The sequence below is a fragment of the Sinohyriopsis cumingii genome, chromosome 1, assembly GCF_028554795.1.
Source record: "Sinohyriopsis cumingii isolate HCF-2022 chromosome 1, ASM2855479v2, whole genome shotgun sequence".
In the NCBI taxonomy this organism is placed as follows: Eukaryota; Metazoa; Mollusca; class Bivalvia; order Unionida; family Unionidae; genus Sinohyriopsis; species Sinohyriopsis cumingii.
The window spans coordinates 169,228,729-169,300,817 of record NC_142961.1 but is presented as its reverse complement, the minus strand read 5'-3'; the positions used below and the strand labels follow the sequence as shown (position 1 = coordinate 169,300,817).

The 72,089-nt window shown below is 35.8% G+C and overlaps 1 protein-coding gene across 2 annotated transcripts; it reads right to left on the bottom strand.

The window, feature by feature from the left end:
• Positions 1 to 32,275: 32,275 nt before the first annotated feature.
• LOC149808357 (homeobox protein OTX2-like) lies at positions 32,276 to 54,017 on the bottom strand. 2 transcript variants are annotated; one of them, XM_089950525.1, is made up of 4 exons: positions 53,766 to 54,017; positions 43,477 to 43,695; positions 37,204 to 37,355; positions 32,276 to 33,781 (listed from the first exon to the last, which is right to left on the bottom strand). In XM_089950525.1, the coding sequence occupies exons 1-4, from the start codon at positions 53,776 to 53,778 to the stop codon at positions 33,254 to 33,256; spliced, it is 912 nt and encodes a 303-aa protein (XP_089806651.1). In that variant the 5' UTR covers positions 53,779 to 54,017; the 3' UTR covers positions 32,276 to 33,253. The 2 variants fall into 2 exon arrangements, with proteins under 2 accessions (XP_089806651.1, XP_089806642.1); XM_089950516.1 differs by lacking the exon at positions 53,766 to 54,017 and adding an exon at positions 53,077 to 53,474.
• Between the last annotated feature and the right edge of the window lie 18,072 nt (positions 54,018 to 72,089).

Sequence of the window (72,089 nt, the reverse complement as noted above, 5' to 3'; positions counted from 1 at the left end):
GGTTTGTTTGCTTATCCAGCATCACATCGTCGTACACAACCAGGTTGTTAATTTCCCCATCAAGGTCTCCTACACCGGGTGCATCATTGATATCAGTTATAAACTCAACTATGTCTTCGTCGCTCCCAATTGCTGCTTTTGCACTTTCGTTGAAATCTTTTATCACATCATAGCATCGCTGATCGTCCACAGATGGTGCTACCAAATATAACTTATCCCATTTCATCCACTTCATTATCAGATTCAACGACAGCTGTGTTTTACCTGATCCGGACGGTCCTATGATGATCATGCGGATAGAATTTGGTAGCACACTATTATGTTTCATCGGTTCTTTTGTCTTCGTCGCAGAAAAATCAGTGACTTCCATTTGTATACAAATGAATAGTATTATGGATTTATATTGTGTGAAGTGCCGGGAACGAACCCCAACAAACGACTTAACAACAATTACGACAAAAAATAATCGACAGGCGCTCACAGGAATATGTGTTAGATGTGGCACAAAAAAATTTAGATTTCAAAAAAAAAAAAGTTTAGCGGAGGCGACATCGCAGCCCAACTTGGAAAACTCCCTGGAGCTCCCTGGGCAAAGTATCCTGGAGAAAAACATCTTCCCGGATACAACTACTGCGGCCCCGGAACCAGACTTGACAGCGAAAATCAACCAAAAACTGGCGAGTATCCGATAAACGCTATCGATGCAGCTTGTCATGTTCATGATGTAGCTTATAAAAATCCTGATTTGCAGCAACGACATATCGCAGACGTAAAATTAATTCATTCACTAAACGCAATAAAAAATAAATCCCTCAGAGAGTCACTCGCTAACTGGTTAATAAGAACCGCAATGAAATCTAAACTAGTATTAGGCGCTAGTAATTAATAACAATGCAAGCATCTCCAATGGAGGCGATTTATTATTCCCCCATCGGATACTGGAGAGGTAACGCGGCAATTAATAAACTCGCTAGCGCAGCAGGGGTTACGGCGGTTACTGCCAAAAATTGGCTATCGAAACAGGCAATATGGCAAATTTATCTACCACCGCCTAGCCAAATCAACTTTGCACATTTTGATGTTAGTGTGCCCAACGAAGTTCATCAGGCCGACATACTATTTCTGCCTCACGATGTTGTTCGTCGGAAAACGTACAAATACGCGTTAACAGTAGTTGATGTTGCAAGCAGATACAAGGAAGCAACGCCGTTGACAAGAAAGACAGCATCTGAAGTTGCTTCTGCGTTTAAACGAATTTATCAGCGAGGACCTCTACGATGGCCACGTGGCATCTGCTACAAGTTGATCCTGGCAAAGAATTTCAAGGTGCAGTATCATCGCTGATGAAGCAACATAACGTTACCATACGACGAGGACACACTGAAATTCATCGTGATCAGGCAATCGTTGAGAGATTTAATCGAACACTCGCCGAAAGATTATTTGGGTATCAGTACGCGAAAGAATTTATTCAAGATGCGAGATCGCGCGAATGGGTTGCAAGATTACCAAGTGTGATAACTGCGCTAAATAATGAAATAACTCGAACAACCAACATGAAACCTTCCGTCGCGATCACGAAATAAAATATACCCGTACGACGTGATTCTTCAGCATTGGCAGCGCCAGCGCCAGTGTTGGGTAATGTTACTGTAAGATATTTATACGAACCAGGCGAACTTGAAGGTGGTAAACGAAGAGCGACTGATCCCATTTGGAGTGTTACCACACATAAGATATCCACCGTGACAAGATCCACTGGGAGAAACGCAAGCGTTTCTAGACCAGCAATCTATAGATTAGATTCAACTGCTCCACAACGCGGATTCACCCGTGAGCAACTTCAGGTGATTCCCGATGATACACAATTACCACCCAAATCACTGAGGTGATTCGATCACTAAAGTGATCCACTAGCTGCAGCGGCTCCCCTGCGTCTATTACACTCAAGACAGGTCAACATGATATTTTCACGTGTGTGGCCAAGTTTGCTATTTTTTCTGTCTAACGTAAACTGTCTTGGGTCATTTTTCGGATATCTCCATAACATTACACAATTGCAATTCACGCAACGATTACGTTGTTGTCGTCGCAACTCGACTACAAATTCAACATCCAAACTTTGTTTGGGATCAAACTCCCGATTATTTTTTTTGTCGCTGTGTTTGCAATTGGTTAATTTTTTTCTTATCGTGTCGATCAACACTGACTTATCGGCGGCCGATGCCGTTGACGTATCTAACACAATTCTCCCTAGCTGTGATATTCTTCGCACTCTTGACACGACCAAGTAAACTAAATTTGACCACTCGATGCGATCATCAACGACCCAAACTTTCGTGTCCTCGATGGTTAGTCCCTGTGCGGAGTGAATTGTCATAGCGTATCCTAACATCCACGGAGATTTATCAGCGGCAAGTGCAGCGTCGACAACATCGATATCAACCAACACAATATCATTTAACACCAGCTGCTGTTTTTCTGATTTCCCGGGGATAACAACATCGATATTTTGTAGTCGTGTATCTGTTGGCCTATAACATAACGGTACCGGCAGCGTTAGGAATTTTTCTTTGTGCAGCTGAAGTAATCGCCGCTGAAGTGTGTCTCTAACCGTTTTCCTACTTGCCACTATGAGATCACTTGGGGTCCACGTTTCCAGGAAGTCTTTCATTGATGTCCTCGGAATCACCTTGCGCATAACCACGCACTGAGTTTTATTATTCTGTAGCCGGATCAGCTTTTTAAACTTCTTTAGTCGATCATCAAGTGCTCTAATGTCGTCGTCGATTTCTTCGTAATAATCAACAAAATTCTTTAACCACTCATGCGGAGACTCGCTTGTAAACGGCGGTGGTTGACCGTGATCGCCACATAGAATAACCGCAGTATTTTTCGTCAACAACCACTCGAGGAACCTTTTTAGTGTATCCAGCGGCACAGTGGCTACTTCATCCCACAAAACCTTCTCAGGAATATATTTTGTTCCCATACGCTCAGGAGTCCACGTGCCTCCGCTGTATTTGAAAAAGCTGTGATAAGTACAGGTGCTAACTCCGCGCTGTTTCATTTCCCTGGCAAGTCTGTGTGTGGGTGTTAGCACTATCATGTCAGAATTTCGAAACAGATTAATCATTCGAGTCGTCTTACCACAACCGCCTGGTCCATTCAGATAAACGGTTCTGTGTCTGGCAACAGGATCGTGCACCGACGGTAACGTTGACGTCGTCGAAGGTATATCCGTGTTATCACGATAAATGTCCTCGATTTCAACATCAGCTGATTCACAGTATTCGTGTAACCTTTCATCCTTCACACGCCAGCATCCCCATGATGTCGATTCGCCGACGACGCTTTTCACCGAGGTCAGGTATTTTTTTGATATATAAAATGAGTCAGTGGCAACTCTCACTGCGGTGCTGGGAAATCTGTTTACCATCGACAGCAAATTTATAGAAACATAAGACAGCATCGACGACCTCAAGTGGGTAAACTGTCGTGATTCCCCATCGAGGTAATTAACAACTGTTCCCAGTTTTTTCCCGTTTGACATCATCGCTTCTTCGCGGTGACAAAGTATATTTCTTGCGGCGGCATCAGCTATCACAAAGTCCAGTTCGGCCTCATCAAGGATTAATCTGCTGTGATGTATTTTGTAATCAAATGCTGCGCCCTGAGTAAACTTCCCTATTAACCTTCGTCCGAGATCTTTCGCGGCGCTCTCTCTGCATTTGATGTAATCGTTGATTCCCTTAGGATCCCATTCCGCTATGAGCTTCTCATCGATGATCGGTGTCGGTAACCAAACGTCGGTCTGTCGATGATAGCATATGATTGCTTCGCCGACAGTCAGCGACGTCAGTATTCCTCTGTCTAGCATGTACCGTAACAACACAATAGGCGCCCACGCTTTCTCGGCGAAGTGTTTGCCAAACCACGCGTAGTTGATCGGGTGCAACCCCGCAGCGAACCCAAATGATGTTATCCGGGCGAACCCGGTAAGATCAAAATCGGGCAACGGACCGTTGATTGACACTCTGGTCATCAAACTGGTTGGGTGACCAAATCTAGCAAAGTATTCACTGCACTCTCCGTAACCAAGAAAACTTCCTGGGTAACACGCGGTCATATCTACGGATATCATGTCGCGGTACTCATAAGAAATATTCCACAGCCCGCCATGGCCGTATTCGACACAGCTCAGTTTGATATCCTCGAGGAATCTGTCGCTGGTTGGTTTCCACGAGTTTCGTTCTCTGGCTATGTGCGCGGCAACACTAGGAACGGTGAAACATCGCGTCAACAGTTGATCTAACGAGTCTGCGGGAACTGAGTAGTTTTCCGCGAGTTTTCTCATATCGCGTTGTAACGACTCAGTTCTGTATACCTCCCCGTTTGGTCTCACGAACTGATCATACTCGGAATCTTCATCGCTTTTAAATAGCCACACCGACACAGGATCTGTTTTGCTTGCCTCATAAATACAGTCGAATATGTTTCCGTCGTAAAACCTTACAACACGATCTCGCGGAAATATCCTAACTGATTCCGTCCACGCGTGACTGTTATGATCAATAATTGTTATCGGCGATCCGTAACAGTTGTATTTTGATTTGTATAATTCTTCTCCGGTCAGCGATTTCACAGTTATAGGAAATCTCAGCAAACGTTCCAACGCAGCAACATCAGCTATTGATGCTCCGTTGTCGCTGACTCTATTGGCCCACGTTGTTATCTTGGATTTTCTCGACGGCGTTAAACCGTTGCCCCGCACTGCGTTGCTGAAGTGTTCCATTACCCGCTCGGCTACACAGTTCAACGCAGAAATGCTCGCATTTCCAGTCATCCGCATCGGAGCAAGTTTATCAATTTTTGGTTTCTTCAGCGGATATATTCCGTAAATAACCGCAGTTACAGGATACGCTCTGACATAGTACGGACTATCAATTCCAACTAGCATTCCTGGTCTGCTAACACGACTTAATAAAACTGTTTTCCCGTTGGCAAGAACAGGATCACGTTTATCACGGGTAATCCACTTCTCGTCGCCGTTCTCATCGACGACTCCGGATATAAATTTTATTAACACGCTGTGATTGGTATCATCGAGATACTCAATGATGTTACTGGCGCGCGTATCGGTCATTGTGCCGTCAATGACATCATTGAAAAAATCCTTTTCCCCGAATAATTCTTCAAAGATATCATCAGAGCTCTCGCTGATAACTTTATAGGTCGAAAATACGTGACTCGCACCATCGGCACGAAATTCTTGTTTCGCCTGTCCGATGATGCTATTTAACGTTGTCAATTTTTTTCGTTTCGTGTCGCCGGTTAACCTATCGAGGTCAAACCGGCCGCCGGTTGGTCTTATCGATGACAATCTGTCAAATTCTTCCATGCTATAACAATAGGACAAATATTGTTTAATTAAAAAAAGCCAAATATATATGCCTGAAAACTATTGCAATTGGAAAATTGCCGGAACTAAAAAACGATGTCAACGAAAGTGTGTCGGAGAATATTGTGCTTCTCATAATCAGAATTTCAAGCGAGGATCCAACGGCGGAGTCAACTGTTTAGTATGTGACGTGGCAACCCGCGGAAAAACAAAATTGTGCTCGAGGTGTGGCGGCAAAAGATTTCGTGAGCTCGCCCGATATTATCGACGCAAACACAATCGCGAGTTTACGGAACAAGAGTATATCAACAGCCACCCGATATACTATTTAGACAAACAAATGCCATCTAGCATAAACAAATGGATTACAGAAGACACCCAGTCTACGATTGCTACGAAGCCTCAGCAGACGGAACAGTTAGACATTGCCAACTAAAAAAACTTCTGGGAAATATCAAAAAACATGGTTATAAACAAATTAGGGTCTATAAATCCAGCGAGGGAAAAAATTATCTTCTCCATAGGTTTGTATTTGAGTGTTTCCACGGCCCGATTCCTACGGGATTGGTTATTGATCATATCAACAGAGATAAACTAGATAACCGTATCGAAAACTTAAGAGCTGTTACTCAAAGCGAAAACTCCCGTAACACAACAAGAGCTGCTCAAAGGATTCCTCGGAGGCCAGTCGTTGCCGTTATTGACTCGGATGAAATAGATTTTGTGTCAATGACTTCTGCTGCAAAATATTTTGATATGCATGCGAAATCAATTTATCTAAATATTAATCTTGTAACAAGGACGGTGTACTCAAAAAGTACAATAAATTTATATCTTTTTATGAGCCTGTTTAAGTTTGACATTATATTAGAGAGACAAAACTGTTATATGTATAATGGATGAGACATCAGTTGCAACGTTGACCGGCGAACTTAACGCGGTAAAGAAATTCGCAGCTTCGAGTGAAATTTTTAACTCCACGTGGCTGCAGGATCAGTACGATTCTATCTCGGAGTCTCGCGAGCAAGGCTACAAAACTCACCGGCGAGAGTACAGAACCATAAAGATGCTTAATAACGAACTTAGATACAAAATCATTCCTCAGCATAAAGATCAAATTAAAGTCTTCATACCGGTGGCTCGGACTATAAAGAAGATCCTTGACGACATCGGACAGATCTTCGAGCAAGAAAAACTCTCGAGGGTTCTTTCTGATAAACTCGATAAATTACTCATCGACGAATAATTATTTCGATAATTTTCACAGTAAAATTTTTTTTACCGTCCGTCGAAACCCACGGTAAAAAAAAGATTGCCCGGAAACATCAGGGACTAACTTGATAGCACGATTATCATAATTCGTTCAAGAAATTTGAGCGCTTCAATGTCGCGACGGGGGCGGAATTTAGTTTCTTGATAATCCATTTGAAAACCCTTATCGCGTTGGAAAGTGTCATAAGTAATTCTTACAAACAAAGATTTACTGGCGTTATTGTACTCGCACAATAAACTGTTATAGTCGATAAATAGTTCGTCATGAACAACCTCATAGATTTCGTCGTCGCTGGACGATGAAAACTCACGAGTTTTCCCGCTGATGATGGCACCAAGCCGACGCAGATCGTCATCGGAGAGATCATCGGAAGCGCGCGCACACTGAGATAGTTTGTCAAAAACTGAGTTGTATTTGCGTCCCACAGAAACAATTCTCATATCTTCGGGATAGTGTATATTTTTGGCGCGTATATGTGAAAATCTCATTACTATATTTAGGCAAAATATATTTGTTTAAATATTTCACCCCGCGAGAATGTCATCTAACTGCGCCCTGGTCAAACACGAGTGCGCATAATTCAGAAGCTCGTCATCGCTGAAGAACACGTAAACGTAATCGTGGTCGCGCAGACGTTCGATATCGTCACTACTTAGTAACATCTTGTCGGTGCCATTATTTCCCACGCGTATCCGGGTATCTTTCAGCGGGTATGGCAAAGTGTTTTCATCATAAGCTCGTGTGAATGCGGCTCTGATCGCGTCGGCAAGTTCTTTTCGGTCAAGTATATGCACGCGAACATGCTGGTAAAATCCCTCAGTCATTATATTTATTGTGTTTATTTAACATAATTTATCACGACGTTGCTGTTGTTGATTGAAATGTTAGCGTTTCCCACCAGGCTATCATCGGAATCACTGGAATCGCTGGAATCACGGGAATCACGGAAATCACGGGAAACACTTTGTGTTTCAGATTCAGATTCGGATTCGGATTCGAATTCAGATTCGAATTCAGATGGTCCAACAGTCGCTGTTGCTGGTCAGTAACTTTAAAATTTATCCTTGTCAGCGTCGGATTATGACACCGCAGAAATACTGGGTTGATTGGCTCTTGCACAATCAGGAACCCAGGCGGTTGTGTAGGAGTAAACGGGTACAGTATGAAACCTTGCTGGGCCTGATTTGATTCGCCCGTGTTTATGCTGTAGCTGCCATCGATGACATCACATACAAGATTGACCGCGACCACGTCGGTGATATTTACTATGCCCGGAGAAATATGCCGGCCATCACCTGATGTGGAATTGTCGTGTCCCAACACAGCAGGTTCCGGGAATGATCGCTTGTGCGCGGCAAGAATATCCGGGAAGTATTCATCGACGATATCAGTAACTGATTTTTTTAACTCAGCCGTGGAAACGTATCCGGGGGGGTTTATAATTTGCAATTTCATTTTCATTAATGTTAAGTTTAACTAGTGCTTCTCGGATAGCACGTAAGCCCTTTTCTTCTTTTATTCTATCTATAAGATCTTGGATAGGAGGAGAGAAGGGCATACTGTCATCGTACCTGCTCCTTCTTATCTCTGCTAACCGCTCTTCATCTTTTCTCATACTTTCTCTTTCGTACTCGAGCGCTCCGGCTAAGGCTTTAACTACTCTGTTGTTCAGCGTGTCCATGTAATTTGCAATTCTGTTTAATTTTTTGATTTCGCTGATGATATCATCACGGGGGTTTGTTATATCGCTGATATGTGATTGAAGGCGCGAACGTAAAATCGCTAGTCGTTGATTGTGTAATACACGATAATGATTAAATAGACTAGTAATCCCCTCTTCCTTGTAAAAAGCTATAGGCTGAGTGATACTCTTGTAGAACAAATCCCAGCCGACTGTCCCGAACTTATATCTAAGATCAAAAAATGGATCATAACCATCTGGCTTAATCATTGCCGGGAGAGTAAGCACCCTTTCTCTTTGAAGATCCTCACGCTCGAAAAATTCCTCCCCCTCCGGTTCGTCGGTGATATAATCTGATTTTACATGCTCTGGTGGACGTGGTATCGCTGGTGGTTTTTCCGCTGGCCATCCTAACACGGTTCTGATTGAGCTGTTATAAATATCAACGGCGTAACCCGGTGTAGCAACCTCGATGACCGTTGACAGCGTTGGCTCGTGTGCTGATATGCTGATCTTTGCTTCTTTTCCGGTGACACGTTTTATTTGACGCTGTATTTCCTTGTTGATTTCTTCTATCTGATAACTTCCAGTGGGTAACGCAATGACGTTCCAATCTGGGGTTCCATCAGCGTTATTCTGATACGAAAATACAAATGAGTTATTCGGCGATTGTCTGTGAAATGATGTTGCCCTGATATTGGGCCAACTGTGATATACTCGTAGCTGTGCTAGCGCGATTTCGGTAACTGGAATTGCAGTTGGAAAATTAATGCTGAACTCTGGTTGCGTCGACGATATTGATATCATTGTGGTCCTTACCGGAGTTGTATTCGCGGCTATGTCGAGCAACGCTTGTCGTTCCATCGTTATTTAACTTTATCGTTTTTAAATGAAAACTATTTGCAGGTTCAGTGCTTGTTACGCGCTCATAGTCGCTGTAGCACGCAGACATCAGCGAGAACTCAAGATCTGATATGTTGTTGTCGTCTACGCTAGATGATATCAACGAGGACAGTTTCGAGTAGGCGCTGTTGGCCGCGTTGGCTAGTTGTTGATACTCGTGCAATTTTGCTGTCGCGCACGAGGATATTTTTTTCGCGATGATATTGGCGACTCCTGCGATCGTCGTTGATGCTGAAATTGTGATTGTGATCGCGATTGCGGTTGTCACCGGAGTTAGCGCTGATAATAGCACACCCGTGGATGCAACCACGGCGGATACCGAGTACACAGTTATATCTAACGCGGTGACGCGGCGTTTATATTTTTTTATTTTTATTGCGCATCTGTCAATGGTGTTTTTCAACGTTGATTGCCACTCGCGTACCTGATCATACCGGTATTGCTGAGCATCTGGAAACCCTTCGGTTGTCGTTGACATTATTTAAAATCGCTGCCGATTTTCAATTACGCGGTAACCAACTGAGGTGTTTCTGCGACGAATTCCAAACACCACCAGTAAGATGCTGCGGTTAATGTCTCGTCTTCGGCTTCAAGTATAAATATTTCTTCGGTTCCGCTGTTTAGTATTACGGTTACAACCCCGGAATACTTATCGGTGGAATGTCTCCAGGGATATGTTGTGAAGATTTCAAATTTAGCGGCTGAAAACACGGACAACCTGTACACGCCAGTGACTGTTGCTGTATGTTTGAGTGAATTATTTTGTCGGGACCATGTTGCGAATCCGGATGATACCGTGTATGCGATGTTGGTGATATGCCCGGGGGTAATTCCAGTGGGGACTTTAATCAGACTGGTTTTGTTAACGATATCAGGAATACCCGATACGATATCCTGCTGTGTTTGTTTGATCGTGTCAATGTCGGTCTTTACATCGGCGAGTTTCACATCGACGACTGGAGGATCTCCAAAGAACTTATCCACGGCCTCAGTTTTTTTTTGAAGGTTTCTTCGAAATCTTGTAAACGCGCCCACGTGAACATCATACTCTGCCCGCAACGTGGCTAGTCTACCACCAACGACGTCTACGTATTGTTTGTTTGTGGCATCTTCGGGAGATTCGGGATCTTTTAGCGCGGTTATTTTGTTGCCGCTCATGCGGAGTTCGCCCGTCATTGTGTCGCCGGATTTTATTACTCTGTCATTGACTAAGCCAACAACGAGTCTGTATTGCGCGTCAACATACTGTTTATTTGTGGCATCCTCGGGACCTATCGGATCCGCTAACACAGTTATTTTGTTGCCATTCATGCTGAGTTCACCTGTCATTATGTCGCCGGTCTTCGCTACACGCGTCGCTGCGACTTTTCGTGCATCATCTCGCAGCATCGCAATTGATATCAAAGAGTCTCTGATTTTGCCGCCGTCAGCGAATACAACGATGTTGCCTGCGGTAGCTCCAGAAACTTTGACAATTATGTCACCCAACGGAACGTTACTAGTTTTTAGTTTGCCGTGTTTGTCCTGGAAAACAGCAACCTCATCTGGGTCGACCAGGGACAGATTTAAAAGATTATCAACGTCATCTTTGGTTGCATACTTCGATAAGTCAATATCTTCTTTTTTTTCTTTGGTTCTACTTGATCTTCCGTAAATGTCAACCATTATTTGTTACCGCTGTTTTCAAATGTGGTGTATTTGTGCACGACTTTGTGAGGAGGAATCGCTGGATGTTTTGTTATCGCGAAAAGAACATTTAATACTTCACGACCGCATATCGGAGGATCAATTAGTGTTTGTGTTGGCAGCGTTGACTGCCAAACTGGAATTGGAAGCCTTTGAACGTACCTGAGAAACTCAACTGGCGGTGCTAACCCGTACGAATCGAAATATACAATTCCACGTGGATCGATCGCGTAAGCATCCCAGTGAGTTCCAGGACCATCGCGGTTGTCAAGGTTAATAATTCCTGTTTCTGGATTGTTCGGCGTCAGCGGTAGTTCATCTCGCATAAATACACCTCTGAAATGTTTTATACGTAATTTTTTGACGGCGTCAAGTAGATCAAAGTTAGAAGCCGGGAGCGTTTTTAAAATCGTTTTGGGTACCATGACGCCGGAGTTCCTGGGAGTCTGAGACCGCGGCCTGTTTTTTTATAACCTGATCCTGATGTCGCTCTTGCTATGGCTGGTGCAGCTATTCTCATTAGGTCTGATGTCGCCGCTTTTACTAGGTCCGAAGCGGCCCGTCTCGCAGGTGTTACCGTCAGCGAAGAATATCTCCTAACATTTGGTAATGATGATATTCTTGATATTTCTGATCGTATTGCTTGTGCTAAATTTCCTCCTTGTTTGTTGTAACCATTTCCGGTCATTTTCTTGACAGCTAATCCAGCTGCGGTTCCAACAGCTCCTAACGCGGCCGCCTTTGCCGCGGCGGCTGCTGATGGTGCTAACGCGGCGGCAATTATTGGAATAAATGGAAGTATTCCACCGGACTTAATCATATCTTTGATCGCGGCCGGAGAGAGATCAATTCGAACTCCAGTCTTACCCTGCTTCGCGCTGCTGAAATGTTTTAGCTGAGTTTTAGTCAGTGACAGTTTGTTTGGGCCGCCCGCTAGCTGATCGTGTTTTAACGTTATTGATGTCCCACATGTGCTCGCATTTTTCGACTGTAATTTTTTTACCTGACCGGGAGTCAGAGTCACATTAACATAACTGTATGACATTTTATTTAATACGAGATTGATCTAATTGCATTGTTAAAACAGCGCTGCAAGTGGAAACCTGAAGGGTTTCGGAAAACTACAGGTTTTCTACTGGCGCATCAATGACTCTCATTCGGCCGCCAACACCTTCAAGCAACATTGCTTTATCGGAGAGTATGACAGCAATTGCTCTAAAACCACCAGCGGGAAAATCGCCAACGTTAGCCTTGAAGTGTATATCAACGACCGATTGTTTGGTTAGATCAAGATGTTCCAGTGAAAAGTAATAAATCGGATACAACGTTGTGAAATCCAACTGTGATATCTGCAAGCCGGTATCAATATTTTGATCGCGTCCCATAAATGTCATCAGACGATGATACGCACGTGCAACTTGATTATTTACAAAATCTATCACTATATCCTCGGATGGTTCTTGATGCCCGTTTATTCGCAGCGAAACTTCAGAGACAGCAAGTTTGTCAAATATCATATGCGAATGTGTTTGACTATTTACTCTTGCGTTAGCCTGGAGTGCCACGAAAATATGTCGTGGTGCTGACACCCCCTGCTGTGATGCTATGTGCCACGTGAACCGCCCAGCACCGGCACCCTGAATGGAATCTGTAGATGTTGTCAACCATGATATCAATGATTTACCACCTGTGTCCATGAAAGAGAGTAACCGTTGCTCTTCAGCTAACGATGGGGACATTACTGGCATCCACAAAGCAAGCTGAATAATATTACCTTACCGGCAGCAATACCAGCAGCATCGTCTCGCCAGATAGCGTCGTTGTCGTCACCCTTTCTAACAAGTACAACTGTATGCTTGGCTCCAAAAATAACCTTTCTGACATTTCTGCAGAACCCAAAGATGTGAGACAGCGGAATTGCACATGAAAATCTTCTGCGATCACCTGATAGCATTAATTTACGTGTAGCAAAACCAAGATTGTAATTTGGACTAGGTCTTAATATTGGAAATGCAGCACCTGGTCTATCTGCAAATCCAGCTGGTTGTGGGTCCACAGCAGTGTCTCGTGCTGTTTATACCGGAATAACAGATCTGTGTTCAGGATGATCAGCATTATCCTTAGCGAACATCATAGTCGGACCAGCCGATCTAGTGTAATCATCTGAGTATCGTGCTAGCCCCACGATTGTTGTGGCAACGTCAACGTTATCCTGAATCGTTTCAATTTCCTTTCCGTCGATGCTATATGAAGCACTTCTGAATAGCGCCATGATGCCGTTGTTGACAAGACCAACTCGGACATTCTCTCCATATGCTGTATTAGCGACAACATCTGTTACAACTTCACCCGTGACTTCAAGGAATGCTTCAGCGGGTAAGAAATATCTGCTTGTATCATGTACTTGTAACTCAATTCGTCCGCGCTGATTGGGTGATCTTGCTTCGTAGGAATAATACTGATAATCACGCACAGACTCATCTTTGAGTATTGGTGCATCCATATCGAACGCTGGATCTGATACTCGTTTGAACATTTTATATAAATTATCGACGTCTAAAACGAAGACCACTTCCTGATATCAGGCTCGTATTTATTTGTTCGGGTTGTTGAGTCACAAGAGATACGAGTTTTTGATTTGCGGCCTCATTTATTACTTTACTGACATCCGCGGGCATAAGTTCAGTGCTCGGTAATTTTACTGGTGGTGGTTTAACCGCCTTTGGTTTACGTACTAACCGTGACAGTCTACCTTTGACTGACGAGAATGCTTTTCCGGCAAGATTACCAACAGCTCCAAGGGCTTTATCCTTAACAACATCAATCGCTTTCATCGCCAATTGTTTCGCAATCGGTAACGCCTTAGGGGCTATCCTTGAAAACAAACCCGTAACAACATCACCGAGACCATCTCCGTAGATTGCTCTGTAGACCGGTAATCGTGAATTTACTACTCTGACTGGAACGGGTTGGGCGTTGTGTATAATCATGTTATTCAATTGCTGTTTCTCTAACTAAAATTCCTAGTCGCTATAGTAACCGTCTACGAGTTCATCAATGAGCCCCCGATAGGTACGAACATCCATGATGCCACCACGAAATAATCGCTGACAGATATCAGCAGCTTCATTAATTATTTCCGGAGAGTTATTTCCGGCACGTTTTCCTCCGATGAGAACTTCTAGCCGTGATACGTCGTTGATAACGCTATCAGGGCAGGAAATAAAACCAGACCCGGTTTTAGGTTCAAGCATCCCCAATTCTTCAAGAACATCCCCCTCCGGAAGATCAGAGTAAGACGGCGCTGGTTTCTCTTTTTTAGGTCTTCCTTTTCGTTTAGGTGGTTCAGATGGCGGTGATTGATCTCTCTCTGCGGTAACTTTCTTTTGCACTTCCTTCGCTTGCATTTTCGCGATTTTTTTTTCTTCCTTTGTTTTTTTTTTGCTTGATCTCTCAGTTCTTTATTATACCCAATTATTCCTGTTTTTATAAAATTATAGGTATCATCACCTTTTAATATTCGGGGGAGGCCTCGATTTATTTTATACACATAATCACCCCACTCAGCTTGAGACATACCCTTGGCAGCTTCTGGTTTTAGAAATTCATGTCTGCGACGATAATTTTCGACGATCCAAACAGAAAATTGCCGAAGTTCCTCTACGTTACTCAGTGGGATATTTCTTATTTCGTTGATGCCATCTTCGGTAAATTTGTTTATAAATGTTTCCTTGACAGTTGCAAGTGGACCTACTGCACCTGGATCAGCTGCGGCTGCTACTTGTTGTTCACTAAGATGTTTTATTGCTTGAAGCAAACCCTGCTCTGGTTTTCCGCCCTCAATTGCAGCCTCTTCTTCAGTTCGTCCTTTGATAGCAGTTAAAACCTTTCCAGTGACTGCAGTGATAGGTTTAAATAATTCCCCTGTGGTCGTTGCGAAACCTTCCTGTGCTTGCTGTCGTTGTTGTAATTGTTCTCTGACACTATCTCGCACAGGAATAAATTTTTTGATTGCTTCTAGTCGCTCTCGAGCTAGTCTAGCAGAACGTGCTTCTCCGATGTTGGCCATTATTGCTTACGTGAATTTTTAATTCCGCGGTTATGTTTTTTTGTTGAGAGCAGCAGGGAGGGCGCTAAACCAAGTTGGTTTTATTATGTAATCGGTGCAGCAATAACGTTTCCAAGACTAGATTACACGTTTAAACCTGTTATTTTGGTAAATAGACACCTTTATTGTCATTGTTGCCAAGATAAGGGTTTGTTTTCCAAAATAAGTCTTAGTATTTATAATACTATTGATAGAGATGATTTCTGGCGAAAAAACCTTGTATGATTCGCCCTCCCTGCTGCTGTTGTATTTAATCTGCAGAGCTGAAACATGAGCGTACAAACCGCACCGAAATCGTCGTTGTCCGTTTCTTAATTCTGTATCAATTACTGTCTTGTGTCCCAAAATAGTCTTTGAAACAACAATTACTTTAGGCCAACATTTAGGGGCGTATTTCTGATATTTGCATTACGAAGAAGAAAATAATCCAGAACAAATCTGGTTTATTCCCGCGATTGTCTATTTTTGTTTTGTTCACATAGAAAATATTTTAATAGTGTCAAAGGTTAATGAAGTCAGGACATACAAGTCTGGGTTAAAGTTACAAATGCTGAGTTACCCACCTTTAATTTTCTTGGAAATAATGCATGTGGCAAAAATCCGCTGTTGTTTGATTATACAATGTTTGCGTTTGTCACCTTTACAGGCGAGTTACCAAGATGAATGGACACTCCCCGTGGTCCTGCGAAGTGTTTGTGTTGTTTACAGTGACTGGGTCATAGGGTTTATCTTTGGGCTAGATATTTACCGTGCGATACCGTCTGCGCAATACGTACTTATAACTGGTGAGGCCCTATGACGGGTGATTTTAGAAGCCCTCGCATAAGGTTTGCTCGAAGAATAGCATTTTCGGTTGCGGTCCTCGGGTTAATTCATATGATGGGCATGCAACTCGATTGCAAACTAAGTGTGACTCTGCTCTGGATACAACACTTACAACAATAGGGTGATGTGTTGAACTTTGCTAGAGTGGAATGGTTTCTGAATTTGTCTTATTTGTTTCGAGTCTATGCTCTTAAAATAAGTAACAGAAAAGAGTGAAAAGAAACAAGCTTTACAAAATTCAACAAATAATTTATTTCCCTAAACACAACGTGAAAATGAAAAGACGAATTTACGGTATTGCGAATTAAATCCCAAAATAATCTCAGAACAGAACAAGTGTTAATAATAAAAGTTGTGAATAAACTTTAGTGGAAATCCCAAACAAGGCCGACGCTGAAAGTGTCGATGTGTCTGTGGTGGCCCGTAAGGTGTTGATGTGCCAACAGTCTTTTGTTGGATCACAATAATACAATCCAAGAAGAAATCCTTATTTGAAATTTCAGTATAAATTTAAGTCTCTTCTTCCAAGAATGTTATCAGAGCACTTTTGTATTTACCAATAAGAATTTATTTGAATAATTTCAAATCAAATACTGTACACAACAATAACTTGACTGTACTCGGATGTTAAAGCACGAACGTATAATTTTTTCAGAAACAAGATTATATAGCCTGACCTCAGCTGACAGTTAACATTTTCTATACAAAATATAAAAAAAATACCTAACGGAAAATAACCTTCTGGAAGGTTTATAATGTTTGCAAAATAAAATCTTAATTATAATAAATATTTTTAAAAATGTAACAAAACACAACTGCTGTCTGTCCGGACTGATACGCTGATTTGCAAGGAAAACTGGTTCAGAGCTGGTACAGGTATCTTGATCTCGATGAACTGTCGTTGGTCTCATACATCAATACAAGGTCTGTAGCACTTCACGAGTTTACGCCCTTCTTTGTTGTGTGCGCGTTTGTTTGCCATTTGGATTCTTAACGTAGCTTTAACAAATTTTCGGTCATATCGCTACGATGTTTGCACTGTGGCAGTTTATAGTCATGTCTAGCACTGGGGCATCATGCCGCAGACATGTAGCATGTCTCAACCAGTCACTTTATCCTAATACCAGGCCAACCAGTCATAACACTAACTTTTTAATGCAGCTGTAAGTACCATTTTTATAAGTCTTTGGTATGGCTCGGCCGGGGTTCGAACCCACGACCTCTCGCATCCAAGGTCGATTCTCTAACCATTTAGGCCACCGAAACGGTCCTAATGAAAATTAATTGAATAGATTGAAACGAAAATATTTTGCAGCTATTGATAATGGAAAGGAAATTATGAATTGTTTCTTTCATAATATTTAGGAACTAATAGTCAGTTGTTCCCCTTTGTATTACATTTTGTAAATACTATTTACCGCCTTTTAAATGATTTTACAACGTTTACCTATATCCCTTACTGAGTTCAACTGTGTATATACTCACATACTAATCTACATTTACGCACTGATCATTTATACTACACCGGCAACGATAAGTATTTTGCAACGCACCGACGACGAGATTAATGGAGAAAACGGAAATCACGGCTAAGGTATATGATCTATTTTTCTATTTTATTCATGCAAGGATAAAAATCCTGCTATTGGCCACAGTCATACGGAACTTTTAAAAGATTAAGTTTTCCACGTTTACGTTCCGTAATAATGTGTACCGCTGGCTTTTATCGTAAAACTGACGAAAATGTGACCACGATGACGTTAATTTGGCTAGATCACCGAGATATTCGTTTTCGTGGATAATGTCGAAACCCATTTCCCATTTCAATACTCACCATGACCAAGTTCATAACTGTATCAGTTTGCGGCAAAATCAAAGACTTATATCTACTGTTTTGTGTTCTTGATTTCATACGAAAATGTTAAAAAAAAATTATTTGATCTAATGTAATTCATGCGAGCATTGATACTTTAAATATTGCTGCTGGGGTGGGAGTGGCGGGTGATGTAGAAACTACACAGACCAGTCATATCCGACAGACTTTAGAGCATAACATTCGTTAAACAAAAAATCTTGACTGATTCTATAAGGATTGTGTGTGAGTGTGTGTGTGTGTGTGGGGGGGGTATTTCTGCATTCAAATATGAATTATGTGACTTGGCAAGCTTACAATTTAGTCCGGTAACTGACGCTGCTAATTAAACAATTTTTGTATTATATTTAATCGAGGCTTATTTTCCCCTAAAATGTTATCCATTTTATAATGGAGAGTAACATATGCTGTATAGGTAACACTGAATATCACATGGAATCAGGTCAGTGATAATGTTCACGATTCATATGGAAAAATACTTTTAAATACGTTAATGCTTGAAACCAGCTTTTGCTTTATATAGTTCATTTTAGGGCATTTTTTGATAGCACATCTTCCTTGCTTATATAAATGTACAATCTTTACATATTTTATATATGTTCATCCTGATGGAGAGAAAGAGAAGGAGAGAGAGAGGATAAGAAAAAGAAAAACAATGAAATAGACTTTAATATGGAAACATAAGTTTGAATATTACACATAATGGCAGATATATATCCTAAGACAAACATGTTAATGCAAAAGTTTTGTCGCCACTGTGGCGATACAAGCGGTAAGATCACCGTGACGATGTCGATTTTCTATTAATTGCATTAACCACAGAACAGGATATTCAACCTCTGTATCATTCTTTTCTGAGGCTGAAAATTTACAGTATCAAATGAAAGCAAAAGGTCAATCTTGTTTCTTTATTATTAAGTGCAGTAGTAAGTATACTTAAACAGGAAATGGCCTGCCTTTATTAAAATCTGAGCTGTCTTTTTTATTTATAAACAGACGTCATGCCCATGTCTCAGTTTATTATCGGAAAACATGTCTAAATGATATTCCAGTAAAATTTTTTAGATTCTTCAACTTAATTATTGACGTATTTTTCAATTATTCGCTAAGTTCATGTAGTTTAATTTAGTTCATTGGTGTTTGAACTCAAGCAAAGATTCCAGGACCACTTACATGTACTTGGTGTTTGAACTCAAGCAAAGATACCAGGACCACTTACATGTACTTGGTGTTTGAACTCAAGCAAAGATACCAGGACCACTTACATGTACTTGGTGTGTTAACTCAATCAAAGATACCAGGACCACTTACATGTACTTGGTGTTTGAACTCAAGCAAAGATACCAGGACCACTTACATGTACTTGGTGTGTGAACTCAATCAAAAATTCCAGGACCACTTACATGTACTTTGTGTTTGAACTCAAGCAAAAATTCCAGGACCACTTACATGTACTTGTGTTTGAACTCAAGCAAAAATTCCAGGACCACTTACATGTACTTGGTGTTTGAACTCAAGCAAAGATTCCAGGACCACTTACATGTACTTGGTGTTTGAATTCAAGCAAATATTCCAGGACCACTTACATGTACTTGGTGTTTGAACTCAAACAAAGATTCCAGGACCACTTACATGTACTTTACATATAGTAAGCAAATTTTAAAAAGCTACAAAATGTCCTGGTTTAAATAATTTGTGATTATCGCCTTTTTTAATTCCAGCTAAACTATGAAGGCATGAATAGTTATCGGTAAGCTATAATATGTTTAGGAATCTATTGATCACGATAACATCTATTTTACCTGACAGCACAAACGAATGGAGCTAATTCGTTGATTGATTGATTTGTGCATATTAACATTTCCGATGGTTTAGTCACATTCATTTTCTTATGGTTCTTAATTTGTGTGTGTGTGTTGTATACAGGGTCAGTAATCCTTTAAAAAGAGCTTTGCATGGCGCATAGCACGTTATTTTGGGGATAACTTCAACAAGGTCACCTTGTTTCGTTCTGGTCTATTCAACCAGATAAACGTTCTTGTTTCTTTTTTCACCATCTCTAAAAAAGAAAGTTTTAAAACTTAGTATCAAAACAGATGTGTTGAATTTGAATAGATATTTCCTTCCCTTTATCATGCCAGCAGCGTTGGATCACCGTTGCAAGAAAATAGTTATACACTCCGATGTAACGAAATTACAAGCACAGAAACTGATACAAATTTAAGTAATTATGTACTTTGTCACGGTTAAGATGGAAATCGGTCATAGGTTTCGAATTTAGTCCCGAAAACTAAAATCTTGCTTAATCAGGCAAAATCATCGGCAATGACGTCAAATTGTAATCAGTGTTACAGCAAAACCATGAGGCATGCGTTGTTATAAAATCAAAATTCAGAACAGAATCTTGAAGACATTCCGTGTGGCTGTTACCAGTACAAGAATAGTTATCATTACAAGAGTAAACTAGAGAAATCGATTACATACCCTTACATATTACATGTTTGCGCCATTGCCTTTCGTCGTTGGAAATTCATTATCTGCGCCAAGGCATCATGTCCGATATGTCATGATTAAATAGGGAAGTATACATGTCTGTAAAGATCGAAAATTAGATGCAAGCATAAGATGACTGACTTTTCCGACTTCAGTTATTCCATGCTCGTGCTTCAGAGATAATACAAATGCAAGGTTATACACTCACCATTTATTTCATAATGATATGTTATTTGCATGCTAGGAAGGGTATATGAAAAGTTCAAAATATTTTCTTATAACCTGTTTGCTCTTTTAAGCCTGTCAGTATATTTAAATGCCGATTGATGGACACAGTAGCATTCTATAAATGATCTACAGCTGGACATGCAGGACGCTGGACACCTGCAGATATATATGTGTGACGTAACATAAGTAAATGACAATGACGTAATAATGTCTGAGAAGGAAAACAATTTTAATACTGAGCAAAGGATTATTGTAAAATCGGTGTGCTCTTGGGTATTATCTGATTGATATCAAGGTCAACTGACTTTGGTACTTTCTGACTAATATCAATGTCGACTGACTTAGGTACTCTCTGACTGATATCAAGGTTGACTGACTTTGGTACTCTCTGACTGATATCAAAGTCGACTGACTTTGGTACTTTCTGACTGACATCAAGGTCGTCTGACTTAGGTACTCTCTGACTGATATCAAGGTCGACTGACTTTGGTACTTTCTGACTGATATCAAGGTCGACCGACTTAGGTACTCTTTGACTGATATCAAGGTCGACTGACTTGGGTATTTACTAACTGTTGTCAACGCCGACTTAGCTAAAGTTTACGATTGTAATTCTTTGTTACAGCCTACAATTTTAAACGTGGTTTTATATTTTTTTGAAGATCGTTGTCTGCGACTGGTGAACCGGAAGTGACTGCTCTAAATAGACCAGTTGATAAAGATGCTCGATACACATTGAAATGTATTTCTGTTACCACGGGCATTAATTCTTCCGCTGTTTTAAGATTTTGAAGAATCATGTGAAGCTCACAAGGTTTGTGCAAGATGGGTCACCCATTTGTTGAAGGTTGATCAAAAATAAACTCGGATTGAAATCGATTGAAAGCTGCTCGCCAGATCTGAAAAGAGCGATCAGAGACGTTTGAATTAGATTGTTGTGCGTGATGAATTATGGATTTCGTTTTGTTTTTTATCTAGATCGAAGGAAAAATAATAAAGTCTGGATTGGAAAAAGGAGCAGAGACCACAAATTGCCCGGCATAGTTGGACTGTCAATAGCGTTTGACACGCATTATTTTCCGATCTATACGACTCGTCCGTTCAGGTACCTATGCCTGACTCTGCCAGAGTTACTGGACATTATTATGCCTTCAGAGTGTTCCCAAAAGTTGTGGAAGGCTTCTGAATCACTCGTCCACGCACCGTTACCCAAGGCATCCATCTACTCCTTGGCAACACGCATGCGTATAAATCCGCCGTCGCAACAGACTTCTTGACGAAGTACAACATTCAAACATTTCCGCATCCTCCATACAGTTCTAACTTCGCTGTATGTGATTTTTGGTTTAATTCCTCCATCAACGATTCTCTGAGGGGAAGTGCAATTTTCCAGAGTATGGACAAAATACCAAATCGTGAACATAAAATTACATTTATTAATTGCATAATCAGCTTGAAAATTTGTAGAGGTGCATGGAGAGAGAATTTTGATGGGATGTACTGACGTACTGTTCACTAGGAAAGAAACTGTTTGTTCAGCACACTGACATTCAGAATTTTTATAAGTAAAATACGCTCGTATATTTCAGTTGCCTTTCCACGTGTTCAAGCAGGCCACACAAATTATCATTCGTGGTCAATCCTGTGGATCCTACTTTGAATGTTTGTTCATTAGCCTACTGCCATCGCAATCACTTCTGCTATTTACGAAACAAGGATTAATGAAGAGAAGTTACGAATGATTGGCCTTTTTATTCGTATCCTCTCGGTCAATCATACTGTCAATCCAATCGCAAAAATAGCCGAGGTCCTATCAACTGTTTCATTTGTGCAGAGAAACGTCTGCTGAACAAAATGTATTACTTTTTGTATTAATCATTGCGCTGACATATATATATATATATATATATATATATATATATATATATATATATATATATATATATGGCATATTTGTGCCTTGCAAAAATAGCCAAGATAATTCTAAATGATAGACCATGCGACTTTTTAGTCTGTTTTACATCTTGAATAATCACTAAGCGTGGTGTCATTCTTTGTTAAAAACTACGTTAACAAGAGTCAACATCCACTGCCTCCTAAACAGATTTTTTTATTTATTCATGCATGTTTTTTATTCAGTTTTGGAATATGATCAATTCGAATCGCTTTCTTGGCCTCAGAAATTCGAATGGTACTTTCAGGTCAGGTACAGCTGTGTGTGAATGTATTTTGGTGCTTACATTCAGAATGCCATGAAAGGAACCGTATGTTGGAACATTTTGAAATACATTTTACCAAGGAAAATTGTATAATGTTATTTTTTGCAGCTTTTGTTTTGGTTCTGAATATACTGTAGTAATATACAAAATGTTCGTCTGAAGCCAGGTAACCCATACTATCCAGTTTAAGCCGGTTAACCAGTTTTCCTCCATTTTAAATCGGATATTATAATAAATCGTTACCATCAAGCACTTTTTAATATTTAAACCCGACCTTCAAATTAGTGTGTGTGGGGGGGGGGTTGGGGTTGGGGGGGAATATATAGGGCCGCCCACGCACGCCCAAACGAGATAGAGTGAAATGCCAGTGTCTAAACTCCCCAACCACCCCAGTTTTATATCCTAGACAATGAAATGCAAAACTAACTCTTAAACTATTTGCCAAATATACTCACCCTGCTGAATAAAGCCCCTTCCCAGTAGATAGACATAGGAAAGAAACAAATTACCAACTGGGAAGGGGTAGCATATTTTTTGCAGATATTTTTCTCTTGAATATTGTAATTTATCCTCGCTTCGGATTTCTGTCTTCCAACTTTCACGCGCAATTTTGGGTGACCATTTCTACACATGGTGATTTATTTGGTCTTAATTTGGTCCTAGGTCACGTGATTTCAAATATCTTTAATACCCATTATTTGTCTGTTTTTCAACTGAATGTACTTTGCACTACCATCGTCATACTGACTGACCTGAGTTGCATCATTTAGCGTGTACATAACAACTTTGTTTTTTTTATTTATTTTTAGCCTTATCGTGTTTAGATCTGCTTTTTATACAGATATATTTGGGCAGTAGGGTGGGTCTGTTACAATTTTTACACATTTTAGGCGTAATCCTGGTTTCCAACCATCAACTTTATTGCACATGCATGACTCTTAAATCGATTCGCCAATTGCAATCATTTAAAATTATTGCAGTTTCTAGACTATATGAGGATTGGAAATGCAGCATCTGCTTAGTTCCGTAACCTTTTTATCAATAATATCCACAGAGAGGATGCCCCATCCACATTACTGTTATTAAATACAGCCAAAAAAATATGTATATTTAAAACCAAGCCATTCTAGAATTCACCTTTTTCATAAATTGATACAGTTTAATGATCGATTAGAAAGAATTATTTACTACGTTCTTATAAATCAAGGCGGGACTGTGAACTAAGTGAATCAGTCCTATATGCCCACCATGTCGGGTAATTCTGCGCAATGATACGACATTCCTGTAAACATTGGATCACGTGTTGTTTTGGGTCGAATATCCAATTTGTATCAAGAAAGAACGATCGTTCTTTTATATTTATAAAGTTTACAAAAATATTCCACATTTCTACCCTAATTGCATATGAAAATGAGATTTCTAAATGTCAACATGAAGACACACTCCATGACCTTGAACTTGTAGCCCATAAAATCCTATTTACTACGTCTCTTTTAGAATCATAAAATAAATACATTATAGAAAAGATGGAAATGTATACCTTAAAACAATACTGCATTTTAATCCAAGTTTCCAATTTTACAAGAAACTGTTCCACACGTACAAAATCGTCTGCTATCCAAAATGTGAACTTGGCGCGAGAACGGGATTCTCAAGAAATTCCCCGGCATATAGTCTGTTTCTAAATTCTGTAGTAATTTTGTTTCCCAAAAAAAAGAGACGTTGTAAACACATTAAATCCTATTCATTGTTGGTTTTCTTCAACACAGTAGTTCTTTTTTCATAAAATGTCGAACTTTACTAATTTTTTTACAGGATCAGTTTAATTTGCCTAATATCTCTTGCCAATTATTGGCATTGTTACGTTGAACTTTGCAAAAAAAACAACTATAAACCTGACCTAATTCGTCGACCTAAATGCTGACAGAAACAGTCCAAAGTAATGTATTTCCTATCCTTAGCCAGATTAATAAACAACACATTTTTTCAAAACTATGCGCAGAATAGGCCGACATATCCCAAGTCACGAAAACACAAGGGTGGTATCCGGTGTGTCCAAAATTAATATTGTTTTGAACAGAATATTCTGGTGACAATTGCCTCTTTTTCATATGGCAAACATTACAGTATTTTATTTTCGTAAATCGGTCTAATTTGGTATGCGTTTTGCTTCAACGTTGGTGACGGAAATCTTACGTGCGTAGAAATGCCCGACAACATTGTACATGTATTTTAGGGATATTTAGACTGTCCCTTAAAGTCTGGATCTTTTATTAATGTCCATGTGAAAGAAGCTAACTAATTATCTAAACACTAAGTTCGCATACGGTCTAGCAAACAAGTCAAGAGCGACAGTTGCATGTACACCGATCAATAGACGCATCATAGACTGTACATATTTTTTGGCGTACGATGTGTCATTTCTGTGTATGGTGTAAAGCTAATGGTGGCCGTATTATATCATCTAATTTAAAGACGATATAACTGATAATTTAAAAGGACATACACTAAATGTACTAGCACCTTGAAAGTCTGGTTACTTTTAGGAGTATTAATCAGTTATGCAGTCAAGATAAAATAGCTGCAAAGAAAATGCTATTTCACTCTTTAATTCTTCTGAAACGCAAACTTTAATTCTCATAGAATATTCTGAGCTTAGAGATTAGATGATAATACAAAATTATGTCTCTTCAAAATATGCCTAGATTAAGAAAGTAAACACAAAAGAGAGACGAAATATTTCATACTTTTATGGAAATATCTGAAGTCAGAAACCAGAAAATTACAGCCTGATCAAGGTAAGAAATTGAATGACGTAAAAGTATGTATATTATTAGAGAAAGAAAATGTTTTCTCCACCGAATCATACAAAAATATCTGTTTTGAAAATATTTCATCGAACTCTTACAACAGGAATGTGGAAGTATTATACTGAAAATGAAACCGGAAAATGGCTTATTTTGAAAACAATCAATCATATCATCAATCTATAGACATGTCGCCAACTAAAGCTAGAAAAGAAGAAATATATCTAAAGTATGGTTTAAACTTATTCTATAATCTCGCAATAGATGCCTATAGAACGCCAAAATATACAATATTTGAGAGCGTTAGGATCTCAAAATATAAGTCTAATTTTGCTAAATGCTAACTTCACATTTAGAGGTCTTAATAATCAGAAAAGTAATTATAGGAGACAGTGTAGTATATACATTAGAAGACTTTAAAATAAGAGGGAAATATTGAGGGACTATTTTATGACGAGGAGTTATCTTTACACGAGAGGTAAGATTATGTCTTCAAGACAAAAATAAATTGAAAAGTGAAAAATGAAGGGCAAATATATGTGCTGGAAATTTAAACCGATAAGATGATTATTTGAATAATTGGGAGCCAGAAGAAAATGTTGTCTGTTTTATTTCACTCTATTCATAGCAGTACTTACATGCAAATAATATACAATATGTAAAGGGGTCAATTATCTGGTATGCCTGTTATCAACTGAAGCCTATGAATGAAATAGAACATCACAGTATTATACAAAATGTAAAGATTGTGCAAATAAATGAAATCTCATTGGTACTATATTAGAGCAGATGAGGAACGTAGAGAATACAACAAAAGTAAAACTTATCTGTGAATGCTGAGAAGCAATAAAAAATATTTTAAATGTTTTATCACTAAAAAAAAGATTTCACACTGATTGTATAATTGGAAAAACTCTAAAAACGGACTATACAATATGTCAAAAACATTTGACTGAAAGAAATCAGATACTCTATAAATGGCCCATAAGTTGCTTGATACAAAAGTACCAAAATCTGATAGAAAGAAAGTACTGACTCCTCTAATTCGTCTCCCTCCTAGGACAGAAGTGAATAGAATTGTGAATAAAGCTGTCAAACAAGAACTGCTGCAAGAAAGCTGCAACACTTGTCAAAAAAATATGAAATGAAATACAGCTTTGATACTGGAGAAAAAAATTACAGGGCTTTTAAAGCAAATTTGAACCATACTTTATGGAAAATAACAGTTTTAAGAATTAGACATTTTGGTTCAGTACAAGTCCAGCTAGATTTTTCGATTCAACTCGTAGGAATGGAAGAGATGAAAATGGAAAATATTATTTTCGTTATGTAGAATGGTGTCATGAAAGACAGGCTTGCAGTAAACTGAAAAAAAAAATTAAATTGAAATTAAAGCTGAAGAACTGTTTCATATACTGCATATACAATTTTATAGATTGGTTCTTTAATAAGATAAGTTATGTAACTTTGAATTTAGATAGATTTAGGACAAAAGCAGGAAGTCGTAAATGCATTTATCTTACTGAATTCAAAAATATAGAAGACTGGCTTAATGTACAAGATAAATTTAATAAATGTTGTTTTAATATTTTTAATTGATTTTTATATGCTATAGAATATATATTAAATCCACCTAATGATCATCCATTGGGTTATGAATGAGAGCATTGTATCTAGTATATAAACGATGTAAAACATTACAAATTCATTGGCGATCTTCATGACTACCACGTAAAGATATATGAATGTTATGTGATATGTTGGATAAATTCAGATCTGTCCGTATTAATAATTACAAATTAGACCCTGCACATTATTTCAGTGCATCTGGATGCTAGTTTGAATTTAAGTTACAATTAGAATTGCTAACCGCTTAAGACATGTTTTTAATGATTGAATCTGGAATCAGTTTGATTTGGTCTAATTTTCATGGATTTAACGCCATGTTTCAGCATATGACAGGCTACGCATGGGGGCCACTATATTTAGTAGAGGTAGACCCCAGGAAAACCCACGGAAGAAAAATCGATGCACGAGAAGCTAATGGCAAGCTTTCTTACATACAAATGATGGCCGAACCAAGACTCAAAACCACACTAAGAGAGGAGAGAGGTTAGTGATATGTAAAGGCGAGCACCTTAGTCTACTCAGACAACCTGGGGACTTAGACCACTCAGCCACCACTGGCAAAGTAATCTTATGTGATATATCTGATAAATTCATATATGTCTGTATTCATAATTACAAACCAGCACATTATTTCAGTGCATCCAGATGCAAGTTTGAATTTAAGTAATTTGGAATTAGTATTGGCAATTCATGAATATTATAACGAAGTTAACGATAACAAAATAAGAAATAATGGATGATACACAGTTTCGATGTCAAGGTAATGCGATTAGCTAGCAAGAAAAAACGATTAAAGATGAGACGAATGGTGTTCCAGTACAAGAATTTAGTGGCCTTTGACGTAAACCTAAGCTTTCAGAATTGACGTAGGAGGCAAAAAGTAGGCAAGGGTATTAAGACATCTGTCTTAAATGTTTACAGAGATTATTTATGTAACTAAACGGTAAATCAACAAGAGAATAATTTAATTCTATGATTCCATTTTTTTTTAAAAAAAACGTGAACAAAACCAAGGAACACAGCACAAAGTACATCGAATCAAGTTATGTAGAGGCAGAAAAGTTAAAAGAATTAATTTATTCCGTAAATAGATTAAAAGTAACCGTGAATATGACAGTATATTTGAGTTGCTAGGTGCACATTCAACCCAATTCTTTAAGAAATGACAAGAATTCTCCAAAGGTTACCTGGATCCAAAATCTATATATCGATCACCTTATACCGTGTTCATCTTTTGATCTACTACAGCCTGGTCATCGAAAAAAATGTTTAATCTAAACAAATTTACGTCTTATTGATGCAAAATACATTTTATGACAAGGAATTAAAATGCAGTCAAATATTGACAGAGTGACATGTAATATTTTAGCAGATTTTAGCAGATGATTCTGAAGACTAATCAATCAAGACATTTTCGCAGGACTTTCAATTCCTATTAACTAACCAGTTAATCTCCTTCGATCTTGTAATGATTGGATATTTCAGCTTCATTTAATAGTTATTTCTTTGTCTGGGTGCTTGTTTTGCTTTTGTTGTTGCTGTTTTCGCTTTTTAACTTTTCAACTATTTAATATATAGTAAGTTATGGAACTACGTCACTTTTATTAGAACTGATTTCCATGGAATTTTTAATTTTTGTTCACGATAAGCTTTTGATAGAGAAATTAGAGAAATAATTTTTTACTATTACTCATATATATATGTGTGTGTGTGTGTGTTTCTCTCTCTCTCTCTCTCTCTCTCTCTCTCTCTCTCTCTCTCTCTCTATATATATATATATATATATATATATATATATATATATATATATAATATATATATATATATATATATATATATATATATATATATATATATATATATATATATATATATATATATATATATATATATCTGACTGAGTGCTTTCATTTTAAGTTTGTCGATCTTTAGCTTGCATCATCTAAATTTTAACAAGCTTTGAAACGAAGTATTCGTTTTCTTGGTATATACTAATAAGAAATTCTAGTCATATATCTAATTTATCACCAGCCCCTATGAAAATTACATTGTTGTCACTAACAAACAAAAATTTGTTGTAATGTTTATTATTATAAGACGAGTAAAACTGCACACACAAAAAATCCTGATCCGCCTAGCATAATGCGCCTGCAGATCAGGATATATGTTGTTTCTCGTACTGATTACTCCTAAAACAAACACTGCAGAGACCCAGATCTGCCGGCAATTTATCCGACGGAAAAGATATACATGTTGTGTTCATCTATTCCGTTTCGATTTACCTGTATGTATATTCTTTGTTCAACAGTTGCTATGTTATATCCAGTTCCATGTAATATATTATCATTTGTGCTTCTCAAGTCTAGCCATACATGGTGATAAGTATAAATTATTGTCACTAATCGTTCCATCGTAATAACTATTTTATATATTGCTGGATTGAAATACTTCTCGAGATCAGTTCTCTATCCTTTGTGCAGAATACCAAGGCTCCTTTTAGATTCAATATTAGGGAATAGAACATTAACAAAAAATTATCCACAACAAAAACAATTCTCTCTCTTCTGATGTCATGACCACAGAAAGAAATTACATTTCTGTACCTTTCGTTTACATGAATAGACATTATCTCCGAGATAATTATATCGAGAGAGATATTCTCCATCTCATAATCTCGGTTATAACTTTCTATCACTTCTTATACGTAATCATAAATCTCAAATCCAGGGGATGAGCAAAGGAGACATCTGGCACTGATCTGGCAGTATCTATAAAGTGAATGAAACTCGGAATCTCGTCCAGTACACGGAATAGTTTATGTACCAGTGTTTTGTCCGTTAGCAACACCTGTCTTTGACTTGATTGTGTTTTGTTGTTCGTTATACCTTCTTCCTTTTTTTAAATTACATACAACTACCTAGATGTCCCCAAAGTGTTGTAATCATTCAGCTTACAAATATCAAAACTGCTGTAATAAAATGTTCATTCCTCAATCAGTATTTTTCCAGTATGTTTATAACCGAATTATTTGCATTTCCTTTATCTTGGACATCGAACGATAAGAAAAAACGCCCAACACAAATAAAACATTTTGTTGTCAGTTCAGGAGTATCACAACTTGCAAGGGTTGCTCGGGTTTATTACAGCTTGCAGTGTGTGTAAAATAATAATCCATTTGATCAGTGTTCTTAACCCCCTGTGGTGGTTTGATTATTTCTTTGCATTTATTAATTTACATATACTGTCATGTTTTAGTCATTTAAATTTATTTCTACTTTCTTTTGTCCTGCTGTTTTTACCATTTAATGATAGTAACTTTGGTATGCTGCTCCTAGGTTCTAAAATTTAATTTAATGGTCAGGAATGCGATCTTCAACCACTCTAACTTCAAAAATAACATATTGCCTGGATCAAAATAAAATGTTTTGATTCTTTATTACAACTTCTTTACTTATGATGACCGGGAAAATGTGATTTAAATTATATCCTAATAATTCAAAACTGTTCTGATGCTTATGTTTTTAAAAACAATTTTAAATATTTTGTTTTTAAATTCTTATAACCTAATAACTCTTCAAACGAAAACAAAGTTTATCTACTGTTGCACACAACTTTAATTTAGCAAAACGTGATGAACTATGCCTTAATATATACTGGCCTCTGTTTCTAGTGTAATAAAAGCATTAATAGATCCAACTTTGGTTATCTATCTTCTCTGTACTGTTTAATACAAGTATATTTTTTATACTTCTGTCAGTACAAAAGGAATAACTAATTGTGTACAACTAAAAACAGCTAATCTGCTTCTAGGTATTTCAGTTTAGATTTAACTGTTATGTTTAAATGAATCTTGAATTTCTCTGTGTTATTATTAGTGCTGTCCTTAAAGAACCAGTTCCATTACTTAGTGCTAAATGATGTGCATGCATTTTACTTGATTGTTGAGATCTTCTGCTATTCAGTTATCTTTTGTGATGTATAATTATATATTTCTTTTTCACTTATTCTGTTTTCTAATTTTAAAGTATATTGAACATAAATGTCAGTGGTTTAATTTAAAAAGTAATTTTCTATGTAATATATTTGTAACTCGTTAAATTCATTTGCTACATTAAGTTACGTGGCTTAAGTTACGAAATTAAACATGCTAAACTGTGATGCAGGATAAGGGTAAAATTTTCTTCTTGCATGTATGTATACCATAATTACGATGAACAGCCTTATCGGATTTTTTTTATTTCTTGCATGGGTGAGGGTGGATGCAAAAACAGTTTCATATAAAAATCAAATTACAAAAAATAAAACTATACCAGACAAACAAAATTAAGATCTGATAAGCACCTACCGGTGACATAGTTTTGTACATTTTCAAAGTTATCGTAAAACAAATTAAATCCATTTATCGCATGTACGAAGAAAACAAAACTTTCCATAGTGATAAAAGCTCCGTTTATGATATAGCAACAACTTTTCGCTCAAGCTTGCTAAGAATTAAAGGCATGTATATGTCCTTTTTATTTGTCCTGTGTTAAATTTGCGATTAAGAGATGCTAAGTATAGTAGTATTGGGTAAAACTCATATCTGAGAAAATAGTACGTTATGCCTTGAAATTATTGCTATTGTTTTTCATTCGCGGATGACTGATGACCACGACAATAGCTAATGTGGAATGATCGCAAACATTATTCTCAGTTATACTGTCAGTATGGGGACAGAAGTAGACGTTTGCTTATATACTGTGGTAGTTGTGTGGTATGTATGTGTGTCTGTTTGTCTGCCTGTCTGTGTGTATGTAAACTGTTTCAAGCAAAAATATATGCAGTCAGACAGACAGCGAGAACATGATCTCTCTGTACAAATGGACCGTAACAAACGAATACAAAAGCAGTAGTGTTGGGGCAAATCTGTGGTGTATATTAAAAGTCATCAATAAAAATTAGCCATAAAACTACTTAACATTTTTTTATAAAAAAAAGGATTAATGTGCTCGAGACAGATTAATGTATATGTATATTGTGGTGTGTATGTTACATTTACACGAGAGAGGGTGGGGAGAGAATTTAAAGAACATAAGGGCATGTCTCCCTCCTTTGTATTCTTCCTTTTGAATGATGAATGGAGGTGGGGGTACAAAGAAACAACATGCTCTCAAAATATTGCATTTATTGCCTTGAATACAAGATTCACTCTGACACATATTCATTCATTACTTATCATACATTCTATTCCGTCCACAACAAGGCGCACAACATGAAATTTTCTGGACCGCCGCTTGTAAAACATTTAGCACAGCGACACATCAAATCAATATAATGTACAGAATTAACTACAGAAGAATCTTTACAATTAAATTATTATTCTAAAAATTGAATGAAAAGAATGAGCAGACGAAAAAATAAGTTTCCGTCCTGACGAAGTGCGAAACAAGGATAAGATTACGTTGATGGCAGATCACGCGATCTATGTACAATGAGAATCGTCTGCTCTTTAAATGAGTTCGTTTGATAACATGTGTGTCTATCCTGTCTTGAAAACAAATGCAAATAACTTAACCAATATCACTTAACGACAAAAATTACACAGCTAAAGTATTTTTTAAGTTCGATGTGTTCCTGCTTTAACCCCTTTATCGGTTTTGCACATCAAGCTTAACCGGTTCTCCTCCGACTTGATCGACGGAAGTGTCTGTCTTGGTCCTTTATATTTGGCCCTGGCCATCAATGATATATATTTTTCACCATATAGATAATACGTGATGGAACAAGTATTACGTGTAATAAAATTACGAAGGATGGTGCTCATTTGAAAATAAATGGAGCACCAACTTTCAGACATATTATGCTTATAACAAATATCACAACATAAAGTACTGTAATGTTTACCTCAACCTTGGTAACGTTTTTGTTTTCAATCGGCATCAACCAGATGCTCTTTCGACATTCGGAAATCTTCGTTATCACAACATTTAGATTTCTTATCTAGAGCTTACTTAACCGGTACGCTCTCCAAATAGTTGCGATCATCCGTGTATTTGTGTATCCACAATCACTGATGAACATTACTGAAAACAATAAATCCGCGTTTACTTAGTCGTTTTATTCTCATCCAGAACTGCCCTCTACTGTCTTACAACACTTGGAATTTTGCCCAAGAAGAAGTGTCCTTGTATTCCAGGCAGTCGCCATGGTTTGAACGTGCCAGTCCCTGGATGCCTTGGTGACCCGGGATCGGTCCATATTGGTTAGGGTAGGAATTTGTTATACCAGTCATTGAATTAGTAACTTGGTTTCCGTGCATGACCGGAAGCTGCATTTGTGACAAGTAATCCATGTTTCCGTAATAAGCGGAGTGTCCATAATTTTGATGTGAGTATGCAGTGTGTTGAGTGTTAGGCATGGCGTACGTTCCTCTTTGCATGCAACTGTTTGAATTCATGAGATCGTTGACGGGGGGCACAGGACTCCAGATCGATGCTGATGTGTTCATGGTACCATTGCCAACAGGACTGCTGACTGGAGATGGCTTACAGTATCCCCCAGGAGAGCTAGACGGAGGGGGTGGGGACTTTGATTTCTTAGGCGTTGGTGTCTTTGTCTTTCCTTCCTGCGCCTTCTGTTGCTGCCGACACTTTGCTCGTCTATTTTTGAACCATACCTATAAAAGAAAATGTACAATAGTACTGCATGCGAAAATACAAATATGCAAGTTTGTTGCATTTTTCCCTCTATAATATCATGTTTTTAATTTCAAATGAGCCTTTTCTTTTTTTTTCAATCTAGGACATCGTGTGTGATAAAGCACGTTATAAATCCTTTAGGGACAATGTCGTCCGTCAAAATAATCTAATTGGCGGGACTTGCAACAACAACTTACAATAAAAAAGAGCGAAAATAAATTACTTAGAAATAAATACGGGCAAGCTTTTTCTTTCTCTCTTCCTTTGTTTATGTATGTTAATAAGGAGGATGGGTTATACTTGATGGTATTCATTGCTTCGTTTGGAACATCGCATAGGCTATAAAAAGTTTCTTCTCGGAGAATTAAATCATTCTTAATGTGTTTGACTTTTGATAATATAAAGAGATAGATACACTAGCTTTTTGGAGACTATTTGTTAAAAAAGAGTTTGTAGATACAACACAAATTTCTGCCTAAAAGCTATAGTTTAAGGTTGAGTGAAAATATTAACAGCTTGTGCATACATTTTCACAATATGTTAACGCAAAATGTATTGTTTATGCATGATGATATTCAGTATTATTTCTCGTAATGCACATCACGATGTTACAGTTTGGCGCTGTAATCTGATATAAATTCTAAAATATTACAAAACTAAATAGAAATAATGGTTTGACTGATTTAATATGGTGAATTAGATATAACTTTCCTCGTGATTTTGAATTGTATTATTTTCCTCTTGTTTGCGGTTAGTTAAGATTCGCGGTCTACATCAGTGAACTACTCAAATGAATAAATGTAGATGAGCTGAGTAATAGCAGAAATAAACCGTCAAAAAAGTTCAGCCAGTTTCAGTTTTGGCTTTCTTCCGCCTGTGTCGTATGTTTGACCAAGGTATTCTAAAACACCTTTACAACCCCCGCACCGTAATGGCAATTCGATGTAACACGGAAAATATCGACTTGTGTGTTTAGATAGGCAACAATGGCGCGGAAGAAGGGAAGTTTCCCTCAAGCTTGCTTCCTCTCACACCTTTCAAAGAAACATGTGCTCCCGTGCCCCTATCAGATTTAATTTTTCGTGAACAATGATCACTGTTTCTGGAGGTTTTTATCTAGCTGTTTCATCACCACAATCAATCGGTAGGAGAGAAAATGAATTAATCCTGCAGTAACCACAGCGGTCTTTCAAGGCTTTATAGAAAAGTAATTAAAATTCAATTATAAATGTTCGATATGTCACGGTCGAGTATATTCACATTCAAATTTTGCTTTAAAAATTAACTCATCTGATGCATGTTCAACTGATGAACCGTCTGAAGTCAGAATCGTTGCAGGGTTTATTCGTAATGCTAATAAGCATCCGCAATTGGCTTCCACGTTACATTTTGCAAATATTCTAGGCTACCCAATTTTTATGTAAAATATTAACAATATGTAGAAAAGGTAACAAGTAAAATATATGTGTTAAACGTGAAAATAGCATTAATTAAATTTTTAAAATATTACAATAACAACTTCTTAATTTAGAAACAACCACAGTTCAGGTTTCGTCTGCCAGTTTTTGCAACTACATGCCTTAAAAGCAAAAATCAAAACCTTCTAATGTGTTATCGAAATCATTTCATGAATACCGTTTACCACAAGTGATATTCCATTTTTAATTTAAGCAGTTTCACACTAATGGCATAAAACAGCATAATATTAAAGCGCGTGGAGCCCAGTTTTCCCAAGAAAAACTAATGGAACGTATAAATGTCATTATTTGAATAGAATACATCATCTGTGTAGATTTAAATTTTTTACGTAATTTGTCATTTCTGGGTATGGCTTGATATTTACTTGCAAATGCTATGTCTAAGCTTGGTAAATTGAAAGTGCAAATCTGTTGATTAGTCTCTATGACAATGTTCTCTTTGCCGCAGGAAATTGACACTCGCTGAATTTGGACATAAAAGAAAGCTTTCCTGCAATTCAAGAGAATTCTCTTTTGTCCAATAGTAGAAGTCCTTTGCTTTTCAAATGAACTCTTCGTTAGGTAAATAAACCGAGCTATACTCTTGAGGACCAATATTTGACTGGGTTTTCCTCAGCATGTTTTCTCTGCAAACACTAGTTGTTGTTTTAACACGGCGCCTGCTCTCTTTATATACAATTAACTCTTTGTAAGGCATACAAGACGGAATTCGAGGTCGTATTGTTTGTCTTGTACATAAAAGTCTGACATTTCATCATCTCAGTAACATATCTGAGTCGAGAAAACAACCCGTATACATACAAATAATTTCGTCTGTCTGCGTATGTATGTATGTATGTATGTATGTATGTATGTATGTATGTAAGCATGTATGTATCTGTGTGTGTGAGTGGTTAGCAAATAAATGCAACAAATATTTTTTCTTTAACACTTAATATAACAGCACGGCATTATGTTTGGAATATTAATACTGATTTATTTCGTATGTGTACATATGCACCTCACATATGTAGCAGCTAGACCAAAGGAACGTATCTTTGAGTCTGTAATCAAAGATAGTTCTTGCTTACTGTAATAAACCAGACGTCTTACTTTTTTCAAAACATAAAATTTGTTCATTTGGTCGTGTATTCTCCTTCTTACAATGTAATATTAACGGGGAGTCTATTTATTTGCGGTTCTTGTACGACTTACTGATCTTTTCGTCGACTACTGCTGCATGATTTACATATTCAAAATTTTAACTTTAACACAACTGGTCTAAACTTTTCCTTATTTAAAATCATACTCTCGTTAAACGTACAAATAAAAAATTGGATTGATTGATTAGTTATCTTACATATTTTTTCCTCGAAACAAATTTTCTGAAATGCTACAAATTGAATTTAACCTTTCATATTTACTTCCAGTGTGAAATAAATTTAAAATTTAAACTGCCAATTTAAATTTTAACGAAAATATTTTCCTTTGAGATACAATAAAACAATTAGGATTGTACCATATTCTATTCACACATATGATAAGTTACAAAATTAATCATGCAATGCGAAGATGACTGAGCTATCCATGCAGATATGAAAATTGAATAAGTAACAACCACAAAAAAATTGTATACGTATATCGACTGAATAAGCGAAAGCTTATATAAAAGAAATTAAGAATAGATTTGTTTTACGTTTTGAATTAATAAATTCAAGAGAATTGATGCAAACGAAATATGTATGAATATTTACGTTCTTTACAATGTTTTTCTTACACATTTTAAAATAATCAGAAGTAGTTTGCAAGGAAATGAAAGAAGGTTACGGAAGCAACGCCACATTTATAAATTCTGTCATTGTGCGCATGAGCAAACAGATTGAGTTGGGTACTGAAGTGTGAATGAACAGACGTTGGGAAACTGTTACGAATCTCATGCTTACCTGCACTCGAGATTCCGGCAAAGTGATTTTCAATGCAACCTCTTCGCGCATGAATATGTCCGGATATCTGGTTTTCTGGAAAAGTGCTTCCAACACATCAAGTTGCGCACGAGTGAAAGTAGTCCTCTCTCGTCGCTGTTTTCTGGAGTTTGCTATAAAATAAGAAACTTTATTACAATGGAGCAACCAACGTTTCAATCTTGCGAAGAAAATTTCCCAACATTTTGAGGACAGTTGTCTTTTTTCCCCAAATGAACCCAACACTGTCCTATGCGTAATTCAGCGAAAAATGTTTATCCCTGTGGTGATTGTTCTACACATAATGTTGAAGCACCATTGTGTTCGTACAGTAGCATGTCACTTCAAAATATTCAATAAAATACCATGAATACAACTGTATGAGAAAGTGAAGCTTAAATTGATTGCATATTTAAAACTGTCAAAATATTTTCAGTATTTGGTAATACAAGAGGTAGTTAGACAAATAAGACATTAAGTATATGCTCATAACCATCAAAATACTTTTTCATTGACACAAAAACATTTTTCTTCTGGACAATATATATATACATATATATATATATATATATATATATATATATATATATATATATATATATATATATATATATATATATATATATATATATATATATATATATATATATAAAAGATTTTAGATTAAAATTGTTCATGTTAGCACAATATACTTCCTACATCTCCTGTGTAATACCGTACAAATTATGCAATAACTCTGGATACTTAGGCAAAAATGGCGATTTTTTCAAGAGATGGGTAATATGCTTTATTATTTCTGGGCTTCAATTTGTATTTTTTCTTGTCATCATTCAACATTTATTAAAATTAAAAGGAATCTGAGTCAGGCAGACGATTTGATGTTGACAATACGTTCTCCAATATACACTGCAAAATTTATTTTAATTCGCAGTTTCGTATGAAAATATAAATAATTTTGAATTTCATACTATTCTTGTTATGATTTAATAATGCTAATAATAATAATGCTAATAATAATAATGCTCATAATAATAATAATTAATAATAATAATAATAATAATAATAATAATAATAATAATAATAATGAGGAGGAGGAGGAGTATGGGAAAGCAGAAGGAAGAGAAATGATAAAGGAAAGAAAACTGCAGCAGCTCCAGATGTTTCATCTTCCATAACTTTAACATTTAGCTTGAAGAATCGGGAATTACTAATACTCTAATAATTATTTAATTGGCTCATGTTATGTAAATACTGATTATAAATAGGTATCAACTCTTTTCATAAGGTTAACGTGCGGCAACATCTGGTGCAAATCATAAGCAATAATGATTTAGTTATCGTACTATTTCAGTACCAAAGTTTATCTTGGTCTAAGTCAAGACACGCACCAAAATACATCTATAAAATCATTGTAATATATAAGTTCTCTTTTGCCTAAGAATCAGGAGTTATTGCATCATTTGTACGGTATTACACAGGAGATGATGTAGGAAGCATATTGTGCAAACATGTACGATTTTAATCTTATATATGATACTCGAAAGTCTTTACTGATTGACAAGTATATATATACTTGTCAATCAATGAAGACTTGCGAGTATCGTAGTGACTATATTTTCAGTTCTCTTTTGTTATGGAATGGAATTGAAATAAATATGCTTATGGAACTGTTCCATTTAAGAGTCCATCCAGATTGGACATACTAGTAGGTTGTTTTATGCGTGGGTATTCACATTATGATGACTGTATAATAAAAACTACAATATTTATGGCTACAACAGTTGGTGAAGCCATGTTGTCAAGCATAACGCGATAGACTTGCTAACCCCTGAATGCAAACAATAAGTTTCTATTACATCATCACTGACATTAAACCAATCAAAACATGGAACTTTTTAGAAGAGGCTAATGACTCCATTTTTATCGCTGTGAACATTTGGTATAATCATTCTCGATTGTCATAATTTTGGTTTAGGACTAAATGATTGTTGCAGAAAAATTACTTTTTCAAACATATATTCCCACTGATTTTCCAATATTGCCTAATTTATTACGATAGAAATTAAGAATTTTCAGGTAAGATACAGGATAAAACCAGATACACCCAACGCATCGACCTACCGGAAACAGGGGTCTAGCCCAGTCTAGCTCATATGTTTGAATTATTGCTTGTATACCAATCTAGAACATAAATAATCTCACTCGATAGTTCGCTTTTCAATCAAGTGATCTTTGTTTCAGAAAACGACCATCTCTGACAAGTTAATAAAGATTTCGTTTATTCCTATTTGGGGAGTTAAAATCGATCGTCTTTCTTTCTTGTAATCTCTTCTTTTCTACAACAAAGTAAATATTTATTAAAGTTATAAAAACTTTAAATTACTACGATTTCGTTCAGATCGTCAAGTGTAAGAAGAATTTTATTTCGAGAGTTCACTCAAAGTTACCCAACTCATAATACCAACTTCAGAAAAACAGTATCATTCACTTCTAGGCTCTTATTTTTTATTGCAAACATGACCTAATATTTTTTTAAGGAGAAGCCACTTCTACTTTCTGGTCTTATAGTTCTCATTTTTTTATTGTTTCATATTAGTATGAAATGCTCTAAAAATGTTGAGGCATTATTAATTCGTAAGTGCTTTGAGAACAATTGACACAGACATAAGAATATAATCTCTAGCCTAATTCCTTATTTGTATACAGACAGATCATTCGGAGGTCGCTCTGTTGGTGAATTTTATCAATGAAAATGATAGAGAGCCTTCAACCAGAAACTCCTCAAGGATCGATTTATAAACCATAAAGGTCAAGTACTTAAGATTTGGATAATCTCTTCTGAATTGCGTGGACATGAAGAGATCTTAAATAAAGTGGTACTCGGCTAGCTATTTACATTGGAAAACCAAAACTGGTACATTCCAAATAAAACTAACACATACAGGGAAATGAAAGTCGCTACTGGCGATATTTATGACAACGCTTGTTTTGCCATGTTGTGTATTATAACCGCTGATCATTTAGAAAGGGAGAGATAGAAGCAAACACGGGTAATTTTATGACTTGCTTAATACTTCGCATGCAAGTCACGTTCAGTTTTCAAGCACTCATTGAGAGTGCGGACGTGAGTGTATGACACGGGCACTCGTTACAACCTCTCAATTTTCTCAATTACAGTCGTCTACAATGTGGTCCCAGGCGATAATCGCATATTTTCTCTACTCATCAAGTTCAACTGAACGATGGTCTGGCCTAGTTCCAACGTTTACAAACCCGGCAAGGCTCGACAACTCATCTCAAAATGAATAATTAAAATTTTCCATGTACAAAAGGTTCCGTAACCATTCAGCACGGAGCAGACGGTGAATGTGAACCGTGACATGAAGAGTGACGCGATTCAAATATCCAAATTTTGTTGGAATGACAGCACTAAAAACCAGCCTGTTTCCCTGGCTAAAATCTGGTTATGCTTCTTTGAGGGATCAACATGCAAAGAGCTTCGACTTTCATGTAAATGTTGCTTATGTAATTTTAGAAACATCGACAAAAGAGGGGAATACTGATTGACGATGAATCGATTCCTTCACTTGGATCATGATGAATCATACGTCATCTCGAAATGTAACCAACCAGAAATAGTTATTCGATCATTTAAAGAGGTTATTAACTCAGAAGATATCAGTATAACCAACGTAACTTGACCAGGATATATACAATACTGAAATATGGCTACTTTTTAAAATTTACCTTTATTTCAGCAATGTATGTAAACAAATAACACGACAATGTTCATTCTCCACATGTTCTGAACTATTCTTCAGGTAAATTACAGAGGTAGACAACTCTGGTAGGGGACTTCGAACAAGGTTAAAGCAAAATTTATGTTTTCACACAATGGAAATATGTTAACCGGTGTATTAAAGTTATGTATAGTGACGATAAAAAAGGAACTGCATTATTGGTGATTTGTTTGCATCCCACATTGCCTGTATTTTTCTCAGAGCCTCTTACAATTTCGGTTCAACAATGCATCCCAGATATTTAAAAAATTGACCAATATTATTTCGTACCATACACGCATAGACTACCATTTCAGACAATGATCCGCCGAGGGCGGAATGGGGCCTACGACGAGACATTCAAAATCGAACTAATATATATATATATATATATATATATATATATATATATATATATATATATATATATATATATATATATATATATATATATATATATATATATATATAGTTCGATTTTGAATGTATATATAGATATATAGAACATACCATTATTATCGCGCGCATAAGGCTCAGTTATTTTTCTCTGATAGGAAAATATCACGCGTCTAATCTGAATCCCTCCCAAACATATTTATATGATGCAGACAAATATATATAAAATGTCACTACGTACCAAATGTGCGTCTCCTCCATTAGCGGAGTGAGACATAAAATCAATTCATCCGCGCAAGAAAAGAATCCCGTAATGCGCCTATTGAGTGTGATTTATTTGCTATTCACAGCTGTACGACAAAAGGGCTAACGGGGTTTATATCTATGGTCATTACTCTTGCCCACCCAACTAATAAAATGTAGCAATGTCACCACTTTTCCATGAGCAGTCACCCAATAAAATCTAAATGCAATGTGCTTCACAGAAACCGTGCGGAAGATGTCAATATTAATGTTAAGTGCTTAACTTGAATCGACTACTTCCGTTTGTGACCCTAAGCACATCAAAGGCTTGAATTCTTTAAAGAAAATTTCTTTTTCAAGATTATATAGTTGCACTTCAGCTTCTGTCCAAGCAAGAAAAGGAAGACGTACCCATTATCAAATGAGTTTCTTTATGCTTATATCTTGCTTTAAACATCTGCGTCGTTGAATATGCAAGAGACATTCAAAACTCAATGTTCTTCGGGTTCAAATGTTTGTTCGATATTTATGTTGTTCCAGTTTTCGAGGTTCTATTCAAGCGATTGCTTAACTCCGAAACTATGCAAGCCGTTATATTGATGCCAAGTATTTGAGCCACTCATGGCTGAGTTATCCCGAATTTATCTTATATATACACTCTTTATTTGATTTTAGTAACTCACTTGGATAACAAAGAACAAAATATACAAATATGATACATCGCCAATAATTACTTGTAGAAGGAGCTATAAATATTTAAATTTAGTATCCGTAATGGCATTACCAATAACAAAATTGATAATTCCCTCAGATATTCACGCAGTCTTTAACTCTGATCAAGGTGCGTGTTCGTTTCTTTTACTCTAATGGAAGTGTATTTGATTATTCCGGAGTTATTCTTCGGTGTGACGGTAGCTTGGCGTGGAACGTCAGACTCACAAAGGCATCTATACAGACCCCTGAGGTGAGGTGTAACAAAAGCACAATGATAAATATTCAAACGCAAAGTTCTCCAAGGAAAGTTTGATCGATTCAAGCTGGGGACGGCTTTTGTGGAGTGAATCTTGAGGTTTGGTGGTCTGTTTTTTTACCTAGGTTTCATTCGCAATGTCCTTAACACGACTCCCAGGTGCGAGCAGCATAATAATTCGACATTGGTCTTGTTTAGGGCTGTGCATGTGTTCATTGCGAAAGGGAAATTGTTCAATGTGGTTTTTCTACCTTAAACGTGGGAGTGGGGTCGTAAAAATGTCCTCAGTTTTGGGGTCAACTGATCCGAAAAAGTTTTATATATAAAAATGCTGATAGTATATAAACGTTATAAAATATACAGACTTTTACATATGCACATATGCATGTATGTGTGCCTTTTTCCATATATATATATATATATATATATATATATATATATATATATATATATATATATATATATATATATATATATATATATATATATATATATATATATATATATATATATATATATCATGTTGCTTTTCACAATGTAAATTTGATATTTAGAATACACATGTATTAAAACTCTGCTTTAAAAATAATATTTATATTACACATTGCCAACATACAAAGATATAGGGAGCTCACATGAAAATATAACTTGCACACAAAAAACTCGTAAGATTGTAGAGGAGATAACAAAATGGTCAGAATTCCCAAATTCAACAGATTCGCCAGATTATATGTATCTTTTTCCCCCATATTCATTTATGATCATGGTGAGCGAAGTTAGGAGCAAAACATACCTGAAATAATGGAAATTTACTAAATACATTGATACCTACCAGACCACACACACACACACACACACAATACTCACAGGAATATCCCATTCCGGGGTGAAGCATGTCAACGTTCGCAGATGACAGGCTGATTCCGTTAACGGAGTAGGGCACGCCCTTGTTGGGGATAGAAGATACTTGTTGGTAGGCCATGCTGGTCATTTCTGTTGGTAATGAGTGGTATGTCTGTTCCGGGACGGGATCGTACTCAAGTTTGTTGTAAGCGGTGTTTGAGAATGGGATCCCGGAACCTTCACCTGTAGCAATACAAAGAAATAAATGACACATGCGTCAATACAACTAGAAAAATGTAAAAGATTATGTATTTGCAAAGCAATTGCATGTTATTGTGTGTTCCAATTTGAATGCATGATATTGTGTTCATGTTCCAATTTGAATGCATCATATTGTGTTCATGTTCCTATTTGAATGCATGCTATTTTGGCCATGTTCCTATTTGAATGCATAATATTTTGTTCCTGTATGGATGCATGACATTGTATTTCTATTTGTATGAATGATATTGTCGTCTTATGTGTGTGCATGATATTGTGTGTGTTCCTATTTTTGTATACATGGTTCTGAATTATTCCTATTTGTAAGAATGATATTGTGTGCGTGTGTTCCTATTTGTGTATATGATTGTGTGTTCCTATTTTATGCTTGATAAATTTGTGTTCCTATTTGTATCCATGATATTGTGTGTTTATATTTGCATGCATGACATTGTGTGTTCCTATTTGTATGCATGATATTGGGTGTTCATATTTGTACACATGATTGTGTTTTCCTATTTGTATGCATGATATTGGGCATTCCTATTTGCATGCATGATATTGGGTAGTCTTGTTTGTATCGATGATAGTGGGTGTTCCTATTTGTATGCATGATAGTGGGTGTTCCTATTTTGTTATACATGATTGTGTGAGTGTGTTTGTTCCTATTTGTATCTCTGATATTGTGTGTTCCTATTTGTACACATGATTGTGTGTGTGTTCCTATTTGTATGCATGATATTGGGTGTTCCTATTTTGTATACATGATATTGGGTGTTCCTATTTTGTATACATGATATTGGGTGTGTTCATATTTTTATACCTTGATAAAAATCAAAATATCCTATATCACACATTTAATTTCAGTAACTTATTGGTCTAAGTGACCTTACTTATAGGTCCTTATTTTGTATTTTATCTCCATAATAATTAATCTGCTATAAAGGCATATCAGTACTATGATTATCATTTGGAGTGTGTGTGTATGTGTTTCCTTATTAACGGTAAAAATCTAAATTCCATTATAATAGCATCCTAATTTGGCGCGACATTCCAGATTTAGGAATCCACCAATATGGACATGGGCGGTGGCCGTGTATTCATTTTAAATCGGAGAGCAGCTCAGATTGACTTTATTTTATTAATCATCAGGACACGTAATGGAAATTCTAATTTAAGGCGCTGTCTAGGACCACCTAAATCAATAGCGGCTCAAAGTGTTTTGGAAATGCTTAGAGTTTCAAGACATTTTTTGTTCTTTCTCCTTTAATTCTTGCCAGGACACAAATCTGTGATCACAAGTGATAAATTTTGTCTCCAAATGTTATAAAAAAAAATTCTTTAAGTTTACAAAGTATGTGCTCTCTTATAAATTCCACAAGTCAACTGAAATGCAGCTTTATAGCATGCAGGCATGCATCCATCCCAAACAATCGTTAAGACTCAGGTGGGTTGCTGCAGTAGTATTTGTTAATGCTTATTTTACCTTCAATTGTCAATATTATAAAGTTATATTGTGATTAAGAATAGATACCAAATTAAAATGTATGCCCGATTATGAAATAATGCTTGTATTCAATTTAAACGAGTCCCGATTATCTGTCGTAAAATCTAATTCGGTAAGCCAGTTATCCTGAACAAAAATTTCTTACACACGATTGCTTGATGTCCCATTGTTGTTTGCACAATAATCGATAATTATTAAACCATTATTATTATTAGTAGTAGTAGTAGGAGGAGGAGGAGGAGGAGGAGATTTGTGTCCATTCACTTAATTTAATATACTTTTCATTCTCTTGCTTACCAAAAACCTCGATATTACCCAAAAAAATTTTTATTTCTTTACACAACAATATTTAAAAATCTTGCTATAATGATTTTTATGCTTTTGTGTGAAGTTTTTCTTAATTCTGATTTAAAGTTAGCTTTTATGACGAACTTACAAAACTGTAGTTTCAAACTTTCGCGCAGCTATTATATTCTTATACTGACTTATACTCGAAGCTCCCAACCCACACGTATCATGACTGATACTCAAAGTTCCTTCCCAACCCACACGTATCATGACTGATACTCATAGCTCCTTCCCAACCCACACATATCATGACTGATACTCGAAGTTCATTCCTACGCCATACATAATATGACTTTATATTCGAAGCTCTTCCAAACCCACACATAACATGACTGATTTTCGAAGGTCCTTCCTATGCCACACATAATATAACTTTATACTCGAAGCTCTTTCCCATCCCACGCATAATATGAACGGTCGCATGTTCTTTTAGTCTTTTCCCTGGAGTCTACAGTTGTGCATGATGTACATTTCCATAAAGACAAATTAAGATATCAAAATATAGATTAATCTGCTTCGCGGCATGATTCATGTCAACCCAGTTCAGTAATAACACAGCTATCAATATATCCGGTCAAAAGGTTAATAAAATTAAGGTCATGTTGACCCATAAGTCCCACTGAAAATTTGGGGACCCGGAAAACAATGGTTAAGTTTCTGTGTGTTGTGACAAGGCATTGATGCCATGAAAGAACATCCCAAAAGCCATATATGTATTTGGATTGTGCTTCGAATATTACAAAATCTTGGCACAAGAAAAGGACTGAACCTCACGGTAGACTGTCGTGAGTTTGATAATTACAAGTGAATCTTCACCTGGACATACCTGGACTGCGCCCTTTGATCCAGCGTAAAACAATATTAATTTGTAAATGCATTTCTGATTGAGGAATCGGACTGCAGTTTGGAACACAACGCCAGCACAATAGTTCGTGACTGTCACATATTTATTAGCGGTTTGTAAAATGTACGTCATGTTAGCTATAGACCTGATTAATCCATAACTAACTGATGGACCTAGGAATATTTATTAATTAATCTTCGTTATTTAATTGTTGGATATGCAAAGTTTTCATTGCTTTATCTGCGTTGAAGGAACCCACTATAAAAATAGACGCAAATATGTTTTGTATACAGCCAGAATCAATTTAAAAAAGGGGTAAAGCACCTTATTAAAATTGTGCAAATTTAGATAGACCGACAGACAGACAGACAGACAGACAGACAGATAGATAGATAGATAGATAGATAGATAGATAGATAGATAGATAGATAGATAGATAGATCGTGTCCTTTATACAAAAGGTGATTTCAGATTTTTAAGAACAAAGCCCGAGCATAGTTTGTCTATAATCACATCTAAAATCCTGGTTACACAGCGACCAACAAATGTTTCTTGATTAATAATGATAGTGTACCTCACCCAAACCCAAAACTTATATTTAATGTTTCCTCTTTCAAGATGGAAAGAAGAAATGAAAATCAAGCGCAACATTTTAGATTTAATGTTCCCTTCTTTCAAGATAGAATATGGAAGTTAGAAATAAAATCAAGTGAAAAAATATCAGCACTAGTAACCTATTTACTTTCCACCCTCCACCCAAGAATTTATTTTTTATTTTCATTCTTTTTGTCTCTTTTATTATTTCTATATTTTTATTTGATGGCACAGTTATGTATATAAAATCATATAGACAATACTGGAAAGTCTATTCTCACTGATGACTCACTTTTTATATTTGTACAAAATAGCTTTATCTTGATCTTTGAACCACATTGTACCATTCAAAGTTACTTCCATAATGAAAACTAAGCGTATATATTCATGCTTTGTATATAGACATATTATATATAGGAGCCATTTACTAATAATCGTCACGAAGATTTAAGATCATATTTTTATTCACATTATATTTCCACTTTGTATTTATTGTTATGTATTACATTTTGCTCCATATATAAGTAATTGCGGTATCACCATAATTGAATTTCTGATTGCATGTCTTCTCAAATTAAAGGGCTTATTTATTTATTTATTTATTTATTTATTTATTTATTTTTTTATTTGATTGCTCGTGTCAATGTCTGTTTTGTTATCGTATTTTATTTTTGTCATTTGCACTCTTTCCCCACATTACTTATCTTAACTATTTTACCATAAACAATACAATGTTTCTCATTAAAATATTTGCCGTCTTTAGTCTGCATTTTGTTTCCTTTGTCTGCACTGGATTTCTATTTTGCAGAATATACCGAATGATGATTGTAGTTTAGCGTACGAAGGAAATTAAACTGAGATGTTCACAATGATCACAAAAATCCATTAAATACTGGCAGAAAATGTAATTAAAAATATCTCTATGAACTACACGAAGAAAATGTAATACAAAAAAAAATATCATCCATGAAATACACACTTTAAAAATACTGCAGTATTATTTTAGAAGGAACTATTATCCACGGGATAATATTAGGATGTATACGACACGAACTGAGCAATTTAAGAAATTAGCTCAAACCGAATTCTTCACTAGGCTTCTTGGTTTAATTTTGAAAATATTTATCAATTTATTTGATTGCACCCATATGGCTTCGGTAATGATCGGAAATTAATGTAATTTTCATTATAGCCATGGCATATGCTCCAAGCATGTAAGGCGGGGTCAGAGGGTAAACTATTGAGGGGACAGAGGGGTCATTTTAGTGACCCATTCTTCCTAATAGCGAAACAACTGTCCAGGAAAAGAGAGACAAGACAATGGTTTTCACTAGGCGTTTAAAATGTAAATAAATAATTCCGTTGTTGTGCAATTTTACTTTTATTTATTTATTTGTTAAGAATAACGTTTCAACGCAAATTTGAAATTATTACAATTTGGTCCTAAATAGATGGAAAATCAGTATAAGCGTTAAATATTATGTTTTTATGTGCTATAACTTATTTAATAATACATTTTAAACATGTGATAAATGAAGATGATACTACAAACACTATCTGCATTTCTGACTCCTTACTTTTACAAACAAACAATCATGCAGACCTACCGTAATTATCTAATTATCTACCTAACTACATCTCATTTCTAGTTTACCCCGACCTCGGAGCATTTCTACACAGTATCCATGTCTCGGTCGGATAAGAGCGTATGTTGTTACTGTGATTTAAAGGAATCAAACGCCAGATGATAGTTTGTAATTGGGGAATGACCACCCTTATGTAGGGTCGCAGGATTGGGATAAGTCCCGTATCGAGGATTATATTTCTCAGTGTTCCAGGTGTTGGTAAATAATCTCGTGAGCAAACTCGCACGTGTTAGGGTTTTTACAACAATTTGTAACGATTAACTGATACTGCAGTCGCTTTCCACATGTAACTATATGATTTTTCTTTTTTGTCATTTAGATATTGTCATTTGTTTTTATTTATTTGACATTGTGTCAAGCTATTAAATCTATTGACCCATCTATTGTCTATTGATCCAAACTCATCGCGAAATTATAATAGTGCCCTTTTAACTTAAAAGTCGTGACAAAGATTTATGACTTTAAGGAATTAATATTTTGTCACTGATAATAAATGCAAAAACTTTCTTTTAAATAATCGATTTTCATTTGATACTTCTGAAGTTTAAATGCCCAACAAATCATGAAATCTTTCTATTGGACTGTGTAACTTATTAGCCGTGTGTGTATGTTGCCACAGATATGTAACTTAAACAGTAATAAACGAATTATCAATAGAAAAGACACGGAAAATTGACAACAATGTTACAAGTGCATGTACAACAGGTATCCCTAGAACTTTACAGTTTATGAAATCTCGACGGTGAATCGCTTAAAATCAAATTGTTCACTTTCCCCTTGAGAAAATTAAGATAAATATTTTAAAAATATTAAAGTCAAAGATATATTTAAACAAAGCACCTGTTTCTGTAAATTCCTTAACAATTCCGTGTGAAAATTAGGAACGAAAGAACATCAAAATAAATACGCTAAAATAGGAACGAAAGAACATAAAAATAAATACGCTAAAATACATTATATACAATGCGGTGTGAACACGTGACACAGCCCGAGTTAAATACAACTAGTAATATGTTTTCAGTTTTAATTGTATCTATTGTTAACAATAAGCTAATAACTTTCGTCAATGATCATGTTATTGGACAGCGTATATGATGGTCAAATATTACATATTTGGATCATTTAAGGCAGGCTTCGGTGTATAAAAAATGAAAAACGTCACTATAATTTAAGAAATAATTGTGCATATTTAACAGTGAACTACACATAAGGTTGTCCATTTCGTGCCAGGATTGGCACAGACAACTATGACACAGTGCACGGAGATGTACATAGACGGACTAGAGTAAACCAGCAAACAAATTGTTCAAACAGTTTGGCAATCAAAAATCACTCTTCCCCGGCTAATTTGTACGGTCTCATTTTGCTTAATTTACCCAACCTTTTTGACCTCCAAATATTGACACTGAACAATCATGCGTGGTCGTGGGAGGGGTGGGGGAAAATGAACTAAATTAAAAATCATAATCCTACTATTCTTTTCGTTGTTGTGGAAATAAGAAAATATTTAACATAAGGAATAATAATAATAATAATAATAATAATAATAATAATAATAATAATAAACAGTGCTAAATAAGTGAAGGAATGCATTTTACTCGGATGCGGGGGTGGGGTGGGGGTGGCGAGCGCAAAAAAAGTAAGGGAACGCCGTTCCCACAGCAATGCACCCCCAATAAAAAAAAGAAATAAAAAAGCGCATATCCATAAAACTATATATAAAATAGCAAATTGCGTAGATAGATAGATAGATAGATAGATAAATAGACAGATATATAGATAAATAGGATTTTCAGTTATTCAGTATTTACTTTTTAAATATTGTCACGAGCATTTTATGAAAACACTTCAATCTTGTATACAACTTAGTACAATTTTCTTTTTTGAAATGAAGAAGTTTAATCTGATGAGAGAAAAAAAATTATTACTACCTTAATGCTTAAAGATTTACACCCATAACAACAGTGTTTTCACTGTTGCTGTCTAACAACATCAGTCATACAATATAGTCACTAGGATCAATGCTGTCGTTTTCTTTTAAGTGTGTCACCTTTTGCTTCCTATTGCTTTGCCATTTTTTTCCAAGATTCTCTCTCTCTTTCTCTCTGTCTCTCTTTCTCTCTCAACCTAAAGCATTGTTAATATTCCACTTGTGAAACACTTGAAATTTACCTGTGACAGTGCCTTATTTGTTCCCCGTTAAAAGTTTCCTGTTTGAAGTACATGACCATTTGCTAGTCCATGCCGATAGCGTGGAACTGCGTTTCTCCGGCGACGGGCCACATCGAAAACATTCCAAATTGGGGAAAAACAATGTCAAGTTTGTTTGAGCTGAGAGTATGTTTCCTGTCCCTACAGTGGTCGGAAAGAGTGGTGGAAATTGAGGGACCTAAAGGTGTACGGTCTTATGTAATTGTTTATCTATTTCCAGCTAACTGCATAACAACCCTGAACCGAAGTCCAACTGTTGTCTTTATGTCCTTATTTTATCTTTCGTGGTCAACAGTGTCCATAGATTTCACATTATCACATCATAAAATGAGCACAGTATATAAATATTAAATCAGAAATTCATGTCTAGTATGTTAAATAATAAAATAGTTTCTGTCGTCCGGATATTTTTTTTAAAAATATATCCAAATACATATTTGTTAAGTTAATATTCATACAAACTGAAAAATGAGGAAGTGCCGTTATTTCAAGGAAACATTAAATTCACTCGTAAGAGTTCTTAGAGTTATCCACAAACATAGCATTATCTTTCTTTCCTGCCTGGGGGAGGGGGGCTTCTAATATGTTAATTCAATTTACTACTTCTTCTCATGACTGTGTTATATTTCCTACACTTTACATACCAACACCTATTTTTATTTTAAAAGAAATTTTTGTAATCTTTTTAATTCAAATTTAGTAAATCTGATATATAGTGCCTGCTAACATTAATTTGGTCTATCCAAACCCAACTGTAATTTTAATTCTGCCAATCAGTAAATTGTCCAAAATTCAACCAGATTTAGATAATAATAATAATAATAATAATAATAATAATAATAATAATAATAATAATAATTATAATAATAATAACAATAATAATAATAATAATAATAACAATAATAATAATAATAATAATAATAATAATAATAAGAAGAAGAAGAAGAAGAAGAAGAAGAAGAATAACAAATAAAAATAACAGAATCTGTAACGAATGCCGTTGTGTACGCTATACTAGTATATAATATACGAGATAGATGTATAGATTGCTAATACTAAAAACCTATCAAGTCTCGTGTGGTTGATTACCAAAACAAAACAAATACAAAAGAAAGTATCGAGTGTAGAACAAAACTGTCAACATTGGTACGAATTCGTTCCAAGTGGATCTATCTATTAAGTGCTCGACACAAATCTTAGGTTTTCAACTTTGGTAACAAATAAAAATTAATTTGAATGCGAGTTGCCTGTCGGTTAGTTATAAGGTCTTATAAAAAAATTAAATAATTAATATTTTGTCAAGACACACAAACACCTAAAAGTACAAGGTGGGAATCACATTGAAAATGTAGTCATGGGTTGAGATAACCAAACAAGATGACACCCTATATCATTAATTATTTATCATTAACAAGATGGAGACAATACAGTTATATTAAATCAACTTTTACAAATAAAAATCACGCAATTGTAGACACCCAACCTAATTAGAATGGAACGAAAGTAAGACCAAATACGACAACGAAATCCATTTATGTGTCAAGATGTAAGCTTCCTTCGTTAAAAAATAAATTAGGAATAGATAAAGTTGTGTGACCTTCTTAATAATACTTCTACCCAGGGTATACTCACTTACAATAGTGACAATCCCCAAGTCTTACCCACTTTTCTAACAAGTCTAGTGCACGCACCTGGATTTTCAATTTTACCTTACACCCCTCACCTGGATCATGATAGGCACTTCAAAATAGATGTCGTTGAAAGATGTTTGTATAAAAACACGAGCCGAGAAAGAGATCAAGTTATAACTAAATCTGATAGCATGGACGATTTGTACCGCCGGTAAATCAAGAATATTGAAAAACATATCCGTGGATTCAAATAAAAGAATAAAGGATGATGTCACTCTAAATTTACATGAATATTAGTGTGAACTTATGCACGGACGTATGTATACATCATACATGTATTGTATGAATGAATGTATTTATGCAAGTGTTAGTGCGTTTGTGGTTGACATTTTTATGCCAGCTAAATAACAGAATCTAAAAAAATTATTCTTGCAATGTTCCTGAATTTTTGTCATTCGGACCGGTGGATATAAATAAAACAGGCGATTGAATCTGTGACGTATAAATATCATGAAGGTTTTAATTACATCGTAACGCGCAATTAACATATTTATGAAATATAACATGGTATGACTAACTTACCATGTACTGACAGGTCCCAATATTCTGGCCGTTCAGTTTTAAGTAAAATCAGGTCACTGGACATGTTAGTCGTCAACAGCTGTAGTAGTGTCCAATACTATGTACGATTATATCCGTATTTTCCTCACATATAGAATGGCGATAGGATGGACTATGGCTAGTTCGAGTTGGTCCCATTAGATACTGGCAACTATCGATGATTACCACCCGCTCACATGCCGCGGTGATTAAGAGACTATAAGAACAATGCCACAAGTGTGTCCCATCCCAATCCCTGGAACCTATACCCGGTTACAATGTGAGTAAGAACTTACAACTACCACCACGGGGTATCCTGTCAGTCAAGCTGGGTACTCAAATGCCAGAATGACCCCTGCACGCGGCCTTTAATAGCACGTGGGAATCTATTACGAACTCAAGTGATCTCATCTCACTCTCTCTCTCTCTCTCTTTCTCGCTCTCTCTCCGTCTTTCAATTTACGATATATGATGAAAATTACGATTGATCTATTCCTAAATAATTGTCACTGAACACGAAAAACAAATATAGGACTAAAGTATAAAGTAAAGAGAGGGCACGTATGGTTTAAAGCTATCGTGAACGTAAGCAAGAAAATTGTCTTAAATAAAAAAAACAAGGTTTAACATCAAGTGAATATACTGAAAAAGAGAATCCAAACGGTACATACCTTCCCCGTTCATGCACGGGTATTTGTCTGTTTCCAGCCACGGATGATTAATTTTGATATGATTATATTGGCATAAATCCCAGCTCTCGCTTGTCCTTAATCAGTTTCTCAACTCTTCCTCAATATTTACAAAATTATAACATTTACAATACTAAGCTTTTAAGTAGACGATAAGCTCTTAGTGTCTGGTGCTTTATCCGAAAAATCAGCCGAATAATTCTCTGAAAGATTTACTGCGATTTTAAAAACAACTCTAAGCCTAGTAAACTATGTGGTAAAATGCAAGCTCCGTATTGATCGATCATGTACAGCATAAGCCACTCATACACGGTCTAAATATTAGTACTGCCCCCAACTGAATCAATTAACCAATCGGCGACCACCTTGCTCAAGCGTGGCAACATAGCATATTCATGCGCACCGGAATAATAATATCTCTTTTATTAAAAGGTCACTGGAGTGGTACGCCTAAATCCAAGGCGCATGGCATTTCAATTCAATTTGTAAAATAAACCATATTCTTAACTAAAAGTGTAACAAACTGCATAATCTGGAATAATCCAACTTGAATAAATCTTAAAAAAGTTTATGAGATTTTGGGAGGGAAGCTTATGCACTTTTGCATCTTATATATTTTGGTCGGAACTTCCAATATTCAGGTAAAACCTAATCTGAGGGTGTTTATGTAAAAAAGAAAAGAATGTGATAAGTAGAGATTTGCCATAATATGTAAAATATAATAAGGTTTAAATAGGTCTTCATTTTTAAGGCACACTTTATGTGTACTGGAACAATTTAAGGAAGGTACATAGAAAGAGTAACATAGGAAACAAAATCACGGTGTAGGGAGAAGATGGGATTGCTACTACTTGGTTGTCACATGGATTGTTTATCATCATTTGACTTATTTTTTTCCATTTGGATTACAGTTCACGGCAAGGTATATATTCCAGGTGTATCACAATTTAGATGTTATTTACGTGTGTATACCTGATTTTTTTAATTTATGACAGCGTATTTTGATATATAAAAGAAATTAATAATTCACATACTTTGTATCATGATCACGTAATGTAGATAGATAGATAGATAGATAGATAGATGGATGGATGGATGGATATATGGATGGATGGATGGATTGATGGATGGATGGATGATACGAGTGCTTCCTTTGTTAAAATTAAATAAAATATTCTTCACGAATGTTCTAAGCTGAAATATTCAACAAAAAATCTAGGCCTGTATTAAGACGTATGAAATGGAGAGCTTTATGTCCGAGTTATGAAATATTGTATTAGTTTGATATATGGAACACGTTTTAGAGCTTTGTGAAAAGTGTCCGAGTTATGAAATAATGTATTAGTTTGATATATGGAACACGTTTGAGAGTTTCCTCTTTATAAGATCGATGTTTTCCAATGTCAATATAAATTCCACAGCTAATTATAACGTACAAGGCACATTGATACTGAAAGTCATGAAATTAACTTTCCCATGACCTATGGTATGCCCGTCCGAACCTTAAACAGCCCTATTTGAAAAAGAGAGCGAGTCGAAAAAGCAATTTCCAGTCAAAAATTACCATTAGAAAAGTTGTTTTCAAACTTCAATTTCTTCGCCGTAATTCAGTGCAGTGGAGCGTCGAGAGGCCCTGAATGCAACATCGGAGTGGATGCTACCCATGTTATTCACTAAACATCGACCCGACAACAAAACAAAGAGACAAACTGAACCAACTTTACACACGTCATATATGCCGAATGGGGAACGACACATGTGGGACATACTGATTTTGTCTACGATACGTTAAATTATTATATCTTTGTTTTGGGTTGTGGGCCGCTTCTATGTATGTATGTATGTATGTATGTATGTATGTATGTATGTATGTATGTATGTATGTATGTATGTATGTATGAATGAATGTATGTATGTATGTAATATTTAATTTATATGTTCTACAATGTACACTTTATTTTGTTATATTATCTTTCTTCTACTTTAGTCTTACATCTAAAATTGAATATACAATTCTGCCCGTCTCATCTTGTTACACACGAAAGACAGTCATGTGGAAAAGTGCAAATCTGAATTACATGACTGTGTTTTCTGTCGCAAAATGTAGTTTTCAGTAACGTTATTTGATTGGTATATCTTATTGCTTGGATTTAAATACATTTAGTTTTTTTTTCATGAAATCTACTTCAGTATCTCTACGAATTAAACGTCGACAAAACAGAGACATGGATGCAAAATATATACGTCAATGTTGCAGTAGATAGTGGATGAATTATAATTAAAATGACAGATAGGAATGCCATAAAATTACCTAAGTCTTCAATGCAATTTTAACCCGTGTGGACTATAAATTATTGAAATGGTCAGAAATAGATTCGACTGAGCACTATAAGGGGTTAAACATATAACAGGAAAACAAAACTTCTGATGGTGATATATACATATATATATATATATATATATACATATATATATATATATATATATATATATATATATATATATATATATATATATATATATATATATATATATATATATATATATATATATATATATATATATATATATATGTGTGTGTGTGTGTGTGTGTGTGTGTGTGTGTGTGTGTGTCTGGATAAATGAAGCTAATATCTCACAACTGAAGACATTTTTTCCATTTATTCCCATTCAATAACAATCAGTGTGAAGCCGTTCATACGTAAGCAAGTTCAATCTCGCATCTCATTAGACGTTATTGATGGGGCAACCATACATCGAAACAAACTGAGCTATCACTATGGAATTAAGTATGCAAAACAAAAATACTACACCGTTCTTATATGTAAAAGAAACTTCTAAAGGACCGACCCACCCGGATATAAGCTGGGGTACAATACTGGCGCTGAAATCTTCTCCTCATTAGGGGTAGGTTGTATCGGATCAGCTAAGTATCGCCATTTCTTTAATCAAGTGCGCGTGGGCTGTATTATTACTTTGTAATAATTAGCCGCGACGCTACACCACGTTAATTGGTTCGCATTAGCGAGTAATGGAGCAAGGAAACCACGGTTTTAACAATACTGCTCTGTAATCAACTTTACGATAAATTGTTACGTTACGATGTTTTTTTTAGATATAGCTTTTTAGAAAGTAAAAGAATGTAGTCATTTCGATGTTTTCAATTCACCTGTCAAATAACAAACAGAGCAAGCAAAACAAAACTAAGTACTCACATTTTTTGAGCACTATTTTGACATTGAGATTCATTCATTGTTCTTTTTAAGTGAAATAAATGAAACAAAACTGAAATAAAATAAAATCTCCAAGTAAAATAATGAAAATTTAAAATAAAATGAAACTCTTCTCTGCCGTGGTTTAACTTTGAAAATAGAAAGGAAGAGGAACATTAGAAAGATTTGAAAAAATATATATATTTCAAAGATAGGAAAAAGAAATAAATAAACTGAAACAGAAATAAAATGACCTATGACCGACCGGAAGATTGATAGAGAGACATACAAATATACTTACTGACTGAACGAAGGAACGTATGTGTGTCTGTCTGTCTGTGTGCGTGCGTGCGTGTGTGTATGTGTATATAAACCAAATAAATAAACTTCTAACTCCTTTTTTTGTACGATACTGAACAAGGATGTGCATGATTTTTTGCGGATGCAAAAAAATATGAATAAGAAGTTACTTATTTACTTTTAAAGGAAATTGGCTTAGACAATAATTATGCTTATTGATCACGTGTTCAGAATAGTCTGAATACACTAATAATATTTTTATATTTCAAATTCGAAGAATAGATTTCAAGAACTGTAACTTTACATTCACTTTACAACTGAGAATAAAAATTAAATCGGAAATTAAAGAAAGCATCTGACTTCCTGATTTTAATCTAAAGGTTATTTATTTTCTCTTTTGATTATTTATTCTTAAGAAGTAGATTTTTTAATAAAAATGAAACCACGTCAATGATCACAACATAACGCAAGTCAGCTAAATTCCTTTTAACACCAAGCTGTTCTCATCCGAAAATGAAACGGGTTAGATACATAATAATAGATTTGAATTTTAAATGACATTTTTCTTGTCATGGTGCGTGCGCGAATGTTAGTGTCTTTTACATTATAGTTGAATACTTTAAGAGACACATGGAAGCAATATTGGTAGCCAACACTGATAATGTCATCAGGGATTCTGATCTGAAGTTTTATATTTTAAGTGCCCGACTCCAGAACACAGCTTGTTAAAGATGCTGATCACGAGAAACGATACAGATCTGTATTTATGGCCACTCTTCATACCCCACGGTTGCTACCCACACGCAAAGAGAGAGAGAGAGAGAGAGAGAGAGAGAGAGAGAGAGAGAGAGAGCACGGGCAGCCAACATATGGATAGAAAGATACTCACTGGACTCCATTTGGTCTTAATTCAGTAAGAATACAAGGTATTAAACGGAATGTCAGGAACAATATGAACTGTATTTGTTCAGTACCTGGGTCAAAATTCATCCCCACAAACAACAAGAAACACCGAACAATAGCAGGTGAAATAACTGGTTATATCATCAGCTATACAAGTTCGGACGTGGGTTAGAACACAGTAGTCTGCGACGTGACAGGTGTACAAAATATGATTACTGATTGCCATAATCCGCTTATCGTCCTAAACTTCATAAAACTCCTTCGTTTTTCTGCCCTCAAGTATGCACAGTGGATATTATTCTTTATTTAATATCAATAGGTACTGGTCCATATAGTCATATTTGATTGTTGTGGATTGTTAGTAACCTATACTGGTTTTTGATTACCTGGATTTGGATTTTTAACGAAGCTTTAACAATGTTTCAGTCATATCGTTACGATGTCTGCGGTGTGTCAGTTTATAGTGATGGCTAGCACTGGAACATCATGCCGCAGACACGTAGAATGATGTCCCACCCAGACATATTATTCTGACACCAGGCCGACCAGTCCTAATACTAACCTCTTAATGCTGAGCGCCTAGCGATGCATCTGTTAGTACCATTTTTATAAGTCTTTGGTATGACTCGGCCGGGGTTCGAACCCGCGACCTCCCGCATCCGAGGTGGACACTCTAACAACTAGGCCACCGGAGCGGAAAGAGAGAGAGAGAGAGAGAGAGATGACGAATCCGAAACAAGGTAAAGGATATCTCTTTCGGAAGTGTACAACTGTCTTAATAGGCAATGCTTTATTCTTACTTCTAAGCAAAATTTAGAAAGGTATGTCCATCTGCAAATTACATATAAATCCCGGCAAACTATAGATTTATATACACAATGATAATTAATACCTTATAAATCCACACCAATCATTGATCACGTGTTAATGCTTGATTTTATTAATAGCTTTGCTATATGCAGTCGGAAGAATCAAGTAAAATCCTTCTGTTTTAAAATAGAATGTATTCTTACTATTAATAAGAACTGAGAACTTTGAACACTGTACTCGTCAACATCCATGGATTAGTATGTTCAATGTTGACTTTTAGCTTAGTCTTGGCGAAGGGAACGTAGAACAATTCTTATTTTCATACCATTCCTCTCTAAATGAGAAAGACGAGACCTAGGTAAAGAATATTAACAAATATTAACAAACGCATTTGAACATGTACAGATGCTGCGACCCTCTCCCCCAAAAACAAAACAAGCAAAGCAAAACGACAACAAAACCAGATTCTTATCTCACAATGTTGTGACCAACCACAACAATAAAACCGCATTAAAGAGAAGCTGATAAGGAAAAATTAGTTGTAGTCTTTCTCTTGCTAAGAAAAATCAAAAGATAACGGTACCAGTCAACACTGGCACAACTGTACCAGAACCAACTGTACCAGAACTACTATCTCAGTCAACACTGGCACAACTGTACCAGATATAGGATCCCAGTCGACACTTGGACAACGGTGCCAGAGACAAGATCCCAGATGACACTCGGCATTGTTTAATTTATTGGATTTCAGTTTAATTCATACAATTTGGTTCTCTGCTTCAGATTTAAAAAAAATTTCACATAATGATAGACACCAGTTTGATTTAATTTTAATATTTTATTTTTGATTTTTTATAGAACAAGTAAGGAAACAAATGAAATAGTTTAATATTATCCCCCCCCCCAATATCTAAAGTATCGCTTTATTGTAGTTTTGTTGCTCTGGGGGTTTGTGGGCAGAGTTGTCGATATCCTGTGACAGAAATTTCTTTTCCCTCGTCTGTCCTTTTTATCCACTTGCTTGAAATTCATTTCATGGCAGTCAACTATTCAGGTAGAGGACGATTATTTATTGGTCTTTATTTTTGGCAGGATTACTTTGGTCGGTGTAAATATGAACGTAATCTATTAGTCTTTCTTTCTCTCATCCCTTCTTCCTCATCTGTCGACACAGGTGTGTTTCATTCTTTCTCATATTGCCCACGTTACGAAGGCTCCGGTCATTGTTCATAGTTTGTTTTGTATATACCATCACTATGACAACGATAGAATTGGGAATTAAAGAGAGGTTTGCTTGTAGTGGCAAAGTAACCACAGAAGATTTGTTCCAATAACATCTTTGATTCTTATCGATGACCAGATATGGACTTTAATTGTTACAAATACAAGACAACAACTTCATGGAGTTCGTCAGAGGGAAAGAACTTGGGCGACCATTCAAGCTTACGATATCAAAACACAAAGACTGACCAATCGAACTGCTATAATTGGAATTTGTTTTCTTGTCTCAGTGTAAAGGCATTGTTCTCCATTTGTTCAATGAGATTTATATCTGCTTATCAACTCATGCATGTATGTATGTATATATGTATGTATGTATGTATGTATGTATGTATGTATGTATGTATGTATGTATGTATCTATGTATGTATCTATGTATGTGTGTGTGTGTCAAAAAAGCTTTTAAAAGATAAATCTTTCCAAATATTGTAAAAATGATGTACAACAAACAAGACGATTGGACAGAAAACATATTTACAATACGTGCCTAAAAGTGATAAAGTGTGACGTCAAGATACGGGGCTCAAGGTTACTAATAAATACAATAGTATCAAAAACTCTAACTCGCAATTTTAACAATAACAGTTTTCAAAGGATGTCGATTTCTGCAATGCTACCATTATCTGTCTCGATATTATTATGCCGATTATCGAACATAAGGAACAAATGAGCTGTAATGTAATCATATTTAATCATCCAAATCGGTAGGTTTCGATACCTAATTAAACGACGATAAGATTTAAAACACTTTAGCAAATTTCAGTCATATCATATCACGGTCCACTAGCTTCTAGCCGAAGGGAAAAGATAAACAATCGTCATGTTGATTTTAAATGATATACTGGCATTTATCATTACGGATAAACGTTGCATTAGGATATTACCTCGTTTTTAATGACTCTGAAAATAATTAAATAGCTAAAATGTTATGATCTTAAGTTTCTTGTAAGATGTAAATCAAAATGTATGCATACGAATTCACGATTAACTTAATTAAGGCCAAAATAGGTACTTTTGCGATGTATGATTTAATATTAATTGCATCTGATTTATTTGCTAAAAAAAAGTGTAATTATCACCATCCTAATGCATCTAATTTTAATTATCAAAATTGTTCATCAGTTTGAGAACATACTAATTAATCTGTTGATTTTTTCCTTACACTGAGAGCAATTCGTTGATTAGTAGGCGATTTTTTTTTTGATGTATTCCGTCATGAAAATGACATCAGCTCACCTGTTGAAATACCATTAACTGAGATGTAATTGTTACTGTACTGAGTAAAGATCTGACAGTAATTAGAATCGTATTATTTGGGTCAAATGAGTTTACTATGTTGTACAGGTTACAGACGATCTATAAAGTACCTACCACTTATACAAAGCCATTAATTCTATAATTACCTATTTATTCATAAACTTGTAACAATAATACCTCGTTGCTTAATGAGAACTTTGATGCTTCGTTGTATTCATTACTACTAATACTACTACTGCTACTACTACTACTACGACGACGACAGCAAGAAAAAGATAGCGATATATACTTTTGCTTCTGCAATAACTTATCATAAGTATATACTTTTGCTTCTGCAATAACTTATCATAAGCATTTATAATAATGATAACAACTAACTAATTCTAATTTAGTCACAATCTACCAACACATGAAATTTTTTATATCTATTTTATCAATTGAAAGCAGCAAACGTCGGAAGAGATAAGAAAGATTGTCGACAATGTCTTCATCATCTCATTCTATTCGGCGTACAATATTGTGATACAATTTTATGATACTTTTATTTATTTATTTATTTATTTATTTACTTACTTATCTATTTGTTTTTATGTTGAAATATTGTTTGTACAAATAAACCATCTTTAAAAGTGGTATTATCGTTTAGGTTTGGTGTCTAAAGTGTACATGAATATTTTCTTTTTCTTCTTTAAATAAAGGGCTTTTAATGTGTCGAATAAACCCAACATACCAATCTGAATGAAATGACTTGCAAAAACAAAAATACATTGATTTATTGGTACCATCTTCATACGTTTCAGTCTCGCAAAACTATTGCTCTCTGACTCCAGAAAGCATTGATTAAAAGTAAAACACGTTTAAATACTTGTGATCTGCAACCCTTCTGTACTAAAACGTATTACTAAGCATGGATTCTCTCGCTCTCTCTCTCTCTCTCTCTCTCTCTCTCTGTGGTCTTAAATCATTTGTTTTCATACTGCTACCCGCATCAATTTTGCAAATATCCTTATTTAATTATTTTTTGTAAACAAAGTTTTAGAACATAATTTCTAATAAAAGAATAATACACCGAAAGATCAGACTTGTTTAAATGTCTAAAATTAGTTGGCGATATATTTATCGTTATTTTTTTTTACTTGAAATAGCATCAACGTATATTTAATTGGATAAATATTTAGAATATATATGAATAAAAAAAAACACACAGATACTTGGATAGTTATGAAACCCTTGAAAATATATTAAATGTTGGCTCCAATGTTGTATCGTTCGTATCACGTCTGATATGGACATTTCATGTATCGTTCGTATCACGTCTGATATGGACATTTCGTGTATCGTTCGTATCACGTCTGATATGGACATTTCCGAAATATATCACCGTATTTTTAGAGATCCACAGTTCAAAGAATGTACCCAGTACTTGGTGTTTTCTTTTATTCCATGCTCGAATCGGGATATTTTATCAAAGTAGAACTTGTTTGAACTATTTGTAACTTGCTTGAAAAACGATTTGAATGAAACCAAACAAGAATAAATGAAACAAAAAATACAATTTGAAGGCTTTACATGGAATTTATGGTTAATTCACATAGAGTTTATGGAGAAAAGCCAAACTGCTAAATATATTTATAATGTACAAATAACGCAGTGATACGTACTTTATTTATATTCTAATTATAAGCAAAATGTGTATAAATGTTCAAAAACAGTCATTTAAATCTCCTATGTCACATTTATGTTTTCACATCGGATCTTACAGTAATTTCTTGTTTTAAAATAAAAAAATAGCAAGCGAGTTTTTAACTTGTAATTATGCCCTTTTTCAAATGTTGTAAGCACACGATTGAAATGGCTGCTTCGTTTCATAAAGTTCATTAAATTCAGCACAAGTTAAAAATTTACCGAATGACAAAGAATATCGATTATATTCGTCGGCACGATAGAATAATGAAGCAAATGACTACAAAATAAATAAAGTCAAACGCCTAGATCATAACGCTATTGTCTTGCATTACGTCATTTGTAGAATGTTCATATCTCCATATCTGGCATATTTATGTTTTTTTTTAAGGATTTCTTTTTAAGACTAGCCTGGTACCCTGCCTTCTTAACAACATTTGTAACGGAGTGGAACACGCCAGGTGCCAGACAGTCGGTTACTTCCCCTGACAGGTGGGATGACGCAACAATCGTAAGTTGGAATATACAAGAAACTCACAGAAAGACATTTTATTTATTTAATATTGCTTTGGAAAACATTCTCTAAAGTAGTGGATAAATTATAAATTTTAATGCGTAAGCTAGGAGATATATAAATGTTATAGTAAATTTATCTATCACCGTTAATATCACAAATGACGTTTAAAAATGAAGCTGAACCGATGTAAAACGGTTCGTATCTGCAGTGGCGTTGTATATGATGTCATCTGATTAGCAGTTTACAAACTAATCTTTAGTGGCGTAAACAACGACACTGCCTGCACAGACTGTGTGACTTCGGGGTCAGGCTCGTCTTGAGTTGTCATTTTAATATTTTTTAACCCTAACACTAACCATAACCAAAACACATTTCTCAGAGTATTGAAAGTTAAAAATATATAATGTACTTTTTTGCCACGCTCTCGAAAAAATTAAAAACAAAACAACGTTCTTGCGAGAATGGGTCTGGCTCTCCAAGGGAAACGAGAGCGCCACCTGGGAATAGTTTTAATCGGATTTATAAGTTCGTGTATTAAACTCTCTTTGGAAGGAGATGAGGATGTGCCGTTTGATCACTATTGTGTCCCTACTGCGGGCTTCCCACACAACGCTGCAAACCTCGCTGCATAGTACGCGAGAATGACCCCCTGTTTTTGCTATTTGCCGCATAAAAACAACTGAAACGTACCATTCTGCACAATGGAGCTAAACAAATATTAATCTGCAACAATATGCCTCCACCGCAACCTCTCAAAGCAGGCTTTGTTTAGGCTATTTAAAGATCTTTCCAACATGTTCGCTGTCACATGCTGACTTTTCAATTTGCTCGGATTTATAAGTCTTTCTTGAGCCATCTGTGGTCAGTAGACACTGATGATTTAGCGTTCCGCCTCCAATCAAGAGGATGGTACACATACAAACCATTATGACCCACGTGCAGGATGAGCGACACTGCGGTAGTATGTAAAACACACATCTGCCTTATTTACTGTGCTGTATAGTTTAGAAGAATTATAAATGACTACCAACCTAACCTATTCATCCGTCCGCCCTCCCGCCCGCGCGCGCATGCATGTATACATACATGCGCGCGCGGGCGGGAGGGCGGACGGATACATGCATACATACATGCATACATAAATGTATACATACATGCATACATACATGCATACATAAATGCATACATACATACATACATACATACATACATACATATAAAATATATTAATCTTTGAAAACGGATTCATTCAGTCACGTCAAAATTTCTTGGTTTTTAAATTATCAGGAGGGAATGCTGACAATGTTCAAGTATCGACTGAGATGTTACTAACATAGAAACCAGATAATATCTAAAATAAGTCACGGAATCGGATGCTGTGACCGTGCCAACAAAGAGAAGACTTTCCAGCTGCTGAAGGAGTGGGAATTTTACATGACACTGCCTAAAATAGAACAACTAGAACTCTTCAAGTGTATTAAACCAGAACACATGAAGCGAGAAACGCCCACTGTATCTTTACGTCGCATGGGCACAGGAAAATTTAATACCCCCACCCACCCGTTCAGATATTTCTGCTGAGTACAAGGTTCGATAAAGTATGCACGTTTGAGAATAAATTAGCAATTGTTGTGTGTATGTGTGTGTTCATGGTTGCCACAGCTAACTAAAGAATAAATAAAATGAAATTATATAATAACTATATAACTATTTGGGGAAATGTAACAGAGAAGCTAACAGAAAAGAGCGAAAAAGTCTTGTACAATTCAAAAAATTATTTATTTCCTTTAATAAAAAGTGAAAATTTTATTTAAAAAACTTAGAGCATTGTGAAAGAAATCCCAAATAATCATAAAAGTTGTATCACAAGTCCAAATGTATTAAGTTCAAATTGATTTTCAGTGGTATCCAAACAAGTCCTAGTATTGAATAGGTTGATGTGCCTGTAGTCTCGGATATGCGAATGTGCCAATGTCCTGGAATGCGGAGATGTGCTAAGAGTCTTTAGACATATGACAATAATATCATCCCATAAATGTTCTTGTCTGAATTCACTATAATTCCAAATTAATGTTCCACTCCAAGAATATTATTGATGAATACTTTGTATTTGCAGTGAATAATATTTTGAATAAATAATTCTACTCAAATGAAATACCGAACACAACAATAAGACTGATTCTGCTTCAAGATATTAAAGGAAGAATGAATAATGTCTCAAGTAAACAACATTATATAAAACGCCAAAACACAAAAATAGAACCAAGATGAGAGTCAGAAGTTTATTTCTAGAAAATTCAAAGTTGTCAACAAGATAAGGCATGTTTCTAAAATTATAAAAAAGGAACACGGAAACATCAGGTAGACGAGTTTTATTTTCTCCAAGGACCTGTACTCAGATTAAGAGTAAAATGTTTACCTCCATTTATATTTAATCTATACTCATAGAGAAATTGCAATGATTTATTTTGTTTACAAAATCAAAGTTTCTCGACAGGTACACAACGAACTTGATTTGGAACAATGTCAGGTACCAAATACAAATGTATATGACATATAATCATTAAGAAAAGCCAACAAATAATAGAAATTTAATATACATAACAATACATAAATCGAGATACATGTTTTGCCCTTAATCATTGCACAGGTCGAGTCCGTATAGATATATACGTATGTATGTATGTATGTATGTATGTATGTATGTATGTATCTATGTATGTATGTATCTATGTATGTATGTATGTACACATACAGAAGTAAGGATCGTGAAAGGTTTAGTCATCGAAGTACAGCTCAGCCAACTAAAAAAGATGTCAACACATTCTAAACAGATATTATTCCATATTTTCCTTATTTCATGGTGATGGTTGTGGGAGTGTGACATCTTCGTCTGGAATGATCCTCCGATGACTAATATAACCGATAGATGGCGCTCTGCAGATATTTTGTACTTCTAAGAGAGTAACGGGTATAACGTGAGGTTTGCATTTGCATCTTGCACATTGGAGATATTTTTGGCATACCACTATACTACTTTCATGTACTGTGGCTGAAATTCCTTAGGATATTGTACTTGTGAAAATTGTACATGATCTAAGCAGATTTAGTTAAAATGACAGCTCCCATTTGCTCGAAAATTCAGCCTGAATTAGTCTGAAGTACACTATCTTCAGCAGTTATTAAAACAGGGAAAACGAACTTTACCAGACTAGACAATACCAGTTTCTGAAAATGAAATGAACGAATTACAAAATACAAAATATATAAAATGTAAAAAGAAGTTGTCGGCTGATTTTTTTTATATAAAAAAACAACAATTTACGATAGGTAAAAATATTCAAGCGGGGATAGCAGTTTTTTATATGAGAAAATCTGAAGTAAGTCCAAGACGTATACTCTATAACCCAAATTACAACCATCAAGACGTATACTCTATAACCCAAATTACAACCATCAAGATGTATACGCTATAACCCAAATTACAACCATCAAGATGTATACGCTATAACCCAAATTACACCCATCAATCATACAACCAAATAAAGGGAATTCAAAGTTTTTAAACAATAGATAGCATAACCAGTGAGAAAAACGTTGGAAATTCCTTTTCTTTAAAAATCTACCCCTTGGCAAAATACGAAACCGTAGATTGCCATCTAGATTTTCTCCCCAGCCATGCTATCGTTTTCTTTAACATCCATTCAACAAAATTAAAATAATTGTTCTGCGCAACTCTGCATCTCACCTTCATCATTTGTTGGCGCATTTTTAAAAGATTAATGTTGGTTACCGGTTTATCATAAGGGTTGGGTTGTCAGCATGATTCCCACAATGCTCTTCCGTAGGAAGTTCCCGGATAGAAAAATGGGGAGATAGTGAAAACACGTTGTCCTTCTCTGTCACCATGACATGGGGGTGTGTCACTTCAGTGAGAATCGGATTATGTTTTACTGTTCAGGGGCGATATAGATAATCAGATTCGAACTAAGTCTGTGAAGAAGTGAACAAGAACTCGGAATATTGCAGATGCAGTTCTGCTTTAATCAACATTTTACATATCAAATTACACACATAAAATGATGACATTTTATATATAAAATAACCATAAAACATACTTCAAATAATTTTACTTCATACTGAACTTAATTAAGACTTTTTGTACAATCTATGAACTTCAAATATCAGATAAAACTATGCAAATGATCAAATACCCTAATGGCCAAAAATAGAAGAAATGTACATGAATTGAAGTCCAATAAACATTATTTGTTTTTACTCAAATTGATTTGCATGAATTCAAATGAATACAAATTTTAAAAAAATGAAAATAATTGTCATAGAACATGATTTTGGCAGCCAAATGTTCCCCAGCAACAAATCCCAAATGAAAATTATACTAATAAGCTATAACATGCCATATTTTCCTAAATTTCAAGCTATAAGCGTAAAAAAAACTGACTGGTATAGAAAAAAAAACAACAAAAACAAATGCTACACTACTTTCAAATACTATATCCTTCTGCCAACATGGCATATGAGGAATATAATATAAAATATACAAAGTGGTGAAGTTTCATAATTTACAAAGAATAAAGAAATTTCTTTCCTTAAAGAAGATAACACTATTGATATTACAGTTCCGTTTTTGCATAGGTCTGCATATTTGAGCGCGGTTTATATGGTCCTTAGTATGCCTGCGCTGGCCCCAAAATGGATAGGAGTGAGAGCAAAACGACGCAAGCCTTCGTAACGAAAGAGAGTGTTACAAAACACACTTGTTTTATCCCAACAAGTTAACAAATATGGAGAAAACGCACGTGACCTACATTTTCAGTGGTAAAACAGACTCCCGCTTAAGGAAGTGGCGTAAAGCGTGGAAGGAATCGGCTCTAGCAATAAATAGGAAACTGGCACCAGAGTATTCAGTTAATACGTATATTTAGGAACAATTTCAATCGTAACATCCTATATCCCATCCCTTACCTGATTTACAAAACGTTAGACACAAAACGTAAACGGTAATCTTTTAAAATTAGTGACAATGCCAACCAAAAAATTGATTCCTATGTCCACCCATGCTGATGAATGTGAGCCAACATCTTTACAAAATGCATGTAATACAAACAAACAAAAGCCAAACCATTATGCATTGTTAACTATATTTTATGGTCCAGAAAAATGATGATCCTAAAAGACACGGAACATAAAGTTGCACCCTCTAATGATATTCCAGAGATGCCAGTCTCTGCCTTCATCGATGATTTTTACAAATAGGCTCACACAATGAATTTTACTCAGACGTATTGACTAAAACTGTATAATATGTTTAAGTAATGAACAAAATGAGCGAATTTGAATAGAGCTATTGCCACATTGTCCCATGGCGCAAGGTCAGAGGTCATTCGCTGTTGAATACATTATGGTCATTATCATTAATATGTATCACAAACAAGTGATTACAAAATGCAAGAATCACTTCGGTCTTAATTTACAGGAAACGTAAACTTTTATATAACATTTATAAAATCTGCACCGTTTACACATTTAACTGTCAAAAATTCATTCTATATGGAAACTGATTTACTCCGAATGACCTATGGCCTTCGAAGCTCGCCAATGAAAAGGCAAGAATGGGAGTGATGAGTAAATGCATATATTTGTAATGAACATATAGGTGTCAATACTATGTATATTTGTGTTATATATTTAATGTCAGTTATCTCCAAAATGAGTTCTGTTCAGTATTGTGTCACCACAAAAATGAATTGATGAGAAGTAACGTTGTTTTCAAATATTGCAGTTTTGTGAGCTGCCGTCGTTCAGTGGTTAGCTTGCCAGAATCACGACCGAAAGGGTGCGGGTTTGAACCCTACCAGCAGACCAGCCTGGGTCACCTACCGTGGTTCATCCTTGGGTGAGGAAGTTTACTCCAATTGCCTAGTGTAGTCTTAGGCAAGGCACTTTGCTCTAATTACAACGGCTCTAAAAAAAAAAAAAAAAAAAAAAAACATTCTTGTGTTGCTGTACTGTAAAGTACCAAACCCAAACTGTCTGGCTGTATATCTACGGCATAGACCGAACAGTTCTTGTGGTTGAGGCATCAGTGTATAATTTGTCCGCCCATCTGTTCGTTTGTCTAAATATTGGACTAAGGTTAGTTAAAAGGCCACTGTGGTCGTGATTTGTGAAATAATGTCTAGTCGTTCATGAAGTGTAGTGAACTTAAACACTAATAGAAAGATATAATAAAAGAAAACTATCACAGCTTAGGTATGTATTAGTATTATATAGATGACAAACCGAATGGTTTTTGTGCTCCTTAATTTTAAGACACAGTCTCTTGGTTCTATATTTAATAACGTGACACCAATTTTTCTAAAATAATCACTTTATTGAATGTGTCAGTATTCAGTATTACATTCCTACTCAATGGTTCGAAGTCCGCCTTTTTATCCTTGTCTTTACTTTTTGTTGTGTGGATTTTTGGTGTGTGGATTTTTATTGTGGATTTTTGTTGTGTGGATTTTTGTTGTGTGGATTTTTATTGTGTGGATTTTTGTTGTGTGGATTTTTGTTGTGTGTGTGTGCATGAGTTATTGACTGGGCCTTTTCCGAAGACTGGCATTTTCCTATGACTTTAAAATTAAGTTAATGACTTGGCCTTTTCCAGACGGTTTGGGGATACCCTATGATCCCAAATTTAAGTTAATGACTGGGCCTTTTCCAATGAATGACCTTTCCCTATGATCTAAAGTTTATGTTACTGACAGCCTTTTTCCAAAAGCTACCCATACGCCATACCCTATGATCTCAAATTTAAGTTAATGGCTGGGTCATTTCCGAAGGCTGCATTTTCCCTATGCCCTCAAATTGATGCAAGTGTATACCCCTGTTTTTAATTTAACTTAGCCAGGGATCTGCTGGAAATGTTATTATTAATCTCATTTCGGATTGGTTGAATTCAGACACAAGTTATAGCGATGTGTTTTAGATTATTTACTTTCTTGTGCTCCTTGAGATACTGGGTTATTTGTTGCTACTTCAATGTGTAAAAATTTAAAAACAATTTAAACGCGTCAAAGGCTGTTATAATTTATATTTCAACATAATCTGCGCTTGTTAATATCTCGACTAATTTGCTAAACATACAAGTACAAGGTAAGTCTTGATGGGGTAAGTGGTGTAGCTATGGTGTAACTTTTGGTGGCGTCGATGATTACAATAGTAATACTGACTACAAAAGAAGTTTACATTCGAATCCACTATTTCTTTAAATTCAGACTTAGCTCTCAACCAAAATCAATTCATTCTGCATATAAATAAATTACATTTGCACATATATGATGTGCAAATACAGTCCAGTCTCCCATATTGCAAAACACACGTTAACACTAAATGTCGATCTTTGATCTTTGTTTTTAGGACGCTTGAAAATATCGCTAATGACCTTAACATTACACAGTTTTACAGAATTCCAGATTGCACTAATCTGAAATTTTCGGATACGGTAGGCTAGTTAAAATAAGATGCACCACCCAGGAATTCCACAGGTAAGTTCTCCGACCTTTCTTAACAAATCGGCAATATAGAGAGATTGGGCTGAGTGTATTACCTTTTCTAAAAGTTGCGCAGAATATGCACTTGTGAGACATTCCTGTCATGTACAGATGTGTTAATTGCATACATCTAATACAATATTCTATTCCAGCTCCTATCTTATCTCCCTTATCTCTTAAGCGAGAAATAACAATTCATGATGATACTGATGGTTGGAGAAAAAAGGTGTTAAGTTTAGGTGGAGCATCCTATTATAATAGTTCTATCGTATCGGAAATTTCCACATCTGACCGACCGATTAGGGGTCCTCTAAACATTTTTAACATCATGGAGATTATCATTTACGCAGGATGTCTAGAACAAAAAGTAAATTGTCAACTTTTAGGGCTTATGCATCCGCAGTTATCTCCTACCAGATTAAGTCAGTGTCTTTTCTTACCTTCAATTTCCACGTATGCCCCTGGCTGTTTCTGTTATAAATAGATATTGCCAAACCAAACAAAAAATACCATGTTTATTCCCTGTCTGTACTATAAAGCTGCATTGCCAAACCAGTGCCGAATTACTCATTAAGCACACTAAAGACGTGCTTAGGGCACCAGCCCAACAGGGGTACATGAAAAATTCAAATTAAGTATTCATGATAAAATTGAATTAATTATATATGACCATTTTGATATGCATGTACGAGTATGGAAGGATATCATGGTATGGTATTTTCCCACCTTATTAGCATTTAATATTATTGTTTGAGTTCCACATATTGAAGGAGGCGGGCACTAA

Excerpts from the sequence above, each read along its gene's own strand:
- LOC149808357 (XM_089950516.1), bottom strand. The coding sequence starts at position 53,140 with ATGTCCAGTGACCTGATTTTACTTAAAACTGAACGGCCAGAATATTGG. Across the intron at positions 43,696-53,076 it reads TTGGGACCTGTCAGTACATG|GTGAAGGTTCCGGGATCCCA; the intron begins GTAAGTTAGTCA and ends GTATTGCTACAG. Across the intron at positions 33,782-37,203 it reads TGCCGGAATCTCGAGTGCAG|GTATGGTTCAAAAATAGACG; the intron begins GTAAGCATGAGA and ends TTTCTTTTATAG.